The 69,866-nt window shown below is 42.6% G+C and overlaps 8 protein-coding genes across 13 annotated transcripts; all 8 read right to left on the reverse strand.

Annotated features, from left to right (window-relative positions):
* Nucleotides 1-4,077: 4,077 nt before the first annotated feature.
* LOC127578567 (gamma-crystallin S-1-like) lies at nt 4,078-8,182 on the reverse strand. Its single transcript, XM_052030719.1, has 3 exons — nt 8,110-8,182; nt 5,821-6,098; nt 4,078-4,353 (listed from the first exon to the last, which is right to left on the reverse strand). Exons 1-3 carry the CDS (start codon nt 8,180-8,182, stop codon nt 4,078-4,080), a joined length of 627 nt encoding a protein of 208 aa, XP_051886679.1.
* A 7,980-nt stretch (nt 8,183-16,162) lies between these two features.
* Nucleotides 16,163-21,516, reverse strand: LOC127578578 (gamma-crystallin S-1-like). Its single transcript, XM_052030730.1, has 3 exons — nt 21,469-21,516; nt 17,821-18,063; nt 16,163-16,438 (listed from the first exon to the last, which is right to left on the reverse strand). Exons 1-3 carry the CDS (start codon nt 21,514-21,516, stop codon nt 16,163-16,165), a joined length of 567 nt encoding a protein of 188 aa, XP_051886690.1.
* A 1,927-nt stretch (nt 21,517-23,443) lies between these two features.
* Nucleotides 23,444-31,579, reverse strand: LOC127578587 (gamma-crystallin S-1-like). Its single transcript, XM_052030739.1, has 3 exons — nt 31,419-31,579; nt 24,774-25,020; nt 23,444-23,719 (listed from the first exon to the last, which is right to left on the reverse strand). Exons 1-3 carry the CDS (start codon nt 31,577-31,579, stop codon nt 23,444-23,446), a joined length of 684 nt encoding a protein of 227 aa, XP_051886699.1.
* Nucleotides 31,580-33,320: 1,741 nt separating this feature from the next.
* Nucleotides 33,321-35,324, reverse strand: LOC127578593 (gamma-crystallin S-1-like). The gene is made up of 3 exons (XM_052030754.1): nt 35,316-35,324; nt 34,985-35,227; nt 33,321-33,596 (listed from the first exon to the last, which is right to left on the reverse strand). Exons 1-3 carry the CDS (start codon nt 35,322-35,324, stop codon nt 33,321-33,323), a joined length of 528 nt encoding a protein of 175 aa, XP_051886714.1.
* A 6,023-nt stretch (nt 35,325-41,347) lies between these two features.
* Nucleotides 41,348-42,356, reverse strand: LOC127567599 (gamma-crystallin S-1-like). Of its 3 annotated transcripts, none has more exons than XM_052010616.1 (3): nt 42,348-42,356; nt 42,011-42,253; nt 41,348-41,623 (listed from the first exon to the last, which is right to left on the reverse strand). In XM_052010616.1, exons 1-3 carry the CDS (start codon nt 42,354-42,356, stop codon nt 41,348-41,350), a joined length of 528 nt encoding a protein of 175 aa, XP_051866576.1. The 3 variants fall into 3 exon arrangements, with proteins under 3 accessions (XP_051866576.1, XP_051866577.1, XP_051866575.1); XM_052010617.1 differs by having other exon boundaries at nt 41,348-41,616; nt 42,007-42,253; XM_052010615.1 differs by having other exon boundaries at nt 41,348-41,616; nt 41,998-42,253.
* A 9,964-nt stretch (nt 42,357-52,320) lies between these two features.
* On the reverse strand, nt 52,321-53,280 carry LOC127567573 (gamma-crystallin S-1-like). 2 transcript variants are annotated; one of them, XM_052010613.1, is made up of 3 exons: nt 53,272-53,280; nt 52,931-53,173; nt 52,321-52,596 (listed from the first exon to the last, which is right to left on the reverse strand). In XM_052010613.1, exons 1-3 carry the CDS (start codon nt 53,278-53,280, stop codon nt 52,321-52,323), a joined length of 528 nt encoding a protein of 175 aa, XP_051866573.1. The 2 variants fall into 2 exon arrangements, with proteins under 2 accessions (XP_051866573.1, XP_051866574.1); XM_052010614.1 differs by having other exon boundaries at nt 52,321-52,589; nt 52,927-53,173.
* Nucleotides 53,281-58,503: 5,223 nt separating this feature from the next.
* LOC127567762 (gamma-crystallin S-1-like) lies at nt 58,504-59,451 on the reverse strand. Of its 2 annotated transcripts, none has more exons than XM_052010770.1 (3): nt 59,443-59,451; nt 59,106-59,348; nt 58,504-58,779 (listed from the first exon to the last, which is right to left on the reverse strand). In XM_052010770.1, exons 1-3 carry the CDS (start codon nt 59,449-59,451, stop codon nt 58,504-58,506), a joined length of 528 nt encoding a protein of 175 aa, XP_051866730.1. The 2 variants fall into 2 exon arrangements, with proteins under 2 accessions (XP_051866730.1, XP_051866735.1); XM_052010775.1 differs by having other exon boundaries at nt 58,504-58,772; nt 59,102-59,348.
* Nucleotides 59,452-66,498: 7,047 nt separating this feature from the next.
* On the reverse strand, nt 66,499-67,442 carry LOC127567770 (gamma-crystallin S-1-like). Of its 2 annotated transcripts, none has more exons than XM_052010790.1 (3): nt 67,434-67,442; nt 67,097-67,339; nt 66,499-66,774 (listed from the first exon to the last, which is right to left on the reverse strand). In XM_052010790.1, exons 1-3 carry the CDS (start codon nt 67,440-67,442, stop codon nt 66,499-66,501), a joined length of 528 nt encoding a protein of 175 aa, XP_051866750.1. The 2 variants fall into 2 exon arrangements, with proteins under 2 accessions (XP_051866750.1, XP_051866760.1); XM_052010800.1 differs by having other exon boundaries at nt 66,499-66,767; nt 67,093-67,339.
* Nucleotides 67,443-69,866: the final 2,424 nt, after the last annotated feature.

The raw sequence follows: 69,866 nt of genomic DNA on the forward strand, positions 1-69,866 counted from the left end.
AGCAAATACATTACTCCAGAAATCATTTCACGGACATCTGCAATAAAAAAATAAAGTCATTGAGTTCATTACATCTTGATAATTTGATCCCAGTTTAATCTGCAATCACTCATTCGGTAACCAGCAATCACTCAAATTAACCGTAAAGAAAGGCTGTAGAGAAAACAAAACACAGACTGGTTGGAGATTCCTTTGGTGTTCTGATGGTGGGGCAGAGGAATACAAAATCTGTCTTGCATTTATCCATTGTTGTACTGGCATGAATGTTTGGTGTTTGCAAAGCCCAAATCAAGATCTCTCCCATAGCTGGAAGGCCGATGCAGTTCAATTCAATCCTACAGTATGTTGTCCTTTTTGAAAAAGCAACAAACTATGTATTATTTGCCTGTATCTGAACCTGTGTGGCATTGAACAACCAGTTTTATCCATTTTAAATCATTTACTAAAATCCCATTTTAGGGTGTACATGGACTTTGGCATAGTTATGGACAGGGATAGGAGCAGACGATATGGGAAAGTTTTTAATTGGGGGAGGGCTAATTACGACGGTATTAGGCAGGATCTTGGAAGCGTAAATTGGGAACAGATGTTCTCAGGGAAATGCACAGAAGAAATGTGGAGGCTACTTAGGGAACACTTCCATGGGGTTCTGGATGGGTTTGTCCCACTGAGTCAAGGAAAGGATGGTAGGGTAAAAGAACCATGGTTGATAAGAGAGGTGAAACATTTAGTCAAGAGGAAGAAGGAAGCATACTTAAGCTTTAGGAAGGAAAAAATCAGGCAGGGCTCTTAAGAATTATAAGGTAGCCTGGAAGGAGCTTAAGAAGGGACTTAAGAGAGCTGGAAGGGGATATGAGAAGGCCTTGGCAAGTAGCATTAAGGAACACCCCAAGGCATTCTACACATACGTGAAGAACAGGAGGATGACTACAGTGAAGGCAGGACTGCTCAGGGATAAAAGGGGAAACATGTGCCTGGAGGTGGAGGAGGCAGGGGAGTTACTTAATGAATATTTTGCTTCAGTGTTAACTAGGGATGGGTACTTTAAAGAATGTGAGGTCAGCATAGAACAGGGTAATGTACTGGAGCATTTTGAGGTTAAGAAAGAGGCAGTGTTGGAGCTTCTGAAAAACATTAGGATAGATAAGTCCCTGAGGCTGAGATGAATATACTCCAGGTTACGATGGGAGGAGAAGGAAGAGATTGCTGGGGGATTGATGATGATATTTTCATCCTCCCTCATCACAGGAGTGGTACCAGAGGATTGGAAGATGGCAAATGTTGTTCACTTGTTCAGGAAAGGTAATAGGGATAACCCTGGGAATTTTAGACCAGTGAGTCTTACGTCAGTGGTGGGCAAGCTACTGGGGAGGATTCTTAGGGACAGGATTTACGAGCATTTGGAAAGCATAGTCATATTAGGGATAGTCAGCATGGCTTTGTGAGGGGCAGGTCGTGCCTCATGAGCTTAATTGAGTCTTTTGAGGAGGTGACAAAATAAATAGGTGAAGGTAGAGCAGTGGATGTGGTGAATATGGACTTTAGTAAAGAGTTTGACAAGGTTCCCCATTGTAGGCTCATCCAGAAAGTCATGAGGCATGGGATCCATAGAGAATTGGCTGCATGGATTCGGAACTTGCTTGCCCACAGAAGGCAAAGGGTGGTAGTAGATGGATTATATTCTGCCTGGATGTCAGTGACTAGTGGTGTTCTGCAGGGATCTGTTCTGGGACCCCTGCTCTTTGTGATTTTCGTAAATGACTTGGATGAGGAAGTGGGCAGATGGGTTAGTAAGTTTGTGGATGACACAAAGGTTGGAGGTGTTGTGGATAGTGTAGAAAGTTGTCGTAGTTTACAAGAGGATATAGACAGGATGCAGAGTTGAGTGGAGAAGTGGCAGATGGGGTTCAATCTGGAAAAATGTGAAGTGATATACTTTGGAAGAACAGATATGAAGGCAGAGTACAAGGTTAATAGAAGGAATTTGAGCAGCGTGCAGGAATATAGGGATCTCGGGGTCCAAGTCCATAGATCCCTCAGATTGATAGGGTGGTTAAGAAGGCGTATGGTGTGCTGGCCTTCATTGGTCAGGGATGAGTTCAAGAGCCACAAGGTAATGTTGCAGCTCTATAGAACTCTGGTTGGACCACAGAGTATTGTGTTCAGTTCTGGTCACTTCATTACTGGAAGGATGTGGAAGCTTTAGACAGGGTGCAGAGGAGATTTACCAGGATGCTACCTGGATTGGAGAACATGTCTTATGAGGAAAGGTTGACTGAGCTAAGGCTTTTCTCTTTGGAGCAATGGAGGATGAGGAGTGACTTGATAGAGGTGTATAAGATTATGAGGGGCATAGACAGAGTGGAGAGCCAGCACCTTTTCCCCAGGGTGTCAATAGCCAATACCAGAGGACATCCATTTAAGGTCAGAGGAGGAACGTTCAGGGGAGATGTCAAAGGTAGGTTCTTTACACAGAGAGTGGTGGGTGCCTGGAATGCACTGCTGGGGGTGGTTGTAGAGGCTGATACAATAGGGACATTTAAAAGGCTCTTAGATAGGCACATGGAAGTAAGAAAAAATAGAGGATTATGGGCTGAGCAGGAGGGAAGGGTAAGATTGATCATGGAGTAGGTGTTCATATAGTTTGGCACAACATCGTGGGCCAAAGGGCCCATACTGTGCTGTACTGTTCTATGTTCTATGTTCTTTATTATTAGTACTTGAGAAGATAGAAGGCAGGAGGAAAACTGAATTATCCTCTAATTATATTGTCACTTTAACAATACCGGGTGTGCAAAGGTACTTCACAGTTCAGTAGTACTGTTTCTGTGCTGTAATGTAGGAGCTTGATATTCAGAGTAATGTCAGGAATCTTGCTTAAAATACATTCTTACAAGCTTCACTGAGAAATTTTTATTCATTCCTTTTACAGTCTCATGGAATATTCTTTGTGAATACCAAAGAAAGAAAAATAAATCCTGTAAGATTTTACATTTGAAACAAATAGATTTTCTTGGAGACTTGAAATGCAGAAGAATTGACCAGAGTCCGTTCATTTGTGGACAAGGTGGCTTCTTTCTCCATGACCTTAGTTATCAAATACTCTTTCTTAAATCTGTTATGTTAAATTGTCAATCTCATTTGTTGAATTTATAAGGCCAAATTCCTTCAGATTTTCAAGGACTCCAGCTCAAACGATGAAGAAATAACTGGGGCGTGGATGCTCCAAGTTCTGAGCTCCACTGAGAATTCAAGTGTTTCCAAGTGTACCAAATCCTGCTCGGCCATTACCTTGGTGCCCACTGACTTTTCAGGCTTCTACTCCAGCTTTGCCTCAACTATAAAAATCATGTCCTTGCTTGCCAGTTTATTCCTTGGTCTTCCTAGTCCATCTAACCTCCTTTTCTACAATACTTCTAAGATATTGACCTCTTCTGGTACTGGCATTTTTTGGATCCCACATTTTAACCACACCAGTGTTGGCATCTGTGCATTCATCTGCCTGGTCCCTAAATTTGGGAACTCTCTCCATAAAACACTTAACCTCCATTTCTTTCTGTTCTCTCAACCTGCTTCATAAAACTTGCTGTTTTGACAAAGTTTTGGTCATTTGACATAATATATCATCATGCAGTTTAGTATCAGATTTTATTTGATAATACTCCGGTGATCTATGCGGGAACTTTTTACTAATTTTATTGGTGCCATATAAATTGTTGCTGATGTTAAGAAATAAATCTTGCAGGAGTCAAGATCCACGTAAGCAGACCTAACATGAACAAGTCCAGGCTAAGGAGATGATACCAATCAGAAATGACCAAAAAGGTGGCCACACCAATGGTAGGGAGGTCAGCCATGGATAGTTCTGGTGTGAACCTTCCAATGAACCAAACATATTTTGTATCTTTTACTCATTTTGGAGGAACATTGAGGTAAAATACTCTCCATGGTACTATGAGATACCACCATTGTTTAAACTTTCCATAAAGATGCAAACGTAAGCAGTAGTGTGATAGAGATGTTTTATTGTGGTGATAAATCATTTAGCAAGATAAGCTCATGTTTTACAATGGCAGATTAGAAGTCCTTCATGCGCCTGAAGGACCCAATGGTTGAGTTGTAGCCGCCCCAGTCACCGTATCTCCTGTATTCACCAGGTCTCAGGAAGTACTGTCGGCCTCTGTAGTTGGGCTGTTCATAGAAGATCCAGTAACCATCCATCACCTGGCAGGAGTGGATGTCACGATAACGGAACCAATCATAGACGGAGGGACAGTCCTCCATGAATTCCATCATCTGCCCTCCAAACACAGGCCTCTCGTAAATCTTCATCCTGTAGTTTCTCCCTCGGTACTGGAATAGAAAGAAGATTGTAAGTGGGGTCAAGCACAAACATGCATTTAGTCCATGTTCAGTAAACTTAACCCAATTAGGATAGGAATAATCAATTTAATTTGTTTTTCTTGTGATTGCTGATTATGTGATGCCACGTGCCTGTGATACTGCTGCAAGTAAGTTTTTCATTTCACCTACGCAGACATGTACTTGTACATATGACAATGGACTCAACTTTGACTTTGACTTTGAATAGTTGAAGTCATCAACAAAACTAGAAAATATAATCTGCTGAGCAGGGTGATGATATCAGGTTTGTCAACAGTCAAATACTTCAATGTAATTTTATTCGTAAGTGAAATTAGAACATAGAACACTACAGCACAGTACAGGCCCTACAGCCCACAATGTTGCGCCGACATTTTATCCCGCTCTAAGATCTATCTAACTTCCCTCCCACATAGCGCCCTATTTTTCCTTCATTCATGTGTCTATCTGAGAGTCTCTTTAATGTATCTGCCCCCACAACCTCTGCAGGCAGTGCGTTCCACACAGCCACCACTCTCTATGTAAAAAACTTACCCCTGACATCACCCTTATACCTTCCTCCAATCACCTTAAAACTATGCCCCCTCGTGTTAGCCGTTGTCACACTGGGGAAAAAGTCTCTGACTGTTCACTGGATCTATGCTTCTTATCATCTTGTACACCTCTATCAAGTCACCTCTCATCCTCCTTCTCTCCAAAGAGAAAAGCCCTAGCTCACTCAACCTATCCTCAGAAGACATGGTCTCCAATCCAGGAAATGTCCTGGTAAATCTCCTCTGCACCCTCTCTAAAGCTTCCACATCCTTCCTATAATTCTGAATATCCATTTAGTCTGTGTAGGAAAGATGGGATGGGTTTGCTGGGGATCATGAACAATGAGATCACAGCTGAAACATTTTATCAGTTGAACCAATGAATTATATTTAAGGCTTGTTAACAGTGTACACTGCCATGTAATCTTGTTTTGTAAAGAAGTGAAAAGTATGTAATGGTACATACAGATAAAAGACTTCTATTTTAAAAAAATGCTTAGTGTAATGGTCTAATTAAAACCTCTCCAAGCAGAGTCAATTAATGCAGTATATTATTTTCTGTTGATTGATAAAATAAGTATTAACATATTAGTTTATAACAGACTTATAAGCAATGTCTAATTAATGTTTCAATCAATAATCTTCCCACAATCTCACTGTGTGCAAGATTTCATCAACTCTGCAAACAACTGCAGGTCACAAAAGGAGTTAAAATTCTCTTAGTGTAAGGTATCAGACAGTATCACTTTACAACAGTTACAAAAAACAAGGACAGGTTGATGGACCAAACACAATGGAAATTGACAACTGAAGAATTACCATCGATGAACTCAATTTACCAACACAATGACTAATATCTGGTACTAAATCAGTAAGGAAAATAACACATTAAATTATTACTCACATAAGGGTAGCTGCGACAGGACCTGATGTTGTCATTGAATCCCATCCAGCGCTGGTAGTCAGGATACTCGCCCCTGCTCAGCACATACTGGTATCCCATGTAGTGGGGTCTCTCGTACACCACCCACCAGTCACTGTCAACACGGATGGAGTTACAGCGGCTGAAGTAAGGGGACAGGTCGGCACAGTCGGTGCTGCACTCGTAGTGCCGACCCTGGAAGTTCCTGTCCTCGTAGAAGATGATCTGTGGGAAGATACAGATTTGTAAATTAATAATTGCTCAAACTAGGAGATATGTAATATAATAGAATGCACAAACACTGAGTTGTCCTTGCCTTTCCCATTTTGAGTTCAGTTAGGTCAGTAACCGACTGAATGTTTGACTGCCTCGTGAAGACTGGTATTTATATACTGAGCGAAAAAAGGCCTCGGTGGACTTTTCTTTTGTCATTACAGTGAATCACTACTGAAAATCAGCAAAAAAAAATTGCAATTTATGGAAGAAAAGCACTCGAAAGACACCAAATGTGTCATCAATTCTTCCAATTTTGTTTTCATGTCACTTTATTTGTAATTTGAACAAAGTAGTCCTGGAACTTGCACTGCTCTGAATCACACAGTTCTGTTTCATATAGCTTGGTGGGATGTTGTTCAACACAAATGATGACATACATAACTGTAACAGAATATTTTAATTATGAATTTGTATATGACATGTTGTTTATAGTACTAAGACTAGTTTCTGGATTGTATGGGTGCAAAATGGTTTCTGGTAATATGGCTGGGATAAATGATTGTTTTAAATAAGCTCGGCAAACAAATGAAACTGCAGAAATGACTGATTTAAAAATAACATTTGGTGTCTGTGGGGCAGTGTCCCTCTCACCCTCAATCCTTCCCTTTGTGCCTTGGACTTTATGGAACTGAGACTAGTGAATTTCCTGGCGTGAATACTTTGGAGATGAGGAAGTATGTGTACAAATCTTTTCTCATGATATTAATTCTACATCTGACATTCTGTGATAATGTCAACCATCAAGAGTGTGGGGATAAAATTGAAATGGTCTCAATCCATGCTTTTATTTTCTATACTTGAGAACAAGAGTCAATGTTTGGTTGAGGTTCTTATTTTTTTTAGAAATGAAATCGGGGGCAACATTCATAGATGCCTCAAAGCATGCCAATGTGGTTGATAGGGATAAGGACAGGAATAGGTTGCCATATGGCATAGACAAGATGGTGAGGTGGGAAGAGCAGCACTGATAGAGGTTGTAAGGATTTTTTTTAAATTTAATTAACAGGTTGCTCGTGGTTTAGGCTTGAATTTGTTAATCCCAATGGAAGTTTTTTACACAGATGCCAAGAATTCAGTAGCTATTGCTTTTATACAATTAACAATCATATTTGTTGAAGACTGATGGGTTTCTGTAGGTGTCTGGCTTCTGACTGCCCAATGACCTCCTGCCCCAAAGACTGCTACCCATTCTCCAGAAACTGCACTTATCCTTCCCACTAAAGCCTTTTTCTTTGATGTTGCTGAGTGACATCATGCTCACAATGTGTCATCAAATGACATTCCTCCTTGATAAATATCTAGGCTTTGATATATTAGATATCTCAATGTGTAACAATGCAAAAGACACCTTGAAGACTAATGTGTTTGATTCATTTATTCATCAATACTCTTGCCCTTGCTGTCATAGACAAAGTAAAAAATTCACACCTGTTCATATTTCACCATTTACGCAGATGTGAATAACTACCATAAGATTTAATTCAAAGCTGTGAATGTCTTGACTAGAAAATCTAACAACACAAATTCTAACAGAGCTCAATGTGGATAAGTGAAAAGTGATGCATTTGGGTAGATTAATATGGGAAAACCATAAACTTTCCTTGCTATATTGGAGGCCATTCAGCCCATTGAGTCTATACTATCTCTCAGAGCAGTCCTATCAATCCCATTTTCTCACCCATCACAGCCAATGCATCCTCTTCCCCTGCAATCATTTCAGACCCTAGGATGCAGGCCACCAGGTGCAGGGAACGTGTAGATCTTTGGTGCCATTAATTTGCATGGTTTCTTTTCCCTAGTGGCAAGATTGTTTTACTTTCCTACCTTCTTGATGCCCTTGGCTTTTTACTATTATTCTGCAATGAAAACAGATACAAAATATTTGTTCAAAGTCTCAGCCTCATTATTATTTCCTATCATTAATTGCCCAGTCTCATCCTGAGGGATCAATGTTTACCAGGGCTACTCTTGTTTTATACAGATGGTAGCTCTTACTGTCAGTTGCTTTCTTTCTTGCCCGTTTACTCCTATAATCTACTGAACTTTTCTGCCATTCTTTGTCAATCATCTTGCCTACCCCTAACCTTGTACTCCTTTTCCCAATTTGACTCCTTCATTGGCAATGGACAAATCATCCTTCTCACAGAGTCTTTATTTCTCAATGGAGTATATTTTTGTGGAGTTTAATGAACTACCTCCTCAAATCTGCTGACAAGGCCGGCAGGATTAGGGAACTCTGTTTGATAAGGAATATTCTGGCACTGGTCAGGGAAAAGAAGGAGGCATTGCACAGGCGTGGGAAGTGGTAGCAGCAGGAAGAGAGCAGAGTCACCTGACCTGCTGAGTTTTTGTTTCTATCTCCATTTGCTTGGAGCTTTTAACCATAAAAGGGAGGTAGGGTCTAGTGGAGCGGCCATCGTTGGAGCAGCTATTGTTGAAGTGGTCTAGAGTCAGAGTGGAAATTTAGAGGCTTTGACTCAAGAGGCTTTGACTCAAGAGGCTGAGGCAAAAGAACAGGTAAGGAGGGTACGTTTGTCCTTTTATTGTTGCTGCTGTGGTCTTAGATTCCCTTAATACAGTGTAGGCAGGATGGCAGATACAGCAATGGAATGCTCCTCCTGTAGGATGTAGGAATTCAGGGCAATTGATGGTCTCCCTGTTGACTACACCTGCAGGAAGTGCAGCCAACTTCACCTCCTGGAAGACCGGATTAAGGAGCTGGAGCAGGAGTTGGATGAACTGAGTATCATCCAGGAGGCTGAGTGAATCATAGACAGGACTTTTGAGCAGGCGGTTACACCCAGAGAGCAGGATTCAGGTAGTGGATGGGTGAGCACCGAGAGAGGTAGGGGTAAAAAGAAGTCTGTGCAGGGTCCCCCTGTGGCCATTCCTCTCAGCAACAAGTATACCCCTTTGGATACTGCTGAGGAGGCTGACCTATCTGGGCAAGGCAGCAGCAGCCAGGCCAGTAGCACTGTGGTCGGCTCTGAGGCTCAGAAGGGAAGGGTGAAATCAGGCAGAGCGATAGTCATAGGGGACTCGATAGTTAGGGGGACAGACAGGAGATTCTGCTGCCGCCGAAGAGACGCCAGGATGGTGTGTTGCCTCCCGGGTGCTAGGGTCCTCGATGTCTCGGAGTGGTTGCAGAATATTCTTAAGGGGGAGGGTGAGCAGCCAGAGGTCGTGGTGCATATTGGTACCAATGACATAGGCAAGAGAGGGGTAGAGGTCCTACACAATGAGTATAGGGAATCAGGTAGGAATCTCCGGATTACTCTCGGTGCCATGAGCTAGTGAAGAACAGGATAGCACAAAGAAATAAGTGGCTGGGGAGATGGTGCAGGGGGCAGGATTTCTTGGATCATTGGAACTATTTCTGGGGAAGGGGTGACCTGTACAAGAGGGATGGGTTGCACATGAACTGGAGGGGAACCAATATCTTGGCAGAGAGGTTTGCTAATGCTACTGGGGAAGGTTTAAGCTGGCTTCACAGGGGTATGGGAACCGAAACAACAAGTCAGTAAGTGAGGGAACGGGCAAGAAGGCTGATGTCAGGGAATGTAGTGTTAGGCAGATTCCTAATAACTGATGTGATGGGACGAATGGTTTGAAGTGTTTGTACTTTAATGCTCGGAATATTATGGGCAAGAGTGATGAACTTAGAGCATGGATCAGTACATGAAACTACAATGTTGTGGCCATTATGGAGACTTGGTTGAGCGAGGGATAGGAATGGGTGATCGATGTACCAGGGTTTTGAAGTTTTAGGAAGAATAGAGAGGGGGTTAAAAGAGGGGGAGGAGCTGCAATACTAATTAGAGATAATATATCAGCTGCACTCCAGGGAGGCATAATGGAGGGCTCGGACACAGAGTCTATATGGGTAGAACTCAGGAATAGGAAGGGTGCAATCACTCTTTTGGGGGTGTACTATAGACCTCCCAATAGCCACTGGGACATTGAGGAACGGATATGCAAACAGATTAGGGAAATGTGTAAAAATTACAGGGTTGTGGTCATGGGAGACTTCAACTTCCCTGATATACATAGGGACCTTTTTAGTGCAAGGGGGTTAAATGGGGCAGAATTTGTTATGTGTATCCAGGAGGGGTTCCTAAATCAATATGTTGACAGTCCAACAAGGGGAGAGGCTATTCTGGACCTGGTGTTGGGTAATGAGCCTGACCAGGTGACTTGCCTATCAGTGGGTGAGCAATAGGGGAACAGTGACCACATCTCATTCACTTTCAGGATAGTTATAGATAAGGATAGGTATGGGGCTGATGGGAGGGTTTTAAATTGGAGCAGGACTGATTATGAAGGCATAAGGCAGGAACTAGGTAGAGTAAACTGGGGAAACCTTTTTGCTGCAAAGTCCACATCGAGCATGTGGAAAGTGTTTAAGGATCAAATACACAGAGTACAGGACAAGTATGTCCCGATTAGAAGGAAGGACATGAATGGGAAAATAAGGGAACCTTGGATGTCCAGAGAAGTAATGAACTTAGTCAAGAAGAAAAAGGACAAGTATGCAGAGCTTCAGAAGTTAAGATCAGACAGAGCATGTGAGGACAATAGAGAAGCTAGAAATGAAGGAATTAGGAAAGCCAGGAGGGGCCATGAAAAGTCCTTAGCAAGTAGGATTAAGGAGAATCCAAAGGCATTCTATACTTACGTCAGGAATAAGAGGATAACGAAGGAAAGGGTAAGACTACTTAAGGATATAGAAGGGAATCTATGTTTGGATGCAGAGCATGTGGGTGAGGTTCTGAATGAGTATTTCTCTTCAGTATTAACCCAGGAAAGGGACATGCAGGACGCAGAAATTAGAACTGAGGGCACAAATGTTAGGACATTTAGAGGTCAAGGAGGAGGTAGTGTTAGGTCTCCTAAACAGTATTAAGGTGGATAAGTCCCTGGGGCCCAATGGGATACACCCCAGGTTACTGAGGGAGGCGAGAAAGGAAATTGCTAGGGAATGAACAATATTTTTGTGTCCTCTTTGACCACGGGTGAGGTCCTGGATGAATAGCAAGTGGCTAATGTTGTTCCTCTATTTAAGAAAGGAATGAGGGAAAATCCAGGGAACAATAGACCGGTGAGTCTCACATCCATTGCAGGGGAATTGCTGGAGAAAATTCTTAGAGATAGGATATACGAGCATCTGGAATCCAATGGCTTGATTAGGGAAACCCAGCATGGCTTTGTGCGGGACAAATCGTGTCTTACTAGCGTGGTTGAGTTTTTTGACAGGGTGATGGGAGAGAAAGATGAAGGTAGAGCTGTGGATGTCATCTATATGGACTTCAGTGAGGCATTTGACGAGGTCTCACATAATCGGTTAATCAAGAAAGTTTGGATGCATGGGGTCAGTGGAGAATTGGTTGTGTGTGGATCCAGAACTGGCTTGTCCGTAGAAGACAAAAGATGGTGGTTGAAGGGACTTATTCAGGCTGGAGGATTGTGAGTAGTGGTGTTCCGCAGGGATCTGGACTGGGACGTCTGCTGTTTGTGATGTACATCAATGACCTGGATGAGTATGTTGATGGATGGGTTAGTAGGTTTGCAGACGATACCAAGATTGATGGAGTTGTGAATAGTGTAGAAGACTGGCGACCGATACAGCATGATACAGATCAGTTGCAGATGTGGGCAGAGAAATGGCAGATGGAGTTTAACCCAGATAAATGTGAGGTGTTGTACCTTGGTAGGACTAATGTCAAGAGGCAGTACACTCTTAAGGGCAAGACCCTTAACAGTGTTGAAGAGCAGAGAGACCTTGGGGTGCAAGTCCATGACTCATTGAAAGTGGCTACACAGGTAGACAGGATGGTTAAGAAGGCTTATGGAATGCTTGCACTTATTAGTCGGGGTACTGAGTATAGGAGTCAGGAAGTTATGATGCATTTCTATAGAACTCTGGTTAGGCCGCATTTAGAGTATTGCATGCAATTCTGGTCACCTCACTATAGGAAGGATGTCGAGGCTTTAGAGAGGGTACAGAGGAGGTTTATTAGGATGCTGCCTGGATTAGACGGCATGTGCTATTGGGAGAGGCTGAACAAACTTGGGCTCTTTTCTCTGGAGCAGCAGAGGCTGAGGGGTGATCTGTTGGAAGTGTATAAAATTATGAGGGGCACCAATAGGGTGGACAAGCAATATCTTTTTCCCACCATTGAGCGATCAAATACCAGAGGGCATGCACTTAAGGTGAGAGGGGGTAGGTTCAGAACAGACGTGAGGGGTGCATTTTTTACTCAGAGAGTGGTGGATGCCTGGAATGCATTGCCTGATACAGTGGTGGAGGCAAATTCACTGGGGGCTTTTAAGAGGGGCTTGGATGGGCACATGAATAAGAGGAAAATAGAGGGATATGGGCATTCTGTAGGTAGGAGGGAATAGCTATGTTGGCACAACATTGTGGGCCAAAGGGCCTTTTGTGTGTTTTACTGTTCTATGTTCTATATGTCAGGTACAGGCAGCTGGGATCAAGTGAAAATCCTTGACGTGTAAGAAATGTAGGAGTACAAGAGGGAAATCAAGAAGGCAAAAAGAGGACATGGGATAGCTTTGGGAGATGAAGTAAAGGAGAATGTTAAGAGATTCTTCAAATATATTAAGAGTAAAAGGGTAAATAAGGAAAGAATAGGTCCCCTAAAGAATCAATGTGGTCGTTCATGTGTGGAGCCACAGGAGATGGGCAAGGCATTAAATGAATATTTCTCATCTGTCTTTACTGTGGAAAGGGTCATGGATGCTAAGGAATTAAGGGAAATGAACAGTGATGTCTTGGAACATATCCACATTACAAAAGAGGAGGTGCTGGTGGTCTTAAGCAATATTAGGGTGGATAAATCCCTGGGGCCTGATCAAGTGTATCCTCGGACATTATGGGAAGCTATGGAAGAAATTGCAGGGGCCCTGGCAGAGATATTTGTATCATTTTTAGCCACAGGTGAGGTACCGGGAGACTGGAGGATGGCTAACGTTTTGCCTTTATTTAAGAAGGGCTGCAAAAACAAGCCAGGGAACTACAGACCAGTGGTGGGAAAGATACCAGAAGGGGTTCTGAGGGACAGGATCTACCAGCATTTAGAAAGGCAAGGACTGATTAGGGATAGTCAGCATGGCTTTGTGTATGGGAAATTGCATCTCACAAATTTGATTGAGATTTTTGAAGAGCTAACAAAGAAGATTGAAGAGGGCAGGGCCTCATGGTAGGCTATTCTAGAAGGTTGGATCACATGGGATCCAGGGTGAGCTAGACAATTGGATAAGAAATTGGCTTGGTGCAAGGAGACAGATGGTGGTAGTGGAGTGTGGTTTTTCAGACTGGAGGCCTGTGACCAGTGGTGTGCCACAGGAATCAGTGCTGGGTTCACTGTTGTTTGTCATCTATATTAACAATTTGGATAAGAATGCAGGTGGTATGGAAAGTAAGTTTGTGAATGATACCAGAATTGGTGGTGTAGTGGACAATGAAAAGGCAGGCTTGGTAGTGTAGCGGTTAGTGTAATGTTTTACAGTGCCAGTGACCCGGGTTCAATTCTGGCAGCTGTCTGTAAGGAGTCTATACGTTCTCCCCTTGTCTGTGTGGGTTTCCTCCGGGTGCTCCGGTTTCCTCCCACTTTCCAAAGACGTACCAGTTAGGAAGTTGTGGGCATGCTATGTTGGCGCCAGAAGCGTGGTGACACTTGCAGGCTGCCCCCAGAACACTCTACTCAAAAGATGCATTTTCACTGTGTGTTTAGATGTACATGTGACTAATAAAGATATTTTATCTTATCTATCTAAGATTACAACAGGATCTAGAACAGCAACTTGGGAAGTGGGCCACAGAATGGCAGATGGAATTTAACTTGAACAAGTGAGAGGTGACATTTTAGTCAGTTAAACTAGGGCAGGACTCAAACTGTAAATGGCAGGGCCCTGGAGAGTGTTGTAGAACAGACAGACTGAGGGGTACAGATACATAATTTCCTGAAAGTGGTGATGCAGGTAGACAAGTTGTTGAAGAAGGCATATGGCACGCATGCCATCATTGGTTAGGGCATTGAGTACAGGAGTTGAGACTTCATGTAACAACAGTACAAGACACTGGCGAGACCACACTTTGTGTACAGTTCAAATCGCCGAGCTATAATAAGGATGCCATTAAGCTGGAAAGGGTGCAGAAAAGATTCACAAGGATGTTACTGGGACTGGAGGACTTAAGTTCTAAAGAGATGCTAGATAAGATGGGACTTCTTTTCCCTGGAGTTTAGGAGGCTGAGGGTTTATAAAATCATGAGAGGCATAGATAAGGTCACAGTCTTTTTCCCAGAGTAGGAGAGTCTAAAAATAGAGGGCATAGTTTTAAGGTGAGAGGGGAAAAGTGTAGCAGTTAGCGTAACGCTATTACAGCGCCAGCAACCCAGGTTCAATTCCCGCTGCTGTCTGTAAGGAGTTTGTACGTTCTCCCCGTGTCTGTGTGGGTTTCCTCCAGGTGCTCCAGTTTCCTCTCACATTCCAAAGACGTAGGGGTTAGGAGTTGTGGGCATGCTATGTTGGTGCCGGAAGCGCGATGACCCTTGCAGACTACACCAGAATATTCTACACAAAGATGCATTTCACTGTGTGTTTCGATGTACATGTGACTAATAAAGATATCTCATCTTAAAGGGGACCTGAGAGGGCAACTTTTCCATACAGAGGTGGGTGTATGGAACAAGCTGACAGAGGAAGCTTACAACGTTTAAAAGACATTTGGACAGGTACATGGATAGAAAATGTTTAGAGGGATATGGGACAAACGCAGGCACATGGGACTAGCTCAGAAGGGCCTGTTTCCGTGCTACGTAACTCTATGGCTCTATGATAAAGTTAGGTATGAATAATAAAATGCTCAGACAACAAGCAGGTTAAAAGAATCATTCCAGCAGAAAGTTACAGGCATTAACGCGGCTTTTGCTTCAACAGTGATTTGATTGACAGTGTCCTGCCTCCAAGTCAGAAACTTCAGGATTCAAAGTGAATCCGAATCCAACTCCAGAGACTTTAAGGATGAACGCTTGGGTTGACACTCCCATCAGAACATTAAGGCAGTGCTAAACTTTTGGAGGTGACACCTTTTGCATGAGACAATGAACCAGGCATCACTGACACCTTGCTTCACCCCAGGACTAGGCCCTGAGAGCAGGAGCAATTCCTGACTGTGCTCAGGGGAGGCGAGGGAGGAGGTGAGGGGAGGTGGATCACACATTTTGTACCTGGATTCCCAGCTTTATGGAAACTGCAAGAGGCAACCCCATTCATCTGACCTTCCTACAAAGATAAGTGAAGGAAAGTCCTTTTTTACCATTTATTTTGATTAATATTCACATTTTAAATTAATTTACCCAAATCAGGTGTATTTTATAAAAGCATGATTATTTTAATTTTTTTTTGTTTTAAAACATACTTAAGTGTGCCAGACCTTCCGAGAACTTACAGGTACTGGAAGGCTAATCTCGATGGCACTAGCTGTCGAACGGACACTTAGGGCTGCAGGAAGTGAAGCCTCAGCTGGTGCTGGCTGAGCCCAGGCACCACTCGGACTGCTCCTCCTTCCTGATCGAGGGCTCCAGATCATTGGGAGCCACACGGCCACAGGGTGTAGTGCAGCTGTGTGGGGGAACGCATGGGAAGCAAGGATGAAGGAGGGCCAGGTGGTGCAAAATCTGGCCATGAATCCAAGGTCTGCTCACATAGATCTACATCAGCTGAGGCAACAAAGCCTGGTAGCTGGAAGATGTTGGGACTCCTTACTACATTTAACTGCATTCGAAACATTTTGGTGCTGCTTGAATGAAGAAAGCTTGACTGAATCCCCCTGTATTTAATTGAATAATTAATTATGCCCGATTTCAGCTGCATGGGAAAAGGCGTTTTTCATTGCAAGTTAGATATCATTGTTATCTACAGAATTTTCAACAGAAAACAAAAAACAGAAACCAATGAGAGCAGTGAAGTGAATAATGCTTTATTATTCTTATTTCAGAAAGGCAAGATCATTCTTTGCAGCAACAATCTAGAAGTCCCTCATGCGCCTGAAAGACCCGATCATGGAGTTGTATCCGCCCCAGTCACTGTATCTCCTGTATTCACCGGGTCTCAGGAAGTACTGTCGGCCTCTGTAGCTGGGATGTTCATAGAAGATCCAGTAACCATCCATCACCTGGCAGGAGTGGATGTCACGGTAACGGAATCGATCATAGACAGAGGGGCAGTCCTCCATGAACTCCATCACCTGCCCTCCAAAGTCAGGCCTCTCGTAAATCCTCATCCTGTAGGTGCCTCCTCGGTACTGGAATAGAAAGAAGAGTATAATTGGGTCATTGTCTAGAATCCTGGCCTCCTGGTGAGACAGGAGCATACATGGGGGTTGGGAGGTGGAGTGTAGATAAGTTTCTGAACCACAAGAGGCGGTCCAGTAAGCTCTGTTGAAGCAACTATTATTTGATAGCTGAAGTCAGCATCTATTTCTCACATGACTTGAACCAGAACCACAGGGGAAGGTCTAGGACATCAAATAAAATCATAAAAAGCTGGAAATACTCTACAGGTCAGGCAGCAGCTGTGGAGGGAGCAGCAGTTAATGCTAATTTGCTGAGAAGTGAGAGGGATGGAGAGAACAAAAGGAATGTCTGTGATAGTGCGGTGAACAAGAGAGGCTGAATAGTGTAAGTGATGATGGTGCAGACTGAGGAATGGAGGTGAAGGCTTGATGGTCTCTCTGGAGGAGATGCAAACAGAAGGAGGTGAATGGGGCAGACGAGAGAAAAAAATAACACTGGAACTGCAGATGGCTGGAAATCTGAAATAAAAGAGAATGCCACAGAACCCAAGAGATCACACACTGTCTGTGAAGAAAGAACAACTGAATCAAGATTTTCGATTGATAACCTTTCATCAGAACCGGCTTGTTCTGATACAAAAGGGGAGAGGCTGGTTATCCGAATTTGTTGAATTTAGTATTGACTCCTACTATGCCTGTAACATGCCAGCTCAGAAGAAGAGATTCTGTTCCTTCTCTGCTACTTAAAGCACATCGACCTGAAATCCCAACAAATGATGCATGAACTGCAGCGTATTGACAGATTTTCTGTTTTAATTTCAGATTTCCAGCACGTGCTGCTTTTTTGCTTTTTTTTGCTCCTGGGACTGATTCATTGATTCCATTTTGGAGCATACAATAGATGAGTTGATTATAGATATCTAATTCTCAGATTCAAATTTGAGGTATTTCCCTCATTTAATTTTAAAATCATTTTTAGTATAGGTGGAAGAATTGTTATAAATAATTAGGTATTCATTGGCACGTTGTAAATCTTGCTGTAGATGATTCATTTACACTCTGTGTTCCCGTCATATAATTCACCTTTCAGTTCTACATAGTTAATTACTGTGAGCCAATTTATCAAATGATGCATAAACTTTACAGTTATGTGCAGACCACCTTGTCTGTAGATTTTAAAGCTGGATAGTTTAGCTCCAAGATCGAAGCTGTGTATCTTCGTTCTTATTATAAACATAAGGTTACTTCGATGTACCGCTTACAAATGCTAAGTACATACAAAAAGCATCCAAAAACTGTCCACAGTTGATAAAGAGAAATCAGATATCAAGTAAAATCCTCTTCTACCCTTCATTCTGGGTAAAACATAAAAACCAAAAAAAGGAACTTACATATGGGTAGCTGCGACATGATCCAATGCTGTCATTGAATCCCATCCAGCGCTGGTAGTCAGGATACTCGCCCCTGCTCAGCACATACTGGTATCCCATGTAGTTGGGTCTCTCGTACACCACCCACCAGTCACTGTCAACGCGGATGGAGTTACAGCGGCTGAAGTAAGGGGACAGGTCGGCACAGTCGGTGCTGCACTCGTAGTGCCGACCCTGGAAGTTCCTGTCCTCATAGAAGATGATCTGTGGGGAGAAATTTGTCCATAAATTAATAGGTGATCAAACTAGGAAATATTCACCAAAGAATTCTAATATAGTTCATAAACTGAATCACCCTTGCCTTTCCCATTTTGAGTTCACAGTTAGCTGAGTAACTGAGTGTGTGCAGCACTGCCTCACGCAGCTTGGTATTTATATGCTGGGCAGAAAGCCTCACTAGGCTATACTTTTGTTATTCTAATGATTCAGGACTGAAATTCAGCAGATATCAATGAAACCCACGTTAAAGTTTATTGTGGAAAAGCACTTGAAAGACACCTGATGTGTCATTGATTCTTTTTATTTTGCTGTTTTGTCACTTTAATTGTTGATTGAGCAAAACAGTTTTGGAACAATGATTAGTCTACATTATCCAAACTGGTGTACTGTGCCTGAGTGCAGCACAACCTGGTACCCTTTGAACTAGAAGAGATAAGTGGCAAGTTCCCTTCACATCATACAGCACTTTGCCAATAACTATCTCCAGTTGTGGGAAATTTCACCAGGTATCTTGACATTGTGTTATGATTGCACATCCTGTGAATTACCATTGACCAAAAACTGATGTGGGTGAGGAATTCAACTACAAGCCAAAAGACTCCTGTAGCTACTATTGATGGTAGGGAGGGGTGTGCCTGTGATGTATTGGGCAGAGTCTCTGCAACTTCTTATGTTCCCGTGCATTCAAATTGGCATAACAGACCATGATGCAACCAGTTAGGACACTTTCAACAATACATCTGTCAAAGTTTGTTAGAAGTTGGAACTTTGCACTAAAATGGACTTTGTTTTATTTTGTTCTAATTGTGTTCTTTCTTGTAATAATTATGTTTAATTTATGTTTTATTTATGTTTTTCTTGTGAATGCTGCCTATATGATGTTATGCGCCTGAGATGCTGCTGCAAGCAAGTTTTTTATTGCACTTGTGCATATATGGACCTGTGCATGTGACAATAAACTCTGACTTTGAATATGAAAGACAAACTCTTTGTCTCAACTTATGTGAAATCTTAAGGGGTACACTTGTGTAGCCAGGAACACAACTCCTGACCTTACAAAGATATTCCGTCATCCATGAAAATAATTTGGAATTCCAAGAGGAGTCCTTGACAATTTTGAAGGCAATAACAAATGAGTCCTGGAGTTATAATCAATGATCCCTACTTATCTCTGAATTACAACCCCGAAAATGTTTCAGCATTTATCAATTCAGTTTTAACCACCGTCAGCACAAAGCAGCATTGCTATTTCTGTCAATTACCCTGAATTTTAACTGCATGGAAACATTGGCAGAACAGTTACAGACTGGATCACAGCAACTTGTCAAGGGTCCCTCCCTCTTATAAGGCAAAGCCTTGGCAGGTAATATCTGGAAAGACAAGAGCAGCAGTCAGTAAGGTAGCCTACCACCTGAGAGTGAGTTCCAAGACACACTCCACCCTCTCATGGAAACATGCATTGCCATGCCTGTGATCTCACTCATTCACAGTGTTAGAGGTCCAGATAACAGCCAATTTAGCAGCAATATTACAGCTTCCCCCCCACAAGCATCCCAGACAGTCCGGAAGGTGCCACTTGAGTGCTCGCAATGAAATGACAATGAATGCTGGTCCTCATTGACACCCGGTGCTCATGAGTGATAATAAGGTATCTTTATTAGTCACATGTACATTGAAACACGCAGTGAAATGCATCATTTTGCGTAGAGCGTTCTGGGGGCAGCCCGCAAGCGTCGTCACGTTTCTGGCGCCAACATAGTATGCCCACAATTTCCTAACCTGTACGTCGTTTGGAACGTGGGAGGAAACTGGAGCACCTGGAGGAAACCCACGCAGACACGGGGAGAATGTACAAACTCCTTACAGACAGTGGCCGGAATTGAACCCAGGTTGCTGGTGCCGTAAAGCGTTACGCCAACCACTAATGGAAAGCAAGAAACTTGAATCCCCATGGTGACACAGTTCCAATCTTGTCTTCCCTCTGTTGCTAATCATATCTGGCAAGTGGAACACTCTCAAAAACTTACAAGAGTAAGAGCAGATTCTTGTATTCTTGCAGGGCTCAACATGTTGGATACAGGGAGGTTGTTTTCCATTCCTGAGGAGTCTAGGTCCAGAGATCACAGCCTCACAATGAGGACTCGGCCATTTAGCAGTGAAATGAGGAAACCTTTCTCCATGAGGACTGTGGTGAATCTTTGGAGTTCTCTGCACAGAGGGCTGAGGAGACTCAGTCACTGAGTTTGTTTGAAACAGAGATCAACAGGTATCAAGGTAATCAAGGAAAGTGACATTGGAGTAGATCAGCCATGATTCTGCTGAGTGGCGGATCCAGTTTACAGGGTCAAATGGCTTACTCCTGCTCTCATTTCTTATATTTTTATGTTCTTATTTGCACATTTTCATACACAATTATATTTCCGTCCTATTGAGTATATATGCATTCGAACTTGTGACTATCAATCATATAGATCACAGGAAAAAAATATTTGATGTGCCAAATTGAAATACAGTAGCCTTAATCCATATTTGCCTAACAATTCATCCCCAGTCAATAGCACTAAATGAACTGTATAATCGCATCAGCACAATGTGCTCCATCTCCAAATCTCATTCCATTGAACTCGATGGAATGAATTTCAAAGGCAGAGCAGAACACACTGATGCTGCTATAATGTGTATTTGACCCTGCCAACCAGGGAAGGATTTTTTTGGGCAACTTTCGCCTTCTAAATTTGTAAACAAGTCTCCAGCTTTAGTTTTAGTCATAAGAACAATACGAATAGTAGCAGGGGTTGGCCAATTGGCCTTCACGTATGCGCCATCAATTAATAATACCATGGCTGGTCCTTAACCTCAGCATTACTTTCCTCAATTCACTTCATATTTAAAAATCTATTAATCTCAAGTCCGTTGCTCCTCTTAATTTTTAGGAATAACCCAGAGATGTTGCAGATCACACAAAGGTGATGCAGAATATGGAAGTGAGAATCGTTATAGGCTTCAGACTGGTATGGACAGGATAATACATTGGCAGAGTATGCACATTGGAAATCAGTGCAGAGAAGCGTGTTGCATACTGAACATTTTTGGTAACTGAAGTAGTTGCAATTTATAAACTCTAGCTGAAAAGATGGTGCAAGTATATCCCATAATTAATTTTAAGAGACAGGTTCATGAGGATTCATGGGAGGGACAAAAATGGGAGTGTGGGGCAAACACGGCAGGCTAAATGATCTTCTAAAGCTTGGCTTCCTATGGTTTTATCTTTTCTGAATCAGGTAGGTTTTGGCATTGTATGGTAGTGTTAAATGGACACAGGCAAATCACAGGCAGTGTTGCATCCTTTATGAATTTTGTTTCCATTTACCTCATGTTATCACTCGCTACCATCAGTTTGGCACTATCCCTCAGTGAAGATCCAGCCAGCTCTCTCATGTTTCCCTATTTGTTTGTGATTCTCATTTGTCCATCAGTTTTGATTTAAATCATGATGGGCACTGCAAGCCCAGTGTAAAAGCCTTTTCACACTGACCACAAACAGAGTCTGAAGAATGGAGAGATTGAAAGGTGTTAGTATTCACAGGAACCCAAGTGTCCTTGTACATGAATCACTAAAAGCTAACAGGCAGATACAGCAAGCGTTTAGGAATGAGAATGGAAATTTGGCCTTTATTGCAAGAGGATTTGAGTGAAAGAGTAGAGACATCTTGCTCCGGATTCCTTCCTCTTCAGTCCTTTGCTTCTTCTACCTATCACCTCTCAGCTTATTACATCTTCCCCCCCCTCCCCCACCCATCTACCTTCCCCCCTCACCTGGACTTGCCTATCGCCTGAACACATCTATCCCCTGCCTGCATGTGCTCCTCCCCCTACCCCCACCTTCTTACTCTGGCTTCTATCCTCTTCCTTTCTAGTCCTAATGAAGGTTCTTGGCCTGAAACGTCAACTGTTTATTTCCCTCCATGGATGCTGCCTGACCTGCTGAGTTCCTCCAGCATTTTGTGTGTGTTGCTCCAGATACATCCAGCATCTGCAGAATTTTTTGTTGCTCCATTTATATAGGCTCCATGTATGACAGTATCTGGAACACTATATACAAGTCCAGTCATTCTGTCTAAAGAAGAATATTCTTGTGATAGACAGAGTGCAGCAAAATTTCACCATATTGATTCCTGCGTTTGGGTTTTTTTGTATGTGGAGACTTGAAGTAGACTGGGCCTATATGCTCCAAATTTTATTTAGCATATACTCTATAAATTTTATTATGGCAGTGCCTTGTGGGTGAGGATATACTTATTTTCACAGATGGAAGGAATAGATTCTATGTTTTTTTAAGAGGAGATTATCGCTGGGGCCTTGGCCAATAATTATCCCTCAGCAAGCATCACAAGCTATAGATTGTTATTTATGGGACCATGCTCTTTGTGAATTGGCTACCAGTGTTCCAAAAACACAACAGTGAATATATTTGAAAATCACTTTGTTTATTGGAAACCACCTTACTTCACCCAATGGTCCCGGAGAGTATTATGTGATTGTAACCATTCTGCCTTTTCTTTGGCTATACTGTCAGATTTCTGTTTGCCTCAGATTATAAAGCTACACTTGCCAGTAATCTACATTGTGCAAGTAATCTGCAGCATACTTCAATTGAATAATGTGACATTTAGATGCCAAAGTTATATTTATGAATTGCTGTGACTGGACTTTGTGAATTGCAATGCCTTCATAATGGGTCAGGGATAAGACCACTTGGCAGTACCACTGAAACTCAGTACTTGGTTGAAAAGGAGCTTGGTTGAACGGGAGGGGGGAAATGGACGGCTGACGTTTTGGGTTGACATCCTTCATCTGGACTGGGTCAGCAGTCCAGATGAATGGTCTTGACCTGAAACATCATCTGTCCATTTCCCACCACAGATGCTGCCTGACCCACTAAGTTTCTCCGGCAGTTTGTTTTTTATGCTCCAGATTCTAGCAGCTTCATTCTCTTGTGTCTCTAAATGAGAAAGAGGATTTGACTTAATCCTCTTTGTATATTTCCCTTAATTTGATCATATTTTGATGTATCTGTACCTGTAGTAGATTGACAAGGTTCTAATTGGTCTATTTTCTTTTGAAAAAGCTGTTCTTCACAATAACATTTCTTTGACCTATGTTTCTCATATAGTTGTCCAGTAGGATTTATTTGTACATCTGTCTTATTGACTTTAATGAGACAAAATGTATGCTACTCTTACATACCATTGCTACCCACAGAACCTTCAAAAGAATACACAGATAAACATAAAAGTTGCTTTTAAAGAGAATATTTTATTATTCCCAAAAATATTTCAGAAAGATAATGTCATACAATGGAAATCTAGAAGTCCCTCATGCGCCTGAAGGACCCGATGATTGAGTTGTAGCCGCCCCAGTCACTGTATCTCCTGTATTCACCGGGTCTCAGGAAGTACTGTCGGCCTCTGTAGTTGGGCTGCTCATAGAAGATCCAGTAACCATCCATCACCTGGCAGGAGTGGATGTCACGGTAACGGAATCGATCGTAGACAGAGGGACAGTCCTCCATGAATTCCATCATCTTCCCTCCAAAGTCAGGCCTCTCGTAAACCCTCATCCTGTAGGTGCCTCCTCGGTACTGGAACAGAAACAAGGTCGTAATTGTGCTGACGCTACCAATGTTCACCATCTAAAGGACAGCCTCCTGGTGAGACAGGAGCTTACAGCTGGGTGTAGATAATATTTCAGAACCAGAGACAGTCCAGTTAGCTCCACTGAAGCAACTGGTTATCTGCTAACTGAACCCAGTATCCATTTCTGTTTGGATGGCTCGTAAAGCTTTGGGGCCACACATATAATTTTATTTTTTGATGTTTAAGTAGATTACTTAGATTTATCACGATGGTACTTCTTTTATCCTTCTGGATTGGGCTTGAACATGCTCTGTTGAGTGTGTGTAGTGGCCTCAGGAGGTAGGGGAAGGTGGCAGCTCTCATGGGGTCCACTCTAACAGTTGAGAAATCATGATAAATACCATCCTCTCAATTACCAACAATAAAAATGACAGTAAAATGAATACGAATAAAAGGAACAACCTCCTGGCTGTCCAAGTAAACCAGAACTGCAACAAGGTAGTGTAGGGTTTGAAACAGGATGATTCAAGACCATTTCCATCTGGGATACAAATAAGTAGTATATTCTAGTTGTTTTCTGGTTGTAATTTATAGCTGTAATTGCTAGTTGTTTCTTAGATTGAAATTAGGTGGTTTTCTGTCATTTAGTTTTAATATATTTTTATAACAGCTGAAACTACTATTTTCAATGACAAGATATCTTTCAGTAAGTTTAAATCTTGTTTTTATCCTTTTTCACTTCAATTACTTAATGTGAATTAATTTGTCTAATTATATTGCTTAAACTTTGGACTGGCATGCACTTTACACTGGTTTGGATAATCTTGCTCTCAGAATAAAGCTTTTCAGCTATATAATTACTGTACAGATAAACTTACTTGAATGTACCAATTATTATAAATGTAAGATTACTTTGATGCTTCAAAAACAGATAGGTATTATATTTGGAAAGAGCTAAAGTACTTGCACCAGTGATACAATTAAATCAAATGCACAGCAATTTGCAATTTTCTACCCTTTGTTCTGGATAAAATATGCAAACCATAAAAGATGACTCACCTGTGGGAATCTGCGACATGACTTGATGCAGTCATTGAATCCCATCCAGCGCTGGTAGTCAGGATAGTCTCCCCTGCTCAGCACATACTGGTATCCCATGTAGTTGGGTCTCTCGTACACCACCCACCAGTCACTGTCAACGCGGATGGAGTTACAGCGGTTGAAGTAAGGGGACAGGTCGGCACAGTCGGTGCTGCACTCGTAGTGCCGACCCTGGAAGTTCCTGTCCTCGTAGAAGATGATCTGTGGAAGGAAGAAAAAAAATCAACAGAACTTTTGCCTTTTCCGATGAATTATTAACAAAATAGGATTGTTTTGATTGTGAGCTTTACCTTTCCCATTTTGAGCTCAGGGTTGGATAAGCAAGTCTCAGTGCAGCTCAGTATTTATATATTTGAGTGAATGTGCTGAAAGAGAATGATTTTGTTATTTCGACAAATCCCAAGTGCAAGTCAGCATAATAAACTGCGAATTAAAATGAGTTAGGGATATTTCAGGAAAACTCTCTTATTCAAAGCTAGCTCTCAAAGCTATTTGCTTTCATGTCATTTTGATGATCTTGTTTCTCTGTACTGCATTGTAGTTGTTTGAATGACTCAGGGCTGAAAATCAGCAAAAATTCAACAAAGCAATTCTGGAATAGCGATGGCCTAGAAAACACCTGAAAGACACCTCATTTGCTGCTGATTCTGCTAACTTTGCTGTGAGGCCACTTTAATTGTTTGAACAATTAAAGTGTTCAAACAGTTAGGTCTACATGATCCCACAGATCAGTTTCAATTGGTTCTGTTCCCACCGGTTGCAAGCCATTACAATCCCTCTTCCCCTTCCCCTTCTCACAATGGCCTGCCCACCTTCGGCCTCCTCCACTGCCAGGATGAGGTGCAATGCAAACTAGAGGAACAACACCTCATATTCCACCTGGGTAGTCTACAACCCATTGGTATGAACGGAGGCACAAGAGATTCTGCAGATGCTGGAATCTGGAGCAACACACACAAAATGCTGGAGGAACTCAGCAGTCAGGTAGCATCAGGACCGGTGAAGGGCCTCGCTGTTTATTTCCCTCCACAGATGCTGCCTGACCTGCTGAGTTCCTCCAGCACCTTTTGTGTGTGTTGCTCCAATGGTATGGACGTTGAGTTTTCCAGTTCCAGGGAACCCTCCCCTCCGATGTGTTCCCCCTCCCTTCCCCTCTCTTTCTCTCCTTCGGACCTCCTCATTTTTGTCTCATTTTCCACACCCCCCTCCACACCCCCATCACCCATTTTCATCCCCCTCTCCCTCCTGGTTCCATCCACCCACCACATACACAGTTCAGTTACAGATTACCCCATTCCCCCCTCCCCCATCGGCCCTGCACCTCTACCCTTATCAGTTTCCTTCCTGATCAGAGTCCAGCACAGGTAGTCCTCTGTTTTCCCGTTTATCACTCTCCAGTAGCTGTCTCCACCTTCAACCTCCCTTCCCCCTTCCTGGCTCCATCTGGCCTTTCTTTACTGGTCTGCCTCCATCTATCTCCCACCTACCTCTGTCTCCCATCTCCACCCCTCCCTTACCTGGCTTGAACTACCTGTCATCCTTCACCCCTCCTAGTCCACCAATCACCTCACCACCTCCCCTCTCCTCTCTCAGTCCTGATGCAGAGTTTCAACCTGAAATGTCGACAATCTCTCCCCCGTCCCCCCCCCCCCACAGATGCTGCTCGACCCGCTGAGTTCCTCCAGCAAATTGTTTGCTGCTCCTGTTCCCACTCTGCCAGGGTGCAGACATCCAGAGCCAAAGCATGTTGCTCGGACAATGCACTAGACTTTCAAGTGAGGTCATTAATTGCGCAGTTAAACTTCCCAAGACCCTTCATGTAATGAAATCAAGACAGACACCAGCATGATGATATCTTTGCCTTAGTTTGCAACCATATTGTGCGTGATCTTTACTGAAGCAGCTTACAGATCATACGTGTTACACATGTTAAGTATGATCTTGTTTGTATGCATACTAATGGGCCAACTATAAGAATATAGTAATGGAAAAGACAGCAATAAGATAAGATAAGATATCTTTATTAGTCACATATACATTGAAACACACAGTGAAATGCATCTCTTTTGCGTAGAGTGTTCTGCGGGCAGCCCGCAAGTGTCGCCACGCTTCCAGCGCCAACATAGTATGCCCACAGCTTCCTAACCCGTTCGTCTTTGGAATGTGGGAGGAAACTGGAGCACCCGGAGCAAACCCACGCAGACACAGGGAGAACATACAAACTCCTTACAGACAGCGGCCGGAATTGAACCCAGGTCGCTGGCACTGTTAAGCATTACGCTAACCGCTACACTACTATGCCTGAAGGGGTAAAAGTCAGGTGTGCCCCCTTGTTGACAACTGGAATATAATGATGTGTGTTTGCTGAGCTTTCTGAGAGGGATTGAAAGCGGCCTGAGGAAGGGGTTGGGGTTTTTTGGTCGTTAGGGATATTCAGGGGTTGGAAGAACGGTGGCAGTACTTGACGGGGGGGATCAGTAGTGAGGGGTAGTTAACAGTTGGGAGGGAGTTGATAGTCAGGAGGGGATTATATCAATAGATTACTGGATGGGAGTGACCTGACAAGGTTTGACCTATTGATAGACACGAAGATTCAGGTTAAGGGATACAAACCTATACGCCTACTATAGATCAGTGGTTGGGGTCCCTAAGATAGATCCAGGAACAATTAAAGGGGATCTTCCCTGCAGTGGCTCCCAAGTGCAAGGGCCTGATTCTGGACTCGTGACTGAAAGCTCTGGACATGCCATTTGAGCAGAGAAAAGCTGAGTACTATATGGTCCAATTTCAAGACATTTTCCCAGTGATCACTGCGTTTTTTTTCTTGCATACTCCCAGAACACTATTTTCTCAAAGATTACATTTTCCAAGAAATCAGAGGATTTTTCCAGAACACTTCATTTTTCCAGAAACCTCTGTATTTTTCTAGATAATGCAGTCCTTTCCCTTAAGTTATTCTTGATTCATCAAAAGAAAAAAATGTCAGTTCTGTTTGGTGCTACCTGAGTGCAGTGGGAGAGGGGTTAGGGTCAAGGCCAAAGGTTGCAGCTGTCATAATGATGAACCTTTCAGCAGTTTTCACCCAAAAATCATCAAGCTCATATGCAGGGAAGTGTCGGCAAGCATTTAAGAACATGTAAAATGCATTTATTGTTGGAGCTGGTGGAAAACAGTAGACAGAATGGAAGAGGGAATTTACTGAGAGTGTAAATGGGATGTTGAAGGGAAGGAGTAGGGGAGTAATTTAAACCGATGGACAACTGTGAATATGTAAATAAAGGCACAAGAAGCAATCAATGAGGTTACCACAATAAACACAGAAGACAGTCAGATGTACAAATTTTGATAAGTTTAGTGGAAAGTTTTTTTTATATTGCTTTTGAAGGTTACTGCTATGCTTGATTTGATAAACAAATGTGGAATAAAGGTATATAGGTTATGTGATTAAATTATAACAATATTTAACTGAATATGTAATACGTCACTAGAGAAACAAAGGACTGCAGATGCTGGAATCTAGATGAAAAACACGATGATGCTGGAGGAACTCAGCAGGCCAGGCAGCATCCGTGGAGAAAAGTAGGTGATTAACGTTTCAGGTCAGGCCCGAAATGTTGACTGCCTGCTTTTCTCCACAGATGCTGTCTGGCCTGCTGAGTTCCTCCAGCACCATCATGTTTTTCATGTAATTCATCACAGTAACTCGATGCTAATTTATTTAACATCAAGCTTCAACATAGTTGGGTCTAAATAACAAACTCTCCATCCAATAGCATTGACAGGGAAACTTCACCACCAGATATGCATTAGTTCAAGACAGTCAGTCAATCAAGAAAGTGGAGCATGGGTGAGATTGAGAGAAAGGAGGCCCGATAGCTCTTGGTGTAGGAAGTCACATATTGGTGTGGATGTAATATTAGCTGGCTACTGGGAGCAAAGGGTTGGCAAAAATAAATCTTTATCTGATTGGTGAGTTGTAACGAGTGGTGTGCCATAGGGACGGTGCCCATGCCTCAATTTTTAACAGGACAGAAGGTATGGTTGCTGAATTTGCAGATGAGAGTTCTGACGAGAGTTCATTGATCTGAAACATTAACCATAGTTGCATTCTTCTTGAGCAGTCGCTTGGGGTCAAGGATGACTTGGTTCCCTTCCATTCTCTGGGTCCTGAAGTGACTGAGATTAGATCAACAGAGACTGCCACAGGCAGCCAGGAGGTATTTGGTGGGATGGATGACGCTTTAGATTGCTGTGTGCCCTTCCACTGTTTGCCCTCGGCCACCCATCGACAAGATTCTGAGCATTCAGTGCCTTCCTGGATGTTCCTGCACCGGATTAAACCAGAATCCCCGGAAGCCAGTGTGGATGTTACATTTCCTCAAAGGAGGATTTGAGGATGTCCTTAAAGCCATTTTTTCATGCTTCTGGAAACCTTTTCATGGAGGTCTGAGAAGCTGCTTTGGGACTCTGGTGCAGATGATGTAGTTTGCATAGTGCAGTTGTTTGAGAGCCTCTTAGATAGACACATGAATGATAGAGAAATGGGGGGCTATATGGGAGGGAAGGGTTAGATAGATCTTAGAGCAGGATAAGATGTCAGCACAACATTGTGGGCCGAAAGGCCTGTACTGTGCTGTAATGTTCTATGTTCTATGTTTGGTATTGATATTGGTATTGGTTTATTATTGCCACATGTACCGAGACACTGTGAAAAGCTTTAGTTTTGTGCCATCCGACAGATCATTCTGTGCATAAGTACATTGAGGTAGTAAAAAGGAAAACAGAATGCAGAATATACTGTTACAGTTACAAACAAAATACAATGCAGGTAGATATGTAAAGTGCAAGGGCCACAACAAGGTAGATGGAGAGATCAAGAGTTTACCTTTGAGCGTATGAGAGGTCTGTTTAAGAGTCTGATAATAGCAGGATAAAAGTTGTCCTTGAGCCTGATGGCATGTGCTCTCAAGCTTTCGTAAATTCTGCCCAATGGGAGAGGGAAGTAGAGAGAATGACTAGGGTGGGAGAGGTCTTTGTTTATGTTGGCTGCTTTCCTGAGGCAGCGGGAAGTGTTAGACAGAATCAATGGAGGGATCAGAGCCTCGATGCTGGAGATTTAGGGCGCTTGGAGTGGAATATTGATTCACCAATCCTGCCCGTGGCTTTGGAGGATTTTGTGGAGGCAGTGCTAGTGGAACTTCTCCAGTGCTTTGAGTGCCACCTGCACTTTGACCGCCCCTTTAGGAGACATAGGCTGGATTTAAGGGATGCAGGTGATCTTTAACTGATAATGGCCTTAAAAACCTTTCCATATCCTTACGACATAAGAGGAGACCACTTCAGCCCATTGAATCTATGCTGACTCACAGAACAATCCCAATCCAATAAATTTTGCCTGTAATCTATTACCCCAGATTTCCATCAACTTTTGCCAGATTCTATGACTCACCTACACAGTGGCCAATTAATATATCAACCCATGTGTCTTTGGGATGTTGGAGGAAACTGGACAACCCAGAGGAAAGGTCACAGGGAAAATGTGCAAACTTCACACGGATACCACCTGAGGTCAGGATTGAACCCAGGTTGCTGGAGCTGTGGGCTCTACTAGCTGTGTTACTATGCCCCATGCTGAGGGAACAGGACTATGAACCAGAGCACTGAAGGCATTCAGAGAGCATGGATATGCAATGGCAGCACAAATTTGGAAAGCTGACTGCAGTGGAAGCAATGGTTTGTGTGAGTTGTATGTCATGATCCCAGTGCCCCTTTACAAGGTTATGAAACCTACTGCCCCTAATTATACCGATATAACCAATTGACTATTTGTTTAAGCTATCTCCTACAACATGAAACACTGACTCTTCACTGAGGCTTCCTGATATTTGCAGCATTTTTGTATTCTCTTCCAGATTTCTTGAATCTTTAGTCCCTTGCTTTTATATTTTTATTCTAAGTGTCAGTTTCCCAGCATTAAGGAATTAAACACAAAATCTCACACGTCCTGTCTGCTTTAAACATTAAGAAATGGTTGTATTTCTTTGCTAAAAGAAGTCAATATTCGAAGTGGATTCACTGGGTTTTTGCTTCTTGATGTCAGTGTTTTAGTTGACATCAGACATCTATTGGGGTTGTGAGCAAGCATGAAAATGGGCAAAATCCTATCAATAAATTTCCTTTAAAAGGGCCTGATTTTAATTCTAGCTTTCATTGCATCAAGTAAAATAATATGGTTTCAATTTCAGAGTCCTCAGTCAGAGTGACTGAATGCTATATTCTCATTTTAAGAAGGTCAATATATTAAATTGTCAATAATATGCACAGCATAGATTCCTAAATTTACAGTTCTTGACTTGAAATATATGCCTCAGCTGAAATCAAATAGGGGAATTAGTTAAAATGAGGCTCCAGATCATCTCCATCCACTTTATATTGATCTTTACTATAGTCCGAACAGGAATGAATGGTACTTGTCCGGTAGAACTGATTTTATTATTCTCAAGAATATTTCACAACGACAGGGTCATATTTTTCTCCTAATCTCTTATGTTCCTGAAAGTTGCAGCTGCCCCAGTCATTGCATCTCCAGGTCTCAGTAAGTACTGTCGGCCTCTGTAGTTGGGCTGTTCATAGAAGATGTAGCAACCATCCGTCACCTGGCAGGAGTGGATGTCACGGTAATGGAATCGATTGTAGACAGAGGGACAGTCGTCCATGAATTCCATCATCTGCCCTCTGAAGTCAGGCCTCTTGTAAATCCTCATGCTATACGTGCCTCCTTGGTACTATATCGTAATTAAGATTAAAATTCTCGACACCTTACAAAACTGAAATTATGGAAAAAATTTTAGGTCTTAATCCTTATCAGAAGGGCTTGATAGAAATAATCTATGATTTAATTATGAAAGTACATCCAGAACCACTGGACAAAATTAAGAATGAATGGGAAAGTGAACTCCAGACATCTTTACCTACAGAGACTTGGAAGAAAATTCTTCATTTAGTTAATACATCTTCGATGTGTGCCAGACACTCTTTGATACAGTTTAAGGTAGTTCACAGGACCCATATGTCAAAAGATAAGATAGCTCGTTTTTATCACCATATAAATCCTATATGTGACAGATGTAAATCGAATGTGGCTTCTTTGACACATATGTTTTGGTCTTGTCCTCTTTTGGAAAAATATTGGAAAGACATTTTTAACATTATTTCAAATGTATTGAAGATTGATTTACAACCTCACCCTATCACTGCAATTTTTGGATTACCAAGGATAGAGTCTGGCCATTTATCTGCTTCCACTAACCGTATGATTGCCTTTGTTATATTAATGGCCAAACAATTCATTTTGCTTAAATGGAAGGATCCAATACCCCCTACTACTTTTCAACGGTTCTCTCAAACTATATCATGTTTAAACTTGGAAAAAATTAGGAGTGGTACTGTTGAGCCTTCGCTTAAATTTGAAGATATTTGGAGTCTATTTATTCAATATTTTCACATGATATAGATCTCCTTTCAATAACTTTCCAACTTAGAGGAACGGAGTTGACGACATAATATTGCTCTGTTTCTACTGAGAAATTTTAGTCCAGTCTTTTTTTTTGTTTGTTTTTTTTTAATTTTTCTGTTTAGCTTAGTTTGGTTTGATATATTGTTTATAATTTTTCTTAATGATTTGTTTTTTTTTTCTCTTTTTTTTATTTATATAATAAATCTTTTTCTTTCCTTTCTTTTATATTATATTCATCTACTAAGAGGTCATTGGATCTACAGATTTTTTTATATTTTATTGTTCTTTATGATTATCTATGCCATGATTGTTCTCTTGATCTCTTTGTATTACATGTACAAACATCGATGTTATATATTAATCTGTATTAATTTAAAAACTAATAAAAAATTGAAAAAGAAAGAAAGATTAAAATTCTTACCATAATCTAACACTAAGCCTCTATTTAAAATTTCTAAGCCAATATTTGACCTGTTGGCTTCCTGTCCTCAATATAAACTCACAGAACTCTTGTGCCTGTATCTCAGAGCAGATCGTGTTAACGTTCTTTCTCGATGAAAGAGTTTTGTTGGATTTGCAGGTGGAACTGAAGGCAAGTTAAATCCCGCCCATCCTCACACTTTAAGTGCTGGATTTTAATTCCAGGTTTCCTTGCATGTGGAAAAGGGTAGCTTTGATTTTATTCCTTGGTATGCCAGTCAAGAGTCACTGAATGAAAGTTTGGTTTTTACTTTCATGAAGTCATTGTATAAAAATATCAATAACGTGAATAAAACATGGAGCTACGAATCTGCATTAATTGATGTGAATTAGTTGGTGAAGTCAAAGAGAAAAGTGATTAATATGAGACTCTAATACTGAGATTTTTGGCTAATTTCTATTGATTTTCACATCAATCAAAAAAAAGTATGAACAAAGGTTCTTGTGCAATAGATGAGACTTTATTTTTCTTAAGGACATTTCTGAAAGACATGTTTACCAAGAATCATCTAGCAGCCCTTCATGTGTCTGAAGGACCCAATGGTTGAGTTGTAGCCGCCCCAGTCACTGAACTTCCTGTATTCCCCGGGTCTCATGAAGTACTGTCGGCCTCTGTAGTTGGGTTGTTCATAGAAGATCCAGTAACCATCCATGACGTGGCAGGAGTGGATGTCACGGTGACGGAATCGATCGTAGACAGAGGGACAGTCCTCCATGAATTCCATCATCTGCCCTCCAAAGTCAGGCCTCTCGTAAATCCTCATCCTGTAGGTGCCTCCTCGGTACTGTAATGACAAGAAGATTGTAATTGTGCTGACGAAACCAATGTTCAACATCTTAAAGTAAAACCACCTGGTGAGAAGGAGCTTAAAGATGGCAGTTTCTGATCAAGGGGTAACTCATACTATCTAGTGAAGCAGCGGACTATAGGCTACTAAACTCTTCATAAACATTTCATGTAAGTCGACACAGAGAATGATGAAATTACTGTAGCAGTAAATTCAGGACTGATGTAGGTTACAGAGAGATCCATGTTGGAGGAAGGAATCATTGAATCATGGAATGTTACAGTAAAGAGAGCAGTCACTTGGCCAGAGTTTGGAAAACACCATTGGGTGAGGCTATTAGTAAGAAAGATTTCATAGTGCCCATTGATCGTGGTTGACTACAATTCTAGCCTGTTACTGGACTGGAGTTCTTGTCATTTGATACTGTGAAAGTTAAATACATTAAGTAGGGTCTTTCTTGATCATTTGCAAGATGTTCCCATTGCTCATCACTAATTACCCTTAAGAAGGTTTTGTACTACCTTTTTGGTGAGGGTCTCTTTCAGGACGGCCCATCAAGAGTGCTATTAGGTTGAGAGTTTGAGGAATTTCACTCAGCACCACCAAAGAACAGTAAAATATTTACAAGTCAGTGTATATGAATGGAAGGAGTCTCAGTGGGCTGATTGTACTTGGTCTAGACAAACAGGAGACTCCTTCATAGTAAAAAAAAAGTTGGGTCAAATGTTGGCAAAAGAGACTGCAGATACTGGAATCTGGAGCACAAAAACAAACTGCTGGAGGAACTCAGAGGGTCAGGCGGCAGCTGTGGAGAGAAGTGGACAGTCAATGTTTCGAGACCCTTCATTTGGACTGCTGACCCAGTACAGATGAAAGGTTTCGACCCAAAACATTGACTGTCCATTTCCCTCTACAGATGCTGCCTGACCCAATGAGTTCCTCCAGCAGTTTTTTTTAGACAAATGTTATGTGAACTGAGATTTCAGTAAGGTGATGTTTAAGGTAAGGTTCCCTTTATTTAATTTATTACATTAGATCCAACCAATAATGTTAGTTTTCTTATTCTCTCAGCCGTGAGCTTTTCACATTTGAAATCTTCTTTGCTACAACTTGACTTTCCATATATTAGAAATGGACCCTCTAACCATCAACAGACTTTAACATGTACAGAATGGTTCATAAACACCAAAGTATTTAAAATCTCTTTGACAGACAGGAGAATACAGTCTTTGCATTCATTGCCAGAATGAAGTCCAACAGATGGCATGCTTCAAAAGCCACAACGTGTGATAAGCAGAGAAAATCTTATGACAAGTGATTCCTAGCAGCGCAGCTGCTGGGCATGGTCTACGTTTTCCAGAAGTCAGTCATAGAGTTTTACTTACATGAGGGTAGCTGCGACAGGACCTAACACAGTCATTGAATCCCATCCAGCGCTGGTAGTCAGGATACTCGCCCCTGCTCAGCACATACTGGTATCCCATGTAGTTGGGTCTCTCGTACACCACCCACCAGTCACTGTCAACACGGATGGAGTTACAGCGGCTGAAGTAAGGGGACAGGTCGGCACAGTCGGTGCTGCACTCGTAGTGCCGACCCTGGAAGTTCCTGTCCTCATAGAAGATGATCTGTGGGAAGAAATATATCTGTAAGTTAGCAGTTGCTCAGGTATTCACAAAGAGTTCTAATTTAGTTCATATACTGCGTGGTCCTTACCTTTCCCATTTTGAATTCAGTTAGTCTGGTAACCAAGTGAATGTTTCACTGCCTGACGCTGGCTGGTATTTATATACAGGGCAGAAAGGCCTCACTTAGCAGTTTCTGGGGACTGAACATTGGACATCAGCAAAAAGCAACAAAACCCTTTTTTCAAATTTCTTGTAGAAAAGACAGCAGAAAGACATTTGCTGCATCATGGATTCATTCAGTTTTGCTTTCTTATCACTTTAATTGTTGTTTAAACCAAACAGTTCAGGAACAGTCACTGCTCCATATCACGCAGGTCTGTCATTCAGTTCAAAGCCGCCATTTGGTTCTCTTTCCCACACTGGCTAAATTGAGGACATACTTTATAAAATCGCCACACATTGCTAAACGCCATTTGAAAATCCGTAGATACAGCTTCTGCTGCACGACACTGATCAGCCATCTCTGTTCTTTCATCGAAGAACTCAGATGAGACAAGCATGATTTTCCTTCAATAATCTGTTCTGACTTTCCCTTCTTAACCAATTTGACTGTCCTTCCGAAAAATCATGCGCTGCCCTCAAAAATTGCTTATCAGCCAGTGAAACCATTTCACCCACTGTCAAACATGTCAACAGTCTTTGAATGCCCCTGACATTGACAAACATTCAAAACTATTGTAAGTAAATCATACTATTAAACTTTTTATTTAATATGAATTGTTAAGATAATTAAACACTTAAACAGAATATGTTTAACAGAGTAAAATATATTTAAATGCATGAACTGACATATATCTTTAAATATAGCCAATTAATCCAAAAAAATATAAATTACCTGAAACTTTAAAGTATCTTCCCTGTAACTGCTCCATTTTCCCTAGTATGATAAAATGGACTCTTGGCCTCACAATCTACCTCGTTATGACCTTGCACCTTATTGGCTACTTAAACTGCACTTTCTCTGTAGCTGTGACACTTTGCTCTGCATTCTGTATTGTTTTACCTTGTACTACTTCAATGCACTGTGTGATAGATTAATCTGTATGAACAGTATGCGAGACAAAAAATTCCACTGTACCTCGGTACAAGTGACAATACAAGTGACAATACAAGTGGGCAGGCATGGTAGTGTAGCAGTTAGCGTTGTGCTTTACAGTGCCAGCGACCCGGGTCAATTCCAGCTGCTGTCTGTAAGGAGTTGTACGTTCTCCCTGTGCCTGCATGGGTTTCCTCCAGGTGCTCCGGTTTCCTCCCACATTCCAAAGGCGGACGGGTTAGGAAGTTGTGGGCATGCTATGTTGGCGTCGGAAGCATGGCGACACTTGCGGGCTGCCCCCAAAACACTATGCAAAAAGATGCATTTCACTGTGTTTTGATGACTAATAAAGATATCTATCTATCTATCAATTAAAAACCAATTCCAATTCTAACTTCATTGAAATAGTGAAGAGCACAGATCCAGCGACCAGATTTTCCAGCTTAATTGCTGGGAGATTGTGGGAAGTTGGCACAGTCCAGAGGAGTCCGACATCAGGATGTAATTGAAATGAGAGTGGCGAGGAGCTCTCATGAAGTTTGGGATTTCTGTGTACACATGAGTGGCACCAGTACTGACTGGAATTGTCAATCCGGCCCTCCCTACTTAAAAATTGTGTGACATTAATTGAGAACACATTGCTTTGGTTATGAGCTGATAATATATGTTTGGAGTATTAATGCAAGTAAGTTTAGTTTCCAGTTTCTGCCACTAATCCTTCCCAAAATACTTCATGCAAAGAATTTCATGGCAGCATTGCCATTATGTGCAGCCATATTGTGCATGCAATTTATTTACTGTCATTACGATCTTACTTGACTTATGCATTTTAAACAGTATTTTGAATTGAAGTTCACTTTTTCTTTCTGTTTAAAAATTGAACAACTAATAGGAATATGAGTTAAAAAGTGTCAGAAAATTTCCACAGAGACTGAAAGTGGATTTTGTCAGCCACATTATCTCTTCATTCCTTGAGGTAAAGATAGCAATGTTCATTTTCTGGACAGACAGATTTGTGTTGAGGAAGGATTTTATAAAGGTTTGCAGATAATATTTCAAAACATTAGGAGACAGTTTACCAATATAAAGTCATGTAAAATATACATTGCAGATTCAGGCCATCTGCCTCAAACAGTTCATCTGGGCATTTATGTTTCACCCATCCTTCCCTATCTAAATAACTCTTAGATTAGATCCCTTAGAACGGAGCACTTTCGCTCCATCCGCTGCAACAGCCAGGACCTCCCGGTGGCCATCCCCTTCAATTCCACATCCTGTTCCCATATTAACATGTCTAACATATTAACATGCCCTCCTCTACTGCCAAATTGAGGCCTGGCACAGGTTGGAGGAACAACACCTCATATTCTGCCATGGGAGTCTCCAACCTGATGGCCTTAACATCAATTTCTCTAACTTCCAGTAACCCCACCCCTTCTTTTTCTTTCTTCCCCCCACTCCATTGTCTTCCCTTATTCCTGTGGCTCCTTTCCCCTGCCTTGATGACCTGCCCATCTCCTCTCCTCCCCCCTCCATCCTTTATTCCATGGTCCACTGCCCTCTCCTACCGGATTCCTTCTTCTTCAGCACTTGGCCTCTTCTACCGATCACCTCTCAGCTTATTACATCTTCTCCCCCTCCCCCAATCACTACCTTCCCCCCTTTCACCTGGACTCGCCTATCACCTGAACTCACTTGTCCCCTGCCTGTGTGTGCTCCTCCCCCTCCCTCCACCTTCTTATTCTGGCCTCTGCCCTCTTCCTTTCCAGTCCCGGTGAAGGATCACAGCCTAAAATGTCGACAGTTTATTTCCCTCCATGGATGCTGCCTGACCTGCTGTATTCCTCCAGCACTTTTTGTGTATTGATCCAGATTCCAGCATCTGCAGAATTTCTTGTGTCTCTAATTAACCCAGCCATTGGTTTTCTTCTCCTTGATGTACTTTTGGAGTTGCCACTAAAGTCAGTCCTTACTTTTTATTTCAACTATTCTCTCCCTGACTATCAAAATCGCTCATTACTTTGAAGACTGCTATTAGGTCCCCTTCAGCATATTTCTTCATAAAAGAGAAACAATTTGATTAGAATTTCATCCTGGATTGGTAGCACTAAGTATGCTCCTGCATTTTTATATTGCGCTATGAAATTCAGTACCGTACAACGAGAGGAAGTCAAGTATGATTTGCCTTCAATAATCTGTGCTGGCTTTCCCTTCATAACCCACATGTTTCTCCAAATGAGAATTAATATTGCCTTTCACAGTGTTCTTTGGTTGTTTCCCCACCTGTAACATTCGAGTGTTGGGCCTCCTGTTGTCAGGTTTCCCCCACTCCTTTTCCTTGAACAGGCATAGAGGACATTGCATTGAAAATCCCCATGAGTATGCAGAATGTAATCAGGAACCACTTCCCCCCAGGAACCCCCTGTAAAATTAGGACCATGTCTGGTGCAATCAGGGTTTGTCCCTTTGCAGCTGGGACATCCCAATCACCACCGGAACTCCCAGCCTGAAGTCAGATGCCTGCAGCAAGAGTATATAACTAATGGTGAACCAAAAATTGACCAAAAGGGAGACTGAAATTCCTATCCCAAGGTGCAATGAAACACCAATGTCAGACAGACTATATGCTGGAAGGAAAATCCTGAGGAAAAACACTGTGATGCTGGAGGAACTCAGCAGGCCAGGCAGCATCCGTGGAGAAAAGCAGGCAGTCAATGTTTCAGGACTGAAGAAGGGTCCTGACCCAAAACGTTGACCGCCTGCTTTTCTCCACGGATGCTGCCTGGCCTGCTGAGTTCGTCCAGCATCATCCTGTTTTTCATCTAGATTCCAGCATCTGCAGTCCTTTATTTCTCTAGAAAATCCTGAGGTATTTGTTTGGTTAAAAGACAAACATTTTGTCTCAACCTGTGCTATGTGAAAATGTTCCCAAAGTAACAAACCATCACATAAATAACAAGATGACTTCAGTGTGTCCAGCTCTGTCCTCAATGTGCATTTGCAAGTCTGAATATTAGTGGAAAGATTCACTAATAAGTTTTAGACTGCTGATAAACTCAAAAGTACTCTCCTCCATCAAAGTATTTTTGTTGTGCTGATGGTTGGACATCAAACATTCCTTCATGGGACAAATAGCTTTGAGAGGTGGTATAAAACATAGAACATGGAACAGTACAGCACAGAACAGGCCCTTTGGCCCACAATGTTGTGCTGACATAGATATTCCCTCCTACCTACAGAATGCCCATATCCCTCCATTTTCCTCTCATTCATGTGCCCATCCAAGTCCCTCTTAAAAGCCCCCAATGAATTTGCCTCCACGACACTATCAGGCAACATATTCCAGACATCCACCACTCTCTGAGTAGAAAACTTACCCCTCACGTCTCTTCTGAACCTACCCTCTCGCACCTTAAATATCAAAAATCTGAATCATATCTATAATAAAAAAGGAAGGTTGTGTTAATCAATGTCACTGGTGTGATTTTTGGATTATGTATAAAGAGTGCTGAGAGAGAGGAGCATTTGCAGATAATGGTTAAAGAGTCGTAGGGACACCTTGCAAGGAGTCAGAGGCAGAATAGCCTGAGTGGTCGGCATGGTGAGTTCCACCTAAGGTTACCTTGAGTTAGAGAATAAGTCGCATTGAGAATTAAGAGCGTAGTTTACCAGGGAATGACAGACAGGATTGACCACCCATAGGGAGAGAGAGCCCAGCGGCTGCATTTGAGGGTTAAAGGGTCTCAGGTTCAACATGCAGAAGTCCTATTGGAATGCAATAGTTTGCAGCATTTTATACAAGATAAGATATCTTTATTATTCACATGTACATCAAAACACACAGTGAAATGCATCTTTTTGCGTAGAGTGTTCTGGGGGGCAGGCCGCAAGTATCGTCACGCTTCCGGCGCCAACGTTAGCATGCCCACAACTTCCTAACCTGTACTTCTTTGGAACGTGGGAGGAAACCGGAGCACCCAGAGGAAACCCACGCAGACACGGGAAGAACGTACAAACTCCTTGCAGTCAGCGGCAGGAATTGAACCCGGGTTGCTGACGCTGTAATAGCGTTATGCTAACCGCTAAACTTCTGTGCCCGATAATTTTGTGTAACGTCACATGTAGTATCATTCGTAGGGGTGGTGTTTATACTATTTTATCTCTAATATTTGGTGAAGTTTTAATAAACTATTTTAAAGAGTTTTGAGTTGTGCTCTTCCGTGAGCTGTGTCCAATTTTCCCACCCGGGCTGCTTTAGAGTGAACTCAAAGAAAAATAGCTGGAGGAGAAACTACCTAATAACCCCCAGCAATCCACCCTCTGCAAGGTTTACGTTTCTGTCTTATTATATTTTTTTGAAGCTGTGTTCGCTGAGGATTGAATAATTTATGCTTATGTTTTGCTTGATAACTTTTTTCAGAAAATTCTATGGCTCCAACTCAATCCACATGGATTTCACCTCAAATTCCACCCTTCACCATGCGGACCCATGCAGAATCACAGATGTGTTGAAACTATCCAGCATATTTCTATCTGCATCTTCTTCTTGTTTAGAGTGGACTCAACTTAGGTGAAATTCATCATGTTTTGTAAAAGGGCCGGTTTCCGTGCTGTATGTTCCATGACTCTATTTATGTTGTTCATACTTCTGTGAAGTCATTTCACAAAACAATCAGAATCGCGGAGAGCATAAAGATGGAAATTTGTCCTCATTAAATCCACTGGAAATGAATTTCAGAAGTGGAGTACAATGCACGCAACTAACACAATAACACAAGAGGAAAAGAAGAAATTTCTACTCAACTTACATTTTTCAACCTCCCATGAATCATCTAAACAAAATCTGTTAACTGGGACCAAATGTACAAAAACAATTTTAAAAGATCCGCAGGTTACAATTACGGTTATATAGTGATTTCTGTTGGAATCGAGGTAAATGAATCAAGTAAGATGAGTCATCAAAAGTATTTTATTACTTCCATAAATATTTCAACAAAATAAGATCATATTTTCAAGAGCAACTTTTAGAAGTCCCTCATGTGCCTGAAGGACCCAGTGATTGAGTTGTAGCCGCCCCAGTCACCGTATCTCCTGTATTCACCGGGTATCATGAAGTACTGTCGGCCTCTGTAGTTGGGCAGTTCATAGAAGATCCAGTAACCATCCATCACCTGGCAGGAGTGGATGTCACGGAAATGGAAACAATCGTAGACAGAGGGACAGTCGTCCATGAATTCCATCATCTTCCCTCCAAAGTCAGACCTCTCGTAAATCCTCATCCTGTAGTTTCCCCCTCGGTACTGGAATAGAAGGCAGCTTTAGCCAGGATGTTTTGAGGATAGTTTTACTTCTTGTGGGAGGAATGGTTGGTACCGGATTATTCACTCATTGTAACACTACATCTGAACACCAATTCACAGACTGGCCACTGACTTCAATGGGAAATAAAATCAGATGCAGTTTCATCATTTCACTTATTATCTGCCTCAAAGAAATCTCCAATGGGCATTAGTGCTGTTTCAAATATAAGTTAAGGTGGTTGTGGCACAGGAGAGAATATGATAGATGTGAGAAATTCTGCATTTGGTACCCATTCTGCAGTTGTTGAACAAATTCTCCGTCCATAGATTCACAAAATCCACAGAAAACAGAAGAGCAAGTCTCCTAAGAAAACAATGGAAACTTACATAAGGGTAGCTGCGGCAGGACCTGATGGTGTCATTGAATCCCATCCAGCGCTGGTAGTCAGGATACTCGCCCCTGCTCAGCACATACTGGTATCCCATGTAGTTGGGTCTCTCGTACACCACCCACCAGTCACTCTCAACACGGATGGAGTTACAGCGGCTGAAGTAAGGGGACAGGTCGGCACAGTCGGTGCTGCACTCGTAGTGCCGACCCTGGAAGTTCCTGTCCTCGTAGAAGATGATCTGTGGGAAGAAATATATCTGTGTAAATAATTGCTCAAACTGGGAGGTATTCACAAAGAATTCTACTTTAACTCACATACGGAGTGGTCCTTACCTTTCCCATTTTGAACTCAGTTAGTCTGGTAACCAAGTGAATGTTTCACTGCCTGACGCTGGCTGGTATTTATATGCAGGGCAGAAAGGCCTCACTTGGCAGTTTCTTGTTATTCTGGTGACTCAACATTGGACATCAGCAAAATGCAACAAAACCCTTTTTTCAAATTTCTTATGGGAAAAAAACAGCAGAAAGACATCTGCTGCATCATGGATTCGTTGAGTTTTGCTTTCTTGTCACTTTGATTGTTGTTTAAACCAAACAGTTCAGGAACAGTCACTGCTCCATATCACCCAGGTCTGTTCACTCAGTTCAAAGCTGCCATTTGGTTCTCTTTCCCAAACCGGCTAAATTGAGGACATACTTTATAAAATCGCCACACGTTGCCAAGCACCATTTGAAAATCTGTAGATACAGCTTCTGCTGCATGACACTGATCAGCCATTTCTGTTCTTTCATCGAAGAACTCAGCCTGATGAGTCAATCATGATTTCCCTTCAATAATCTGTGCTGACTTTCCCTTCTTAACCCACTTTATCCCCCAAGTGAGAATTAATACTGTCCTTTGCAGTGGTCTCTTGTAATTTCCCACCTCTGGCATCAGACTGATGGGCCTGCACTCACTATGTTTGCCCCACTTCTCTTGTTGAACCAGGTGTAACAGTCGCAGCCTTCCACTCACCTGTTGGAGAAGGACTGTACACATACACTCAGCATTTCAATTACCTCCACATTCTGGATTTCCTCACCATCCCAGTGATATCCCGTTGCTTCTCATTCATTTTTGTGATGTAGGTAAGGCCAGTATTTATTAACCATCACTAATTGCCTGTGAGAAGGTGGTGGGGAGCTGCCTTCTAGACCCGCTGCGTCCTTCAAATGAAGGTCCTCCCACAGAGCTGTAGGGAGGGAGTTCCAGGATTACCACCCAACATTTTGATTTTGTGCGGCTTGGAAAGGGACCTGGAGGTGGTGGGGTTTACATGCACTTGTCTGTTGTCCTTTCGAGTGGTAGAGGTCATGGGGTTGTGAGGAGGTATCCGAGTAGTAACTGCTGTTCATTTTGTAGACAGTGCACACTGCAGCTACAGTGTGGATGTGGTGGAGGGAATTAATGTTTAAGTGGTGGTTTGAGTGCCATCAAGAGAACTGCTTTGTCGCATATTAATGTGAGCAATTTTGAGGCCCGTATTCAAGGAAAGATGGTCCATAGGAGGTTCACAAGAATGATCCCAGCAATGAAAGGCTTATTATATGAGAAGCTTTTGATGTCTCAGAGTCTGTACTCGATCGAGTTCAGAAGGATGAGGGGGATGTCACTGACAACTACCAGATACTGAAAAGTATGGAGTGAGTGGACTTGGAGAGGATGTTTCAATTAGAAGGAGAGTTTAAAATCCATGGGCACAGCCTCAGATTTATCTGATGTCCCTTTAAAGCTGAGATGAGGAGAAATTTCTTTTGCCAGAGGGGGGTGAATCTGTGGAATTTGTTGCCGCAGTCGGCTGTGGATGCCAAGTCATTGGGTGTATTTGAGCCAAAGATCTATAGGTTCTTGATTAATAAGGGGGTTAAGGGTTATGGGGGGGAAAGGTGGGGAAGTGGTGTTCAAATCTGCCATGATTGAATGGTGGAGCAGGCTCAATGGGCTGAACGACCCGATTCTGCTCCTATGTCTTATGGTCTTATTGTCTTATATGATGTTGATCTTCTTGTGAGTTGTTGCAACTGCATTCCCCTTGGCATATGGAGGATGCTCCATCACATTCCTGACTTGTGCCTTGTAGATGGTGGAAAGGCTTTGGGTGTCAGGAGGTAAGTCACCTGCTGCAGGAAACCCGCCTCCCAACAGCTCTTGTAGCCATGGGGTTTATGTGGCTGGTCCTGCTGAGCTCCCGATCAGTGATAACACCCAGGATATGACCTGGACCAGGAACCTTGTTAACTTTGAGGGTGCCGACCATTTCAGCAGGTTTTCTCCATCTAATAACTCGAGCAGAAATGCACAACATCCCACCTGCCACATCCATCCAGCCCACCTCAGTGAGCCACAGCCACTTCCACAGGGCTACCAGAACCAACGCGGCAATCTGGCCCTCAAATCCATCCCACAATCAGCCTGGAGCAGTACAGCTCAGGGTCTTCCTTCTGAACAATCACACCCCACCCTTAAAGGTTGTCCATCAGCAAGTTGAGCCATTTTAGCAACAGTTAAAAATGTCAATAACCTCTGAATGTCTCTGAGATTGACAAACATTGAAATATATTCAAAATAATTGCAAATAAATCTAGAAGTTTTTGTTTAAAATATTTATTGTTAACAAAATTGAACACTTGAACATTACGATATGTTTACCCAATATATTTCTTTAAATATATCCAATTAATCCAACAAATATAAATTACCTGAAACTTTAAAGAATGTTCCCTTTAACTATTCCTCTTCAGTGAAATGGTGAAGAGCACAGATTCAGCAATCTGATTTTCCAGCGTAATTGCTGGGAACTTGAGGGAAGTTGGCACAGTCCAGAGGAATACGACATCAGGATGTAATTGGAATGAGAGTGGCGAGAAGCTCTCATGAAGTTTGGGATTTCTGTGTATGCATGAGTGGCCAACCAGTTGTCAATCTGGCCCTCCCTACGAAAAATTTGTGTGACATTGATCCAGAACACATTGTTTTAGTTATGAGCTGATACATGTATATTTGGTGTATTAATGCAAGTGAGTTTGGTTTCCAGTTTTTGCCACTAATCCTTCCCAAAATACTTCATGCAAAGAATATCTTGGCAGCATTGTCATTTTGTGCAGCCACATTGTGCATGCAATTTATTTCCAGTCATTAAGACCTTACTTGATTTATGTTTTTCATTGTAACTGTGCACACACGTACTTGTGCATATGACAATAAACTCGGCTTTGACTTTGAGTTTAAAGCACAAACTCTCTGTTTCAACCTACATTAAAATGTCCCCAATATAACAAGTCATCACATAAATAACAAGATGACTCCAGTGTGTCCAGCTCTGACCTCAATGGGCATTTGCAACTGCGAATTTTAGTGGAAGCATTCATCACCAAGTTTTAGATTGCTGAAAAACTCAAAAGCACTTTTTTCCATCAAAGTATTTTTGTTGTACTCATGGTTGGACATCACACATTCCTACATGGGACCAATAGGATTGGGGGCTGGAACACAAGAAACTGCAGAGTGTTGTGGACAAAGCCCAGTTCATCCAGGGCACAGCACACCCCCTCCCCCCACCATTGACATCACCTACAGGAGGCGCTGCCTCAAGAAGGTGACATCTCTCATCAAAGATCCCAAACATCTGTGTTTTCCCTCTTCTCGCTGTTACCATCAGGCAGGAGGTACAGAGGCCTGATGCCCCACACCACCAGGATCAGGAAGAGCTACTTCCCTACAACAATCAAGTTCTTGAATCGAGCTGCACAACCCTAACCCTACTCAGCAATGAGATGCAGAGGATCACCTCTTGCGCTACCATGGACATGTCTCCCATTGCATTTTTGTTCATTTTGTGCACAAAGGTCTCACTTTTGCACAGTCTTTTTATTCAGTGTCTGATATAATTTTATGTCTAATTTATAGTTAGTTTATATTCTTTGTTTTGTCTCTACTAAAATGCCTGTGATGCTGCTGCAAGCAAGTTTTTCATTGTGCTGTACATACTTGTGCACATAACAATAAACTTGATTTGACTTGATTAGAATTAGAGGAAGAGATTGTGTTAATCAATTTATCACATGTCTGAGTTTTGGATTATGAGTCAAAAGTGCTGAGAGAGAGGCCAGAAGCTGCATTTAAGGGTCACAGGGGACAGCATGCAGAGGTCCTATTAGAGTGCAATAGTTTGCAACATTTTATACCGTGCCTTTGGCAATTTCATGGAATATCATTTGTAGGGCTTGTGTTTATATTATTTTAGCTGTGGCATTTGGTCCGCTTGTAATAAACTGTTTAAAAGTTGCACTGATCTGTGAGCCGTATCCAATTTCCCCACCTGGACAGGTTTACACTGAACTCAGAAAAATATTGCGGAATGAGAAACTACCTAAAACCACCAGCGATCCCCATCCCTCCTCATGACTGTACCTCCCCCTGATGTTCAGCCCCCATTTAAATTCACTTTGTAGTCTGGATTGTCCCTGAATTCTATATCATCCCCTTCCATAATCCATCTCACTCCTTCCAGCTTCTGTAGGTTTCAACAAACCCATCCCAGCCGGACGTTCACACTGCCTGTGGACAGGAAGACTGCAGCTTTGGGCAAAACACTTGGGAAACCTGATTTGACAATAGACCCACCTCTTTTGTTTGGGCTACTAATCCCTTCCAAAATACTTCAAAATATTTAACTTTTGTTTTCATTAGAGGAGAAAATAAGACTACTTAATGAGCTGATAGATGCCTCAATTTTTCCTACGTCCCCTGTTTCTCTCAAAGCAGAAGCCCAACAGCATTGAAAGCAGACTCTATGTGGTCATTTATCAAAGGGCCAAGTTTGAATGTGCTGGGTACATCTCTCTCCTTTGATTTGGAACATTGGAACACAAAAAAATAGGAGCAGGGATCGGTCTCACAGCCCTTCAAACGCTTTCTCACCATTCAGTAAGATCATGGCTGATCTGCTCCCAGTCTCAAGTTCTCTTCTGTACCGATTCCGCAATTCTTGAATTTCCTGATCTTCAAAAAGTGTTTCCTCCTCCTCTTTAAATATCCCAATGATTTAGCCTCAACAACCCTCTGGGACAGAGAATTCCAGAGAATCACCAGCCTCTGCAAGAATTACATTTCTGTCTTATTACATTCTTTTGAAATTACTATTCTCTTGTGATTTCCATTGAAGGCCAGGATAAAATATCAATATGCTGATGGTGTCATCAAAGGTATTTAATTACCTCCATAAATATTTCAACAAAATAAATTCAAATTTGAAGTAAGGGGACAGGTCGGCACTGTCAGTGCTGCACTCCTAGCCTTGTAGAAGATGATCTGTGGGAAGAAATATATCTGTGTAAATAGTTGCTCAAACTGGGAGGTATTCACAAAGAATTCTACTTTAACTCACATACGGAGTGGTCCTTACCTTTCCCATTTTGAACTCAGTTAGTCTGGTAACCAAGTGAATGTTTCACTGCCTGACACTGGCTGGTATTTATATGCAGGGCAGAAAGGTCTCACTTGGCAGTTTCTTGTTATTCTGGTGACTCAACATTGGACATCAGCAAAAAGCAACAAAACCCTTTTTTCAAATTTCTTGTGGAATGAACAGCAGAAAGACATCTGCTGCATCATGGATTCATTCAGTTTTACTTCCTCGTTACTTTGATTGTTGTTTAAACCGTGCAGTTCAGGAACAGTCACTGCTCCATATCACCCAAGTCTATTCACTCAAATGGAACCAAAGGAGCCATTTGGTTCTCTTTCCCAAACTGGCTAAATTGAGGACACACTTTATAAAATCTCCACACGTTGCCAAACTCCTTTCGGAAATCCGTAGATACAGCTTCTGCTGCACGACACTGATCAGCCATCTCTGTTCTTTCATCAAAGAACTCAGCCAGATGAGTCAATCGTGATCTGCCTTCAATAATCTGTGCTGCCTCTTCCTTCTTACCCCACTTGATTCTCCAAGTGAGAATTAATATTGGCCTTCGCAGGATCTTCCTTCCAAACAATCATACCCCACCTTTAAAAGTTGCTCATCAGCCAGTTAAGCCATTTTACCAACTGTTAAATATGTCAATAACCTCTGAATGTCTCTGATATTGACAAACATTGAAATATATTCAAAATAATTGCAAATAAATCCTACTATTAAAGTTTTTATTTAAAATATTTAGTGTTAATACAATTGAACACTTAACCATTAAAATATATTTACCATAATATATTTCTTTAGTATATCCAATTAATCCAAAAAATATAAATTACCTGAAATTTTAAAGTATCTTCCCTTCTGCTGTTCCTCTTTACTGAAATAGTGAAGAGCACAGATCCAGCAATCAGATTTTCCAGCGTAATTGCTGAGACATTGTGGGAAGTTGACACAGTCCAGAGGAGTCCGACACCAGGACGCAGTTGAAATGAGAGTGGCGAGTAACTCTCGTGAGGTTTGGGATTTCTGTGTATGCATGAGTGGCCACTAGTAATAACCAGAATTGTCAATGTGCCCTCCTTACATAAAAATTGTGTGACATTAATTGAGAACACATTGCTATGCTTATGAGCTGATACATATATGTTTGGTGTATTAAAGCATGTGAGTTTAATTTCCAGTTTCTGCCACTAATCCTTCCCAAAGTACTTCATGGAAAGCAATTGCCATTATGTGCAGCCATATTGTGCTTGCAATTTATTTCCAGTCATTAAGATCTTACCTGACTTACGCATTTTAAACAGTATTTTGAATTGAAGTTCACTTCTTTCTTTTGTTTCAGAAATAGAACAAGTGATAAAAGTATGAGTTAAAACATCACAAAATTTCACAAAAACTGAAAGTAAGTTTTGTTCTCCAGATTACCTCTTGTGAATGTGATCAGGAACCATTTCACCCCAGGACCGTGTCTGCTGCAGTCACGAATTGTCCCTTTGCAGCTGCGACATCCCGACCCCCACTGGAACCCCTACCCTGAATTCAGATGCCTGCAGCGAGAATGTATAACCCAGGGTGAACCAAAACTGGACCAAAAGATAGACTGAAGTTCCTGTTCCAACGTGTTGCAGTTAGGGATCAAAAGGAAGTCCTGTGGTATTTGTTTACATGAAGCAATAATTGTCCTGATGTCAGAGATGCTTGTTTACTTACCCTCTGCAAGTAGATACTCTACTTCCTCATCAGCAGACATGAATCAGAGAGGATTGGTAACAACATCTCATCCTTGCTGATTATCAACACAGGTGCACCTCAAGGCTGCACTCTTAGCCCCCCACTCTACTTTCTATGCACACATGACCGTTGGCTATGCACAACTCCAATGCCATCTTCAGATTCACTAATGACACCACTGTTTTTGGATGAATCACAGATGGCAATGAGTCAGTTACCGGAGCGAGATGGGACGCCTGGTTGAGTGGTGCTGCAACAACAACCTCTCGCTCATTGCCAGCAAAACTGAAGAGCTGATTGTTGACTTCAGGAAGGGGAAGGAGGACGAACATGCGCCAGTCTACATTGGGGGATCAGCGATGGAGAGAGACAGCAGCTTTAGATTCCCAGGCATTAACATATCGGATGACACATTCTGAGCCAGGCACATGGATGCAATCATAAGGAAAGCATGCAACCATCTCTATTTTCTTAGCGGGTTAAGGAGATTTGACATGTCACCGAACACCCTGACAGACTTTTTCAGGTGTATTGTTGAAAGTATCCTGACTGGTTGCATCATGGTCTGGTACGGCAATTAGAATGAGCAGGAACATAAGAAGCAGCAGAGAGTAGTAGACTCAGCCCAATACATCATGGGCACATCCCTCCCCACCATCGGCAGTATCTGCAGGAGGTGCTGCTTCAAGAAGGCAACAACTCTCATCATCAAAGATTCCCACCATTTTGCGGCCTTTTTCTAGCTACCATCGGCAGGAGGTACATAAGCCTGAAGTCCCAGACAACCAGGTTCAAATGCAGCGACTTCCCTTCAACTATTTTGTTCCTGAACCAACCGGAACAACTCTAATCGCCAGACTTTAGTGACACTGTGACCACTCTGATCACCTTGTACTAAAATGGGCTTTGTTTTTTTTCTGTTCTAATTGTGTTCTTTCTTGTAAAAATTGCATATAATTTCTATTGAATTTATGTTTTTCTTGTGAATGCTGTTGATATGATGCTGTGTGCCTGTGATGCTGCTGAAAAGAAATTTTTCATTGCACCCGTGCAAACATGTACCTGTGCATATGACAATAAACTCGACTTTGACTTTGACTTTAAAACACAAACTCTTTGTCTCAACCTACGTGAAAATGTCCCCAAAGTAAAAAGTCATCACGTAACTAACAAGATGACTCCAGTGTGTCCAGCTCCAACCTCAATGAACATTTGCAAGTCTGAATATTAGTGGACACATTCATCACCAAGTTTTAGATTGCTGATAAACACAAAAGAACTTTTTCCCATTGAAGTGCTTTTGTTGTACTAATGGTTGGACATCACACATTCCGACATGGGACCAATAGGATTGGGGAGTAGAACACAGGAGACTGCAGAGTGTTGTGGACAAAGCCCAGTTCATCCTAAGCACAGCCCTCCCCACCGTTGACATCACCTACAGGAGGCGCTGCCTCAGGAAGGTTGCATCTATCATCAAAAATCCTCACCATCCAGGTCTTGCCCTCTTCTCATTGAAACTATCAGGCAGGAAGTACAGAAGCCTGAAGTCCCACACCACCAGGATCAGGAAGAGCTACTTCCTGCGACAATCAAGTTCTTGAACCGACCGGCACAACCCTAACCCTACCTCAGCAACGGAATACGAGGGATCCCCTCTTGCGCTACCATGGACGTCTCCCATTGCATCTTTGTTCATTTTGTGCACAAAGGTCTCACTTTTGCACAGTCTTTTTATTCAGTGTCTGATCTAATTGAATGCGTAATTTATGGTTTGTTTATATTCTGTGTGTTGGCTGTACGTATGTGCCTGTGATGCTGCAACAAGCAAGTTTTTCATTGCACTGTACCTCACCGACCTTGTGCACATAACAATAAACTTGATTTGACTTGATTAGAATCACAGGAGAAGATTGTGTTAATCAACTTATCACATATCTGAGTTTTGGATTATGAGTAAAAAGTGCTGAGGGAGAGGCCAGAAGCTGCATTTAAGGGTTAAAGGGGACAGCATGCAGAGGTCCTAGTTGAGTGCAATAGTTTGCAACGTTTTATACCGTACCTTTGGCAATTTCATGGAATATCACATCTAATATCATTTGTAGGGCTTGTGTTTATATTATTTTAGCTGCGGCATTTGGTCAGGTTGTAATAAATTGTATAAAAGATGCACTGATCTGTGAGCTGTATCCAATTTCCCCACCTGGACAGGTTTACATTGAACTTAGAAAAAAATAGCTGGAGGAGAACCTACCTAAAACCACCAGCAATCCCCATCCCTCCTCATGACTGTACCTCCCCCTGATGTTCAGCCCTCATCTAAATTCACCTTGTAGTCTGGATTGTCCCTGAATTCCATAACATCCCCTTCCATAATCCCTCTCACTCCTTCCAGTTTCTGTAGGTTTCAACAAACCCACCCCAGCCTGACGTTCACACTGCCTGTGGACAGGAAGACTGCAGCAATGGGCAGAATAATTGGGAAACCTGATCTGACAACAGACCCATCTCTTTTGTTTGTGCCACTAATCCCTTCCAAAGTACTTCAAAATATTCAACTTCTGTTTTTGTTAGAGGAGGAAACAAGACTACTTAATGAGCTGACAGATGCCTCAATTTTTTCCCTGTTTTTCTCAATGCAGAAGCCCAACAGCTTCGATAGCAGACCCTATGTGGTCATTTATCAAAGGGCGAAGTCTGAGTGTACTGGATGCATCTCTCTGCTTTAATTTGGAACATTGGAACACAATAAAATAGGAGCAGGGATCGGTCTCAAAGCCATTCAAACGCTTTCACACCATTCAGTAAGATCATGGCTGCTCTGCTCCTGTGCCCTTTCCCCATTCCTGCAATTCCCAAATCTTCCAAAAATGTTTCTTCCTCCTCTTTAAGTGTCCAAATGATCCAACCTCAACAACCTTCTGGAGCGGAGAATTCCAGAAAATCACCACCTTCTGCAAGACTTACATTTCTGTCTTATTGTTCTGTCTTATTGTTCCCTTGTGATTGCCATTGAAGGCCAGGATAAATAAATCAATAAGCTGACTGTGTCATCAAAGGTATTTTATTACCTCCATAAATATTTCAACAAGATAAAATCATGTTTTCAAGAGCAACATTTAGAAGTCCCTCATGCGCCTGAAAGACCCGATCATGGAGTTGTATCCGCCCCAGTCACTGTATCTCCTGTATTCACCAGGTCTCAGGAAGTACTGTCGGCCTCTGTAGTTGGGATGTTCATAGAAGATCCAGTAACCATCCATCACCTGGCAGGAGTGGATGTCACGGTAACAGAATGGATCGTAGAGAGAGGGACAGTCGTCCAGGAATTCCATCATCTGCCCTCCAAAGTCAGGCCTCTCGTAAATCCTCATCCTGTAGTTTCCCCCTCGGTACTGGAATACAAAGAAGGCAGCTTTAGCCAGGATGTTTTGAGGATAGTTTTACTTCTTGTGGGAGGAATGGTTGATGCTGGATTATTCACTCATTGTAACACTACATCTGAACACCAATTCATAGACTGTCTCTTGACTTCAATGGGAAATAAAATCAGATGACCCTTAGCTAGACAATCAGTTCACTCATTATCTGCCTCAATGAAATCTCCAACTGGCATTGGTGATTTTTCAAACATAATTTAAGGTGGTTGTGGCACAGGAGAAAAAATGATAGATGTGAATACACAGAATCCAAATGACCAAATCCCCGACAAAAAAAATTGTAACTTACGGAAGGGTAGCTGCGACATGATTTGATGCTGTCATTGAATCCCATCCAGCGCTGGTAGTCAGGATAGTCTCCCCTGCTCAGCACATACTGGTATCCCATGTAGTTGGGTCTCTCGTACACAACCCACCAGTCACTTTCAACACGGATGGAGTTACAGCGGCTGAAGTAAGGGGACAGGTCTGCACAGTCGGTGCTGCACTCGTAGTGCCGACCCTGGAAGTTCCTGTCCTCGTAGAAGATGATCTGTGGGAAGAAATATGTCTGTGTAAATAATGGCTCAAACTGAGAGGTATTCACAAAGAATTCTACTTTAACTCACATACATACAGAGTGGTCCTTACCTTTCCCATTTTGAGCTCAGTTAGTCTGGTAACCAAGTGAATGTTTCACTGCCTGACACTGGCTGGTATTTATATGCAGGGAGAAAGGCCTCACTTGGCAGTTTCTTGTTATTCTGGTGACTCAACATTGGACATCAGCAAAAAGCAACAAAACCCTTTTTACAAATTTCTTGTGGAAAAAATAGTCGAAAGACATCTGCTGCATCATGGATTCATTCAGTTTTGCTTCCTTGTCACTTTGATTGTTGTTTGAACCAAACAGTTCAAGAACAGTCACTGCTCCATATCACCCAGGTCTGTTCACTCGGTTCAAAACCGCCATTTGGTTCTCTTTCCCAAACTGGCTAAATGGAGGACATACTTTATAAAATCGCCACAAGTTGCCAAAGACCTTTTGAAAATCTGTAGATACAGCTTCTGCTGCACAGCACTGATCAGCCATCTCTGTTCTTTCATCAAAGAACTCAGCCAGATGAGTCAATCGTGATTTCCCTTCAATAATCTGTGCTGACTTTCCCTTCTTAACCCACTTGATTCCCCAATTAATATTGTCCTTTGCAGTGGTCTCTTGTAGTTTCCCCCCTCTGGCATCAGACTGATGGAACTGCACTCACTATGTTTGCCCCACTTCTCTTGTTGAACCAGGTGTAACAGTCGCAGCCTTCCACTCACCTGTTGGAAAAGGACTGTACACATACACTCAGCATTTCAATTACCTCCACATTCTGGATTTCCTCAGAATCCTCGTGATATCCCATTTCCTTTAATTCATTTTTGTGATGTAGGGAAGGCCAGTATTTATTGGCCATCACTAATTTCCTGTGAGAAGGTGGTGGTGAGCTGCCTTCAAGAACCGCTGCAGTCCTCAAATGAAGGTCCTCCCACAGAGCTGTAGGGAGGGAGTTCCAGGATTACCACCCAAGATTTCAATTTTGTGTGGCTTGGTGGGGGCCTGGAGCTGGTGATGTTTACATGCACTTGTCTCTTTCCCTTTGTGTTGGTAGAGGTCATGGGGTTGTGAGGTACAATCAGAGCAGTAACTGCTGTTCGTTTTGTAAACAGTGCACACTGCAGCTACAGTGTGCAGGTGGAAGGGGGAATGAATGTTCAGGTGGTGACTTAAATACCATCAAGAGAAATTTCTTTCGCCAGAGGTTGGTGAATCTGTGGAGTCCATTGCCACAGAGGACTGTGGAGGCCAAGTCATTGGGTGTACTTAATGCAGACATTGTTAGGTTCTTGATTCGTTTTGGGGTTAAGGGTTATGGGAAGAAGGGGGGAAATGGGGTTAAAATCTGCCATGATTGAATGGTGGAGCAGGGTCAATGGGCTGAACGACCCGATTCTGCTCCTATGTCTTATGGTCTTATTGTCTTATATGATGTTGATCTTCTTGTGAGTTGTTGCAACTGCATTCCCCTTGGCATATGGAGGATGCTCCATCACATTCCTGACTTGTGCCTTGTAGATGGTGGAAAGGCTTTGGGTGTCAGGAGGTAAGTCACCTGCTGCAGGAAACCTGCCTCCCAGCACCTCTTGTAGCCATGGGGTTTATGTGGCTGGTCCTGCTGAGCTCCTGACTGGTGATGACCTCCAGGATGTGACCTGGACCAGGAACCTTGTTAACTTTGAGGGTGCCGACCATTTCAGCAGGTTTTCTCCATCTAATAACTCGAGCAGAAATGCACAACATCCCACCTGCCACATCCATCCAGCCCACCTCAGTGAGCCACAGCCACTTCCACAGGGTTACCAGAACCACCGCGGCAATCTGGCCCTCAAATCCATCCCACAATCGGCCTGGAGCAGTACAGCTCAGGGTCTTCCTTCTGAACAATCACACCCCACCCTTAAAGATTGTCCATCAGCAAGTTGAGCCATTTTACCAATTGTTAAAAACGTCAATATCTTTGAATTTTTCTGACATTGACAAACATTGAAATATATTCAAAATAATTGCTAATAAATCATACTATTAACTTTTTTATTTAGAATATTTATTGTTAATATAATTGACAACTTAGACATTGGAATATCTTTACCATAATATATTTCTTTAAATATGTCCAATTAATCCAAAAAATACTTTAAAGTATCTTCCCTTTAACTGTTCATCTTTACTGAAATAATGAAGAGCACAGATTCAGCAATCAGAATTTCCAGCATAATTGCTGGGAAATTGTGGGAAGTTGGCACAGTCCAGAGGAGTCCGACATCAGGACGTGATTGGAATGAGAGTGGCGAGGAGCTCTCATGAAGTTTGGGATTTCTGTTTACACATGAGTGGCCACCAGTAGTGACCGGAATTGTCAATCTGGCCCTCCCTACGTAATATGTGTATGACATTAATAGAGAACACATTGTTTTGGTTATGAGCTGATTCATATATGTTTGGTGCATTAAAGCATGTGAGTTTAAAGCATGTATGTTTGGTGTGATAATGCAAGTGAGTTTAGTTTCCTGTTTCTGTAACTAATCCTTCCCAAAATATTTCATGGAAAGAATTTCATGGCCGCATTGCCATTATGTGCAGCCATATTGTGCATGCAATTTATTTACAGTTATTATGATCTTACTTGACTTATGCATTTTAAACAGTATTTTGAATTGAAGTTCACTTCCTTCATTTGTTTTAGAAGTTAAACAACTGATAAAAATATGAGTTAACATGTCAGAGAATTCCACAAAAACTCAAAGTAGGTTTGGTCCTCCAGATTATCTCTTGTGAATTACCTCTACATCCTCATTGGCAGACCTCAATCTGTGAGGATTGGTAACAACGTCTCCTCCTCGCTGATCATCAGCACAGGAGCACCACAAGGCTGTGTACTTAGCCCCTTGCTCTGCTCTCTATACACACATGACTGTTGGCGAAGCACAGCTCCAATGCCATCTTCGGATTTGCTGATGACACGACTGTTCTTGGACGAATCACAGGTGGCAATGAGTCAGCTTACCTGAATGTGATAGGACACCCGGTAGAGTGGTGCCACAACAACAACCTCTCGCTTGATGTCAGCAAAACTAAAGAGCTGGTTGTTGACTTCAGGAAGAGGAAGAAGGGCAAACACTCGCCACTCTACGTCGGGGGATCAGCGATGGAGAGAGTCAGCAGCTTTAAATTACCGTGTTAACATGTCAGATGACTTGTTCTGGGCCAGGTATATAGATGCAATCCAAAGGAAAGTGCGTAAGCATCTCTATTTTCTGAACAGGTTAGGAGATTCCACTTGTCATGGAACACCCTAACAAACATCTACAGGTACATTGTTGAAAGTATCCTGACTGATTGCATCATGGTCTGGTACGGCAATTTGAATAAGCAAAAACATAAGAAGCTGCAGAGATTAGTGGACTCAGCCCAATACGTCACAGGCACATCCCTCCCCACCGTCAGTAGTATCTACAGGAGGTGCTACCTCAAGAAGGCAACATCTATCATCAAAGATCCCCAGCATGTGTAGCACGCCATCTTCTCGCAGCTATCATTGGGCAGGAGGTACAGAAACCTGAAGTCCCAAACCACCAGGTTCAGATACAGCTATTTCCCATCAACCATTCGGTTCTTCAACCAGAACAACACTAATCACTTGAGTTTAGCGACACCATGACGATACTGATCACCTTGCACTAAAATGAACTTTGGTTTCTTTTGTTCTAATTGTACTCTTACTTGGAAAAATTGTGTATAATTTATGTTGAATTTATGTTCGTCTTGTGAATGCTCCTTATGTGCTGCAATGTGCCTGTGATGCTGCTGCAAATAAGTTTTTCATTGCACCTGTGCATACATGTACTTGTGCACGTGACAATAAACTCCACTTTGACTTTAAAACACAAACTCGTTGTCTCAACCCACGTGAAAATTCCCCCAAAACAACAAGTCATCACATAAATAACAAGATGATTCCAGTGTATCCTGCTCTGACCTCAATTGGCATTTGCAAGTCTGAATATTAGTGGAAACATTCATCACCAAGTTTTAGATTGCTGATAAACACAAAAGAACTTTTTTCCATCGAAGTATCTTTGTTGTACTCATGGTTGGACATCACACATTCCTACATGGGACCAATAGTATTGGAGGCTGGAACACAAGAAACTGCAGAGCGTTGTGGACAAAACCCAGTTCATCGAGGGCACAGCACCCCCCTCCCCCCCACCATTGACATCATCTCAAGAAGGTGACATCTCTCATCAAAGATCTCCACCATCTGCGATTTCCCTCTTCTCACTGTTACCATGGGACAGGAGGTACAGAGGTCTGATGCCCCACACCACCAGGTTCAGAAGAGCTACTTCCCTACATCAATCAAGTTCTTGAATCGACCTGCACAACCCTAACCCTACCTCAGAAACAGGATACGAGGGATCCCCTCTTGCTCTACCATGGACTTGTCTCCCATTGCATCTTTGTTCATTTTGTTCACAAAGGTCTCGCTTTATTCAGTGTCTGGTCTAATTTTATGTGTAGTTTATGGTTTGTTTATATTCTGTGTGTTGGCTGTACATATGTGCCTGTGATGCTGCTGCAAGCAAGTTTTTCATTGCACTGTACCTCACTGACCTTGTGCACATAACAATAAACTTGATTTGACTTGATTAGAATCACAGGAGAAGATTGTGTTAATCAACTTATCACATATCTGAGTTTTGGATTATGAGTAAAAAGTGCTGAGAGAGAGGCCAGAAGCTGCATTTAAGGGTTATATGAGACAGCATGCAGAGGTTGTATTCATGTGCAATAGATTGCTACATTTTATACCGTACTTTTGGCAATTTCATGAAATATTATAACTAATATCATTAGTAGGGCTTGATTAAAAGTTGCGCTGGTCTGTGAGCCGTGGCAGGAAGACTGCAGCACTTGGCAAAACACTTTCTCACCATTCAATAAGATCATGGCTGATCTGCCCCTGGCCTCAAGTTCTCTTGTGTGCTGATTCCCCATTCCTGGAATTCCCCAATCTTATAAAAAAGGTTTCCACCTCCCCGTTAAACCTCCCAATGATTTAGCCTCAACAACCTTCTGGAGCAGAGAATTCCAGAGAATCACTACACTCTGCAAGATGAATGTTTCTGTCTTATTACATTTTTTTGAAATTACTATTCTCTTGTGACTTCCATTGAAGGCAAGGATAAAATATCAGGAAGCTGGTGGTGTCGTCCAAGGTATTTTATTACCTCCATAAATATTTCAAAAACATAAATTCAAATTTTAAAGACCATCATTTAGAAGTCCCTCATGCGCCTGAAAGACCCGATCATGGAGTTGTAGCCGCCCCAGTCACTGTATCTCCTGTATTCACTGGGTCTCAGGAAGTACTGTCGGCCTCTGTAGTTGGGATGTTCATAGAAGATCCAGTAACCATCCATCACCTGGCAGGAGTGGATGTCACGGTAACAGAATCGATCGTAGAGAGAGGGACAGTCCTCCATGAATTCCATCATCTTCCCTCCAAAGTCAGGCCTCTCGTAAATCCTCATCCTGTAGTTTCCCCCTCGGTACTGGAATACAAAGAAGGCAGCTTTAGCCAGGATGTTTTGAAGATAGTTTGACTTCTTGTGGGAGGAATGGTTGATGCTGGATTATTCACTCATTGTAACACTACATCTGAACACCAATTCATAGACTGGCCACTGACTTCAATGGGAAATAAAATCAGATGACATTTCCTCAGTTCACTTATGATCTGCCTCAAAGAACTCTCCAACTGGCCTTGGTGCTGCTTCAAATGACATTTAAGGAGGTTGTGGCACAGGAGAGAATATGATAGATGTGAATACACAGAATACAAAAGACCAAATCCTCTGACAAAAGAATGGAAACTTACGTAAGGGTAGCTGCGACAGGACCTGATGGTGTCATTGAATCCCATCCAGCGCTGGTAGTCAGGATACTCGCCCCTGCTCAGCACATACTGGTATCCCATGTAGTTGGGTCTCTCGTACACCACCCACCAGTCACTCTCAACACGGATGGAGTTACAGCGGCTGAAGTAAGGGGACAGGTCGGCACAGTCGGTGCTGCACTCGTAGTGCCGACCCTGGAAGTTCCTGTCCTCGTAGAAGATGATCTGTGGGAAGAAATATATCTGTGTAAATAATTGCTCAAACTGGGAGGTATTCACAAAGAATTCTACTTTAACTCACATACGGAGTGGTCCTTACCTTTCCCATTTTGTACTCAGTTAGTCTGGTAACCAAGTGAATGTTTCACTGCCTGACACTGGCTGGTATTTATATGCAGGGCAGAAAGGCCTCACTTAGCAGTTTCTGGGGACTGAACATTGGACATCAGCAAAAAGCAACAAAACCCTCTTTTCAAATTTCTTGTGGAATAAACAGCAGAAAGACATCTGCTGCATCATGGATTCATTCAGTTTTGCTTTCTTGTCACTTTGATTGTTGTTTAAACAGTTCAGGAACAGTCACTGCTCCATATCACCCAGGTCTGTTCACTCAGTTCAAAGTAGCCATTTGGTTCTCTTTCCCAAACTGGCTAAATTGAGGACATACTTTTATAAAATCGCCAGACGTTGCCAAACACCATTTGAAAATCTGCAGATTACAGCTTCTGCTGCATGACACTGATCAGCCATCTCTGTTCTTTCATCAAAGAACTCAGCCAGATGAGTCAATCGTGATTTCCCTTCAATAATCTGTGCTGACTTTCCCTTCTTAACCCACTTGATTCCCCAATTAATATTGTCCTTCGCAGTGGTCTCTTGTAGGTTCCCACCTCAGGCATCAGACTGATGGGCCTGCACTCACTATGTTTACCCCACTTCTCTTGTTGTACCAGGTGTAACAGTCGCAGGCTTACACTCACCTGTTGGAGAAGGACTGTACACATACACTCAGCATTTCAATTACCTCCACATTCTGGATTTCCTCACCATCCCAGTGATAACCCATTTCTTCTCATTCATCTTTGTAATGTGGGTGAGGCCAGTATTTATTGACCATCACTAATTGCCTGTGAGAAAGTGGTAGTGAGCTGCCTTCTAGACCCGCTGCAGTCCCCCTAATGAAGGTCTAGAGCTGTAGGGAGGGAGTTCCAGGATTACTACCCAAGATTTTGATTTTGTGCGGCTTGGAGGGGGACCTGGATGTGGTGGTGTTTACATGCACTTGCCTTTTGTCCTTTCGAGCGGTAGAGGTCATGGGGAAGTGAGGTGTTGTCAGACTAGTAACTGCTGTTCACTTTGTCGATGGCTTTTGGCTAACCACAGCTCCAATGTCATCTTCAAATCCTCCAATGACACCACTGTTGTTGGACGAACCACAGGTGCCAATGAGTCAGCCTACCAGAGCGGAATAGTACACCTGGTTGAGTGGTGCCACAACAACAACATAAGAACATAACAAATAGGAGCAGGAGGAGGCCATCTGGCCCGTTCAGCCTTCTCCACCATTCAATAAGATGATGGCTGATCTGGTCGTGGACTCAACTCCACCTACCTGCCTTTTCCCCATAACCCTTAATCCCCCTACTATGCAAAAATCTATCTGACTGTGTCTTAAATATATTTAATGAGGTTCTTCCCTGGCAGAGAATTCCACACATTCACTACTCTCTGGAAAAAGCAGTTTCTCCTCATCTCTGTCCTAAATCTATTGCCCTGAATTTGGAGGCTGTGTCCCCTAGTTCTCGTCTCACCCCCCAGTGGAAACAACCTTCCTGCCCCTATCTTATCTATCCCTTTCATAATTTTATATGCTTCTGTAAGATCCCTTCTCATTCTTCTGAATTCCTGCAGTTACATTACCAAGTGACTCAATCTCTCCTCATAAGCTAACCACTTCATCTCCGGAATCAACCTGGTGGACCTCCTCTGCACCGCCTCCAAAGTTAGTATATCTTCCCTCAAGTGAGGAGACCAGAACTGCACACAGTACTCCAGATATGGCCTCACAAATACCCTCTACAGCTGCAGCATAACCTCCCTGCTCTTAAATTCAATCCCTCTAGCAACGAAGACCAGCATTCGATTTCTTTCTTGATAACCTGTTGCATCTACAAACCAATCTTTTGCGATTCATTCACAAGCACTCCCAAGTCCCTCAGCACAACATCTTTAACTATTAAATAATAATCTGATCTTCTATTTTTCCTTCCAAAGCAGGTGACCTCACATTTATCAACATTGTACTCCATCTCCTAGACCCTTGCCCATTCACTTATCCTGTCTATACCTCTCTGCACACTCTCCGCATCCTCTGCACAATTTGCTTTTCCATTCAATTTCGTGTCATCAACAAACTCAGATATGCTACACTTGGTCCCCTCTTCCATATCGTGAACAGTTGCAGGCCCAGCACTGACCCCTGTAGCACCCTGCTCACCACTGATTGCCAACCAGAGAAACACCCATTTATCCCAAATCTCTGCCTTCGATTGGTTAACCAAACCTCTTTCCATACTCATACAAGACCCCAATTCCATGCATCAACATTCGCCTGTTCCCCTCTATCCACTGCACTGATTATATCCTCAAAGAACTCCAATAAGTTTTTCAAACAGGACCTGCCCTTCCTGAATCCATGCTGTGTCTGCCTGATGGAACCACTTCTATCCAGATGTCTAACTACTTCTTCCTTAATGATAGAATCTAGCATTTTCCTGACTACAGATGTTAAGCTAACTGGCCTATAATTACCCGCCTTTTGTCGGCATCCTTCCTTAAACAGTGGCGTGACATTCACTGTCTTCAGATCTGCTGGGACCTGCCCAGAATCCAGAGGATTTTATCAAATTATCACAAGTCCATCTACTATAACTTCTGCCATTTCTTTCAGTACCTGGGATGCATCCCATCAGGACCAAGGGACTTGTCTACCTTTAATCCCACACATTGCTCATCACTACCTCTTTAGTGACAGCGATTGTATCGAGGTCCTCTCCTCCCATTATATCCACAACATCTCTATTTCACATGTTAGACATGTCGTCCACCGTGAAGACCGACACAAAATAATCATTCAAGGCTTCGGCCATGTCCACATTACCCAATATTAATTCCCCTTCTCATCTTCCCAGGGACCTGCATTCACGTTAGCCACCATTTTCTGCTTTATATAATTATAAAAATGTTTACTATCTGTACTTATATTTTGTGCTGGTTTATTTTCTTAATCTATCTGCCCTTTCCTTATTGCTTGCTCAGTGGTTCTTTGTTGCTTTTTAAAGTTTTCCCAATCTTTCAGTTTCCCACAACCCTTGGCCACAGTATGCATGAGCTTTTCGCCTGATGCCTTCTTTTATCTTCTCAGTTATCCAAGGCTGGCACTCCCACCTTTACTATCCTTGCTTTTAACTAGGATATACTTTTGTTGAGTACCGTGAAAAATCTCTTTGAAAGTCTTCCACTGTTCCTCACCTGTCCCAACATACAGCCTGTGTTTCCAGTCTTTGCTAGCCAGCTCCTTGCTCATCCCATTGTTGTCTCCCTTGTTTAGGCATAATACACTGGTTTTAGATTGAACTATTGCACCCTCCATTTGTATGAGAAATTCAATCATACTACGGTCACTCTTTCTAAGAGGATCCCTAACTACAAGATCGTTAATTTTACCTGTCTCATTGCACAGGACCAGATCTAAGATCAGATTTTCCCCAGTAGGTTCACGAACATGCTGTTCAAGAAAGCTGCCACAGATGAATTCTCTGAAGTCCACCTCAAGACTGCCTCAACCAACCTGACTTGCCCAATCCATGTGGAAGTGAAAGTTCCCCAAGACAACGGGTCTTCCATTCTTACATGCATCATTTGTTCCAAGACAATTGTCCCAATTGTGTTCTTTCTTGTAAAAATTGCATATAATTTATGTTTCATTTGTGTTTTTCTTGTGAATGCTGCTTATATGCTGCAATGTGCCTGTGATACTGCTGAAAGTAAGTTTTTCATTGCATTTGTGCATTCGTGTACTTGTGCATCTGACAATAAACTCCACTTTGACTACAAAAGACAAACTCTTTGTCTCAACCCACGTGAAAATGTCCCCAACGTAGCAATCTCTCGCTCAACGTCAGCAAAACCAAAGAGCTGATTGTTGACTTCAGGAAGGGGAAGGAGGGTGAACATGCGCCAGTCTACATTGGGGGATCGGCCCAGGAGAGAGTCGGCAGCTTTAAATTCCCAGGCATTAACATCTCGGATGATCTGTCCTGGGCCAGGCACAGAGATGCAATCATAAGGAAAGCGCACAAGCATCTCTATTTCTGAGCAGGTTAAGGAGATTCCACTTGTTACCGAATACTGACAAACTTCCACAGGTGTATTGTTGGAAGTATCCTGACTGGTTGACCATGGTCTGGTACAGCAATTTGAATGAGCAGGATCATAAGAAGCTGCAGAGAGCAGTGGACTCGGCCCAATTCATCACGGCACATCCCTCCCCACCATCGGTAGTATCTGCAGGAGGCGCTGCCTCAAGAAAGAAACATCCGTCATCAAAGATCCCCACCATCCAGGCACTGCCATCTTTATGCAGCTACCATCGGGCAGGAGATGAGAAGAGATGAGCAGCGAAGAGAAGAGAAGAGAAGAGAAGAGATGAGGAGAGGAGAGGAGAGAAGAGATGAGGAGAGGAGAGGAGAGGAGAGGAGAGGAGAGGAGAGGAGAGGAGAGGAGAGGAGAGAGGAGAGGAGAGGAGAGGAGAAGAGAAGAGAAGAGAAGAGAAGAGAAGAGAAGAGAAGAGAAGAGAAGAGAAGAGAAGAGAAGAGAAGAGAAGAGAAGAGAAGAGAAGAGAAGAGAAGAGAAGAGAAGAGAAGAGAAGAGAAGAGAAGAGAAGAGAAGAGAAGAGGAGAGAAGAGGAGAGGAGAGGAGAGGAGAGGAGAGGAGAGGAGAGGAGAGGAGAGGAGAGGAGAGGAGAGGAGAGGAGAGGAGAGGAGAGGAGAGGAGAGGAGAGGAGAGGAGAGGAGAGGAGAGGAGAGGAGAGGAGAGGAGAGGAGAGGAGAGGAGAGGAGAGGAGAGGAGAGGAGAGGAGAGGAGAGGAGAGGAGAGGAGAGGAGAGGAGAGGAGAGGAGAGGAGAGGAGAGGAGAGGAGAGGAGAGGAGAGGAGAGGAGAGGAGAGGAGAAGAGAGATGAGAAAAGGAGATTACTCTATCAGCCACACGTACACCGTAACACACAGTGAGATGCATCTTTTGCATAGAGTGTTCAGGGGCAGTCCGCAAGTGTCGCCACGGTTCCAGCACTAACACATCATGCCCACAGCTTCCTTTCCAGTATGCATTTTTGGAATGTGGGAGGGAACCAGAGCACCCGGAGGAAACCCACGCAGACACACGGGGATAACACACAACCTCCTTACAGAGAGCGGCCGGAATTGAACCTCGGTCCCTGGCGCTGTAATAGCGCTATTCAAACCGCTGCACCACCGCGCCTGCCCCTACATTACCGTGCCTGCCCAGGTACAGGAGTTTGGAGTCCCACACCACCAGGTTCAAATACAGATACTTCCCTTGAACAATTCGGTTCTTGAACCAACCGGAACAATCCCGAACGCCAGAGTCTAGCAACACCCTGACCACTTTGATCACTTTGCACTCAAATAGACTTTGTTATTTTTTTCTTCTAATTGTGTTCTTTCTCATAAAAATTGCATACAATTTCTGCTTAATATTTGTCTTCCTTGTGAATGCTGCTTATGTGCTGCAATGTGCCTGTGATGCTGCAGCAAGTAAGTTTTTCATTGCACCTGTGCATTCATGTACTTTTGCATATGACAATAAACTCCACTTTGACTTTGACTTTAAAATAGAAACTCTTTGTCTCAACCTACGGGAATATGTGCCCAAAGTAACAAGTCATCACATAAATAACAAGATGACTCCAATGTGTCCAGCTCTGACTTCAATGGACATTTGCAAGTGTAAATATCAGTAGAAACATTCATCAGCAAGTTTTAGTTTTCTGATAAACTCAAAATAACTTTTTCCCATTGAAGTATTTTTGATGTACTAATGGTTGAACATTACACATTCCTATATGGGACTTATAGGATGGGGGGTGGAGGTGGGGGTGGAATGCAAGAGGCTGCAGGGAGTTGTGGACAAAGCCCAGTCCATCTCGGGCACGGACCTCGCCACCATTGACATCACCTACAGGAGGCGCTGCCTCAAGAAGGTGGCATCTCTCATCAAAGATCCCAACCATCTGGGTCTTGCCTACTTCTCGCTGTTACCATGAGGCAGGAGGTACAGAGGCCTGAAGTCCCACACCACCAGGTTCAGGAAGAGCGACTTTCCTACAACAATCAAGTTCTTGAACCAACCTGCACAACCCTAACCCTACCTCAGCAACAGGATAAGAGGGATCCCCTCTTGCGCTACCAAGGACTTGTCTCCCATTGCAGCTTTGTTCATTTTACGTTAAGGTCTTGCTTTTCAACAGCCTTTTTATTCAGTGTCTGATATAATTTTATGTACTATTTATGTTTAATTTATGTTCTGTGTGTTGTCTGTGCCTACAGTATGAGCCTGTGATGCTGCTGCAAGCCAGTTTTTCAATGCACTATAGCTCACCGTACTTGTGCACATAACAACAAACTCGATTTGACTTGATTTGAATTAAAGGAGAAGATTGTGTCAGTCAACTTATCACATATCTGAGTTTTCGATTATGAGTAAAAAGTGCTGAGGGAGAGGTCAGAAGCCGCATTTAATGGTCACAGGGGATAGCATACAGAGGTCCTAATAGAGTGCAATAGTTTGCAACATTTTATACCGTACCTTTGGCAACTTCATGGAATATCATTTGTAGGGCTTGTGTTTATATTATTTTAGCTGTGGCATTTGGTCAGGTTTTAAAGTGCTTAAAAGTTGCGCTGGTCTGTGAGCCGTGACAGGAAGACTGCAGCATTTGGCAAAACGCTTTCTCACCATTCAATAAGCTCATGGCTGATCTACTCCTGGCATCAAGTTCTCTTGTGTTCCGATTCCCCATTCCTTGAATTTCTCAATATTCCAAAATGTTCCCTCCTCCTCTTTAAATATCCCAATGATTTACCCTCAGCAACCCTCTGGAGCAGAGAATTCCAGAGAATCACCAGCCTCTGCCAGACTTACATTTCTGTCTTATTGTTCTGTCTTACTGTTCTCTTGTGATTGCCATTGAAGGCCAGGATAAATAAATCAATAAGCTGACAGTGTCATCAAAGGTATTTTATTACCTCCATAAATATTTCAACAAGATAAAATCATATTTTCAAGGGCAACTTTTAGAAGTCCCTCATGCGCCTGAAAGACCCGATCATGGAGCAGGAGCTGCCCCAGTCACTGTATCTCCTGTATTCACTGGGTCTCAGGAAGTACTGTCGGCCTCTGTAGTTGGGATGTTCATAGAAGATCCAGTAACCATCCATCACCTGGCAGGAGTGGATGTCACGGTAACAGAATCGATCGTAGAGAGAGGGACAGTCCTCCATGAATTCCATCATCTTCCCTCCAAAGTCAGGCCTCTCGTAAATCCTCATCCTGTAGTTTCCCCCTCGGTACTGCAATAGAAAGAAGGCAGCTTTAGCCAGGATGTTTTGAGGATAGTTTTACTTCTTGTGGGAGGAATGGTTGGTGCTTTATTATTCACTCATTGTAACACTACATCTCAACACCAATTCATAGACTGGCCACTGACTTCAATGGGAAACAAAATCAGATGACATTTCCTCAGTTCACTCATGATCTGCCTCAAAGAAATCTTCAACTGGCATTGGGGCTGTTTCAAGCATAAGTTAAGGAGGTTGTGGCACAAGAAAAAAAATAGATGTGAATACACAGAATCCAAATGACCAAATTCCCTGACAAAAAATTGTAACTTACAGAAGGGTAGCTGCGACAGGACCTGATGGTGTCATTGAATCCCATCCAGCGCTGGTAGTCAGGATACTCCCCTCTGCTCAGCACATACTGGTATCCCATGTAGTTAGGTCTCTCGTACACCACCCACCAGTCACTCTCAACACGGATGGAGTTACAGCGGCTGAAGTAAGGGGACAGGTCGGCACAGTCGGTGCTGCACTCGTAGTGCCGACCCTGGAAGTTCCTGTCCTCGTAGAAGATGATCTGTGGGAAGAAATATATCTGTGTAAATAATTGCTCAAACTGGGAGGTATTCACAAAGAATTCTACTTTAACTCAAATACAGAGTGGTCCTTACCTTTCCCATTTTGTACTCAGTTAGTCTGGTAACCAAGTGAATGTTTCACTGCCTGACACTGGCTTGTATTTATATGCAGGGCAGAAAGGCCTCACTTGGCAGTTTCTTGTTATTCTGGTGACTCAACATTGGACATCAGCAAAAAGCAACAAAACCCTTTTTTCAAATTTATTGTAGAAAAAACAGTCGAAAGACATCTGCTGCCTCATGGATTCATTCAGTTTTGCTTCCTTGTCACTTTGATTGTTGTTTAAACCAAACAGTTCAGGAACAATCACTGCTCCGTATCACCCAGGTCTGTTCACTCAGTTCAAAGCCGCCATTTGGTTCTCTTTCCCAAACTGGCTAAATTGAAGAGATACTTTATAAAATCGTCACACGTTTTATTTAATAGCGAGTATTTATTGGCCATCACTAATTGCCTGTGAGAAGGTGGTTGCGAGCTGCCCTGGAGAGGGACCGTAGGAGGTTCACAGGAATGATCCCAGTAATTAAAGGCTTAATGTATGAGGATCATTTGATATCTCCGAGGATGGAGTTCAGAAGGATGCAGAGGAATTTCATGGAAACCTACCAGATACTGAAATCTACGGAGAAAATTAATGTGGAGATAATGTTTCCATTAGTGGGAGAGTCTAGGATCCATGTGCACAGCCTCAGAATAAACGGATGTACCTTTAAGCTGAGTTGACTGTTGGCTAAGCACAGCTCTAATGTCATCTTCAAATTTGCTAATGACGCTACTGCTGTTGAACGAATCACAGGTGCCAATGAGTCAGCCTACCAGTGCGCGATAGGACACCTGGTTGAGTGGTACCGCAATAACAACATAAGAAATAGGAGCAAGAGTAGGCCATCTGGCCTGTCGAGCCTGCTCCACCATTCAATAAGGTCATGGCTGATCTGGCCGTGGACTCAGCTCCACCTATGACTTTTCCCCATATCCCTTAATCCTTCTACTATGCAAAAATCTATCCAACTGTGTATTAAATATATTTAATGAGGTCGTCTCCACCGCTTCCCTGGGCAGAGAATTCCACAGATTCACTGGTCCCTGGGAAAAGCAGTTTCTCCTCATCTCTCCCCTAAATCTATTCCCCCGAATCTTGAGGCTATGTCCCCAAGTTCTAGTCTCACCTACCAGTGGAATCAGCCTTCCTGCCTCTATCTTATCGATCTTTTTCATAATTTTATATGTTTCCATAAGATCCCCTCATTTTTCTTAATTTCTGTGAGTACAGTCCCAAGTGACTCAATCCCTCCTCATAGCTAACCCCTTATCTCCGGAATCAACCTGGTGAATCTTCTTTGCAGCTCCTCCAAAACCAGTATATCTTTCCTCAAGTAAGGAGACCAGAACTGCATGCAGTACTCTAGGTATGGCCTCACCAGTACCCTGTACAGTTGTAGCATAACCTTCCTGCTCTTTAGTTAAACCCTTCCAGCAATGAAGGCCAACATTCCATTTGCCTTCTTGATAACCTGTTGCACCTACAAACCAACCTTTTGCAATTCATTCACAAGCATGCCCAAGTCCCTCGGCACAACATCTTTAACCATTTAAATAATAATCTGATCTTCTATTTTCCCTTTCAAAGTGGATGACCTCACATTCATCAACATTGCACTCCATCTGCTAGATCCTTGCCCACTCACTTACCCTGTCCATATCTCTCTGCGGACTTTCTGCATCCTCTGCACAATTTGCTTGTCCAATCAATTTACTGCCATCAGCAAACTTAGGTATGATACACTTGGCCCCCTCTTCCAAATCGTTAAAGTATATCTTGAACAGTTGTGGGCCCAGCACCGATCCTTGTAGCAGCTCGCTCACCATTGATTGCCAACCAGAGAAACACCCACTTATCCCAACTCTCTGCCTTCTATTGGTTAACCAATGCTCTATCCATGCTCATACAGTACCCCAACTCCATGCATCTTATCTTCTGGATAAGTCTTTTATACGGCATCTTACCGAACGCCTTCTGGCAATCCAAGTGTGCAATATTCACCTGTTCCCCTCTATCCACTCTGCTGATTATATCCTCAGAGAACTCCAATATATTTGTCAAACTGAACCTGCCCTTCCTGAATCCATGCAGCGTCTGCCTTATGAAAGCATTTCTATCCAGGTGTCTCGCTATTTCTTCTGACGACAGACGTCAAGCTAACTTGCCTACGGTTATCTGACTTCTGCCTACATCCTTTTTTAAATAGTGGTGTGACATTTGCTGTCTTCCAATCCGTCAGGACCTGCCCAGAGTCCAGAGAATTTTGTCAAATTATCACAAGTGCATCTCCTATAACTTCCGCCATTTCTTTCAGGATCTGGGATGTATCCCACCAGGTCCAGGGGACTTGTCTACCTTTAGGTCCACTCAGTTGCTCACCACTACCTCTTTAGTGACAGTGATTGTATCAAGGTCCTCGCCT

Source organism: Pristis pectinata, chromosome 1, assembly GCF_009764475.1.
Source record: "Pristis pectinata isolate sPriPec2 chromosome 1, sPriPec2.1.pri, whole genome shotgun sequence".
Classification (NCBI taxonomy): Eukaryota; Metazoa; Chordata; class Chondrichthyes; order Rhinopristiformes; family Pristidae; genus Pristis; species Pristis pectinata.

Excerpts from the sequence above, each read along its gene's own strand:
- LOC127578587 (XM_052030739.1), bottom strand. The coding sequence starts at position 31,579 with ATGAGGATTTACAAGAGGCCTGACTTCAGAGGGCAGATGATGGAATTC. Across the intron at positions 25,021-31,418 it reads CCCAACTACAGAGGCCGACA|ACAGATCATCTTCTACGAGG; the intron begins GTACTTACTGAG and ends TTTCTTCCTTCC. Across the intron at positions 23,720-24,773 it reads CATGTCGCAGATTCCCACAG|TACCGAGGAGGCACCTACAG; the intron begins GTGAGTCATCTT and ends TTTCTGTTCCAG.
- LOC127578593 (XM_052030754.1), bottom strand. Across the intron at positions 33,597-34,984 it reads CCTGTCGCAGCTACCCTCAT|TACCGAGGAGGCACCTACAG; the intron begins GTAAGTAAAACT and ends TTGTCATTACAG.
- LOC127578578 (XM_052030730.1), bottom strand. The coding sequence starts at position 21,516 with ATGAGAGAGCTGGCTGGATCTTCACTGAGGGATAGTGCCAAACTGATG. Across the intron at positions 18,064-21,468 it reads GGGATAGTGCCAAACTGATG|ATCATCTTCTATGAGGACAG; the intron begins GTAGCGAGTGAT and ends TTCTCCCCACAG. Across the intron at positions 16,439-17,820 it reads CATGTCGCAGCTACCCATAT|TACCGAGGAGGCACCTACAG; the intron begins GTAAGTTCCTTT and ends TTTCTATTCCAG.
- LOC127567599 (XM_052010615.1), bottom strand. Across the intron at positions 41,617-41,997 it reads CCCTTATGTAAGTTTCCATT|GGGGAAACTACAGGATGAGG; the intron begins GTTTTCTTAGGA and ends TCCAGTACCGAG.
- LOC127567770 (XM_052010790.1), bottom strand. Across the intron at positions 66,775-67,096 it reads CCTGTCGCAGCTACCCTTCT|TACCGAGGGGGAAACTACAG; the intron begins GTAAGTTACAAT and ends TTTCTATTGCAG.
- LOC127578567 (XM_052030719.1), bottom strand. The coding sequence starts at position 8,182 with ATGATTGACAAAGAATGGCAGAAAAGTTCAGTAGATTATAGGAGTAAA. Across the intron at positions 6,099-8,109 it reads AAGAAAGAAAGCAACTGACA|CAATTATTAATTTACAAATC; the intron begins GTAAGAGCTACC and ends TCCTAGTTTGAG. Across the intron at positions 4,354-5,820 it reads CCTGTCGCAGCTACCCTTAT|TACCGAGGGAGAAACTACAG; the intron begins GTGAGTAATAAT and ends TTTCTATTCCAG.
- LOC127567573 (XM_052010613.1), bottom strand. Across the intron at positions 52,597-52,930 it reads CATGTCGCAGCTACCCTTCC|TACCGAGGGGGAAACTACAG; the intron begins GTAAGTTACAAT and ends TTTGTATTCCAG.
- LOC127567762 (XM_052010770.1), bottom strand. Across the intron at positions 58,780-59,105 it reads CCTGTCGCAGCTACCCTTAC|TACCGAGGGGGAAACTACAG; the intron begins GTAAGTTTCCAT and ends TTTGTATTCCAG.